Here is a 72,089-nt window from a genome sequence, read left to right on the forward strand (position 1 = left end):
CGCTGGAGTTTTGGGTCCATGGATAAAACGTGTCTCCTTTGTCTCTCCCAGAAAATGAAAGGAATTGAAATTAAGAGAAGGGAGAGATTGAAGAGTGGAAAGGAGGAAGTGGTTGAGGGACAGTGAGAGAGGTTGGAGAAGAGAGTAAGAAGAGGCCGCTTACCTGATTTAAAATTGGTGAGATGTTCCTTGGGCTGGTCGGTCTGAGGACCTGAGGTCGTAGGTGGATCTTTCTCATGGAGCAAAGAACAGGAGGACAGGGGATTGATCTCCCAAGGGAGGTCCCCCGATCCGAGTCACGGCACCAAATTTCACGCACGTCCTTGTGAAGAGACCACCAAACAGGCTTTGTGTGAGCAACATGGCTGTTTATTTCACCTGGGTGCAGGTGGGCTGAGTCTGAAAAGAGAGTCAGCGAAGGCAGATAAGGGTGGGGCCGTTTTATAGGATTTGGGTAGGTAAAGGAAAATTACAGTCAAAGGGGGTTTGTTCTCTGGTGGGCAGGAGTGGGGGCCGCAAGGTGCTCAGTAGGGGTGCTTTTTGAGCCAGGATGAGGCAGGAAAAGGACTTTCACAAGGTAATGTCATCACTTAAGGCAAGGACAGGCCATTTACACTTCTTTTGTGGTGGAATGTCATCAGGTTAAGGTGGGGCAGGGCATATTCACTTCTTTTATTGATTCTTCAGTTACTTCAGGCCATCTGGGCATATACGTGCAAGTCACAGGGGATGCGATGACTTGGCTTGGGCTCAGAGGCCTGACAATAGCCACTGTTCTACTCTCTTATGAGATCAACTTTCTTTTGTTTTTGTTTTTTGTTTTTTGTTTTTTTTTTAGTATTTATTGATCATTCTTGGGTGTTTCTCGGAGAGGGGGATGTGGCAGGGTCATAGGATAATAGTGGAGAGAAGGTCAGCAGATAAACACGCGAACAAAAGTCTCTGGTTTTCCTAGGCAGAGGACCCTGGGGCCTTCTGCAGTGTTTGTGTCCCTGGGTACTTGAGATTAGGGAGTGGTGATGACTCTTAACAAGCATGCCGCCTTCAACCATCTGTTTAACAAAGCACATCTTGCACTGCCCTTAATCCATTTAACCCTGAGTGGACACAGCTCATGTTTCAGAGAGCACGGGGTTGGGGGTAAGGTTATAGATTAACAGCATCCCAAGGCAGAAGAATTTTTCTTAGTACAGAACAAAATGGAGTCTCCTATGTCTACTTCTTTCTACACAGACACAGTAACAATCTGATCTCTCTTTCTTTTCCCCACATTTCCCCCTTTTCTTTTCGACAAAACTGCCATTGTCATCATGGCCCATTCTCGATGGTTGCTGTCTCTTCGGAGCTGTTGGGTACACCTCCCAGACGGGGCGGCCAGGTAGAGGCACTCGCTTCCTAGATGGGGCAGCCGGGCAGAGGCGCTCCTCACCTCCCAGACGGGGCGGCCGGGCAGACGCGCTCCTCACCTCCCAGACAGGGCGGCCGGGCAGAGGTGCTCCTCACCTCCCAGTCGGGGCGGCCGGGCAGAGGCGCTCCTCACTTCCTAGATGGGGTGGCAGCCGGGCAGAGGTGCTCCTCACATCCCAGACAAAGGGCAGCCAGGCAGAGGCGCTCCTCACATCCCAGATGAAGGGCAGCCGGGCAAGGTGCTCCTCACATCCCAGACGATGGGTGGCCAGGCAGAGGCGCTCCTCATTTCTCAGACGGGGCAGCCAGGCAGAGGCGCTCCTCAGTTCCCAGATGGGGCGGCCGGGCAGAGGTGCTCCTCATTTCTCAGACAGGGCAGCTGCCGGGCAGAGGTACTCCTCATTTCTCAGACGGGGCGGCCAGGCAGAGGTGCTCCTCAGTTCCCAGACGGGGCGGCCGGGCAGAGGCGCTCCTCACATCCCAGATGGGGTGGCTGGGCAGAGGCACTCCCCACTCCCAGATGGGGTGGTGGCTGGGCAGAGGCACTCCTCACTTCCCAGACCATGGGCGGCCAGGCAGAGGCACTCCTCATCTCCCAGATGGGGCAGCCGGGCAGAGGCGCTCCTCACTTCCCAGACGGGGTGGCCAGGTAGAGGCACTCCTCACTTCCCAGACGGGGCGGCCAGGCAGAGATGTTCCTCACATCCCAGATGATGGGCGGCCCGGCAAAGATGCTCCTTATTTCCTAGATGGGGTGGCGGCCCGGCAGAGGCTGTAATCTTAGCACTTTTGGAGGCCAAGGCAGGCAGCTGGGAGGTGGAAGTTGTAGCGAGCTGAGATCACGCCACTGCACTCCAGCCTGGGCAACATTGAGCATTGAGTGAGTGAGACTCCATCTGCAATCCCAGCACCTTGGGAGGCTGAGGTGGGCAGATCACTTGAGGTCAAGAGCTGGAGACCAGCCTGGTCAACATGGCGAAACCCCGTCTCCACCAAAAATACAAAAACCAGTCAGGCGTGGCGGTGTGTGCCTGCAATCCCAGGCACTTGGCAGGCTGAGGCAGGGAGGTTGAAGCGAGCTGAGATCCGCAGTACAGTCCAGCTTCAGCAACAGAGGGAGAGGGGGAGGGGAAGGGGGAGGGGGAGAAGGAGAGGGAGAGGGAGAGTTTTTTCATGAAGCGATGATAAATTTTATCAAATACCTCTTCGGCATCTGTTGAGATGAGTTTTTGTCCTTCATTCTATTGATGTGATGTGTCGTGTATATTGATTTGCATATGTTAAACCCCCCTTGCCTCCCAAGGATAAATCCCACTTGATCATGGTGTGTTATCTTTTTGATGTGATCTTATTCGGTTTGCTGGTATTTTGTTGACAATTTTTGTATGTATGTTCATCAGGGATATTGGCCTGTAGTTTTCTTTTTTGTGTGTCCTTATCTGATTTTGGTATCAAGCTTATGCTGGCCATGTAGAATGAGTTTGGAAGAAATCCCTCCCCTTTCATTTTTGGGTGAATAATTTGAGAATAATTGGTATCAGTTTTTCTTTATAAGCTTGATAGAATTCAGCAGTAAAGCTGTCTGGTCCTAAACTTTTCTTTGCTGGGAGACTATTTATTATTGATTCAATCTCAGTACTCATTATTGGTCTGTTCAGGTTCTTATATGTGTTCTCGTTTCAGTATTGATATGTATTTAGAAATTTGCTCATTTCCTCTGGATTCTCTGAAGTTTTGGTATATAGTTCTTCCTAGTAGTCTCTAATACTCCTTTGCATTTCTTAGTATCAGTTGTAACATCTTTTTTTTGTTTCTAATTTTACTTATTTAGATCTTTTCTGTTTTTTTCTTAGCTTAGTTATCGGTTTGTTGATTTTATCTTTCAAAAAAGCAACGTTTCATTTTGTTGATATTTTATATTCTTTTTAGTCCCAATTTCGTTTCTTTGTGCTCTGCTCTTTGTTATTTTTTCCTTCTACAAATTTTGGGTTTTCTTTGTTCTTCCTTTTCTAGTTTCTTAAGCTGCATCATTAGGTTGTTTATTTGAGATATTTTCACTTTTTTTTTTTTTCTGGAGGTGGGGGGATCTCACTATGTTGCCTAGGTTGGCCTTGAAATCTTGGGCTCAAGGGATCTTCCTGCCTCAGCCTCCCCATTAGTTGGGGCTACAGGCGTGTGCCACCATACCAGGTTTTCTTACTTTTTTGATGTAGGCATTTATTGCTGTAAACTTGCCTCTTAATACCCCTTTTGCTGTGTTGCAGACATGATATGCTGTGTTTCTATTTTTATTCGTTTCATGGAATTTTAAAATTTCCTTCTTAATTTTTTTCTTTACCCATTGGCTGTTCAGAAGCATGTTGTTAGATTTTCCTGTATTTACATGTATAGTTTCGAATGTTCCTATTGTTAATTGATTTCTAGCTTTATTTCATTGTGGTTAGAAAAGATACTTGAAATGACTTCAATTTTTAAACATTTTTTTGAGACTTGTTTTGTGCCCTAACATATGGTCAGTCCTGGAGAATATTCCATGTGCTGATGAAAAGAATGTATATCCTGCAGCTGTGGGGTGAAATGTTATGTAAATGTCTGTTAGGCATATTTGGTCTATGGTATAGTTTACATTTTATGCTTCTTTGTTGATTTTCTGTCTAGATGATCTGTCCAATGCTGATATTGGGGTGTTGAAGTCCCCAACTATTATTGTATTGGGGTTTATATCTCTCTTTAGATTTAATAATATTTGCTTTATATATCTGGCTCCTCCAGTTTTGAGTGCCTATACATTTACAATTGTTATATCCTCTTGCTGAATTGATTCCTTTATTATCATAATATAATGTCCTTCTTTGTCATTAAGTTGGTGCAAAAGTAATTGTGGTTTTTGTCATTACATTCAAGTTTAATATTTATATTAAATATATTAAATACTGTAACAAAGCTGTAATATTTTTACAGCTTTTAATTTAAAGTCCACTTTACCTGATATAAGTGTAGCTATTACTGGTTATCTTTGGTTTCCATTTACATGAAATGTCTTTTTCCACCTCTTCACTTTCTTTTTTTTTCTTTTTTGAATGGATAAATAAATTGTGGTATATTTACACAGTGCAATATTACATGGCAATGAAAAAAATGAACCATCGCTACACACAATAACAAATTTCACAAACATAACACTGAGTGAATGAAGCCTGATATCAATGGGTAATACTGTATGATTCCATTTGCAAAAAGTTCAACACAGGAAAAACTGATCCAGAGTGATGGAAAGTGAAATAGTGGTTATCCTTGGATGGGCAGATAGTAATGACAGAAGAAACATGAAGGAGGCTTCAGGGTTGTTCTATAGTACCCTGTTCTATAGCTTGGTTTGGACGGTGGTCTAAATGTGTGGGTTGGTGAAAATTTGCCAGTTGGTGGAAATTCAGACCCGGCACGGTGGCTTACGCCTGTGTCCCAGCACTTTGGGAAGCCAAGATGGGTTGATTGCTTGAGCCAAGGAGTTTGAGACCCACCTGGGCAACATGGTGAAACCCTGTCTCTAGAAAAAATACAAAAATTAGCCAGGTGTGGTGGTATGTGACTGTGGTCCCAGCTACTTAGGGGGCTGACGCAGGAGGATTGCTTGAGCTCAGGAGGCAAAGGTTGCAAGGCAAAGGTTGCTTGAGCCGAATTGTGCCACTGTACTTTTGCCTGGGCAACAAGAGTGAAACCCTGTCTAAAAAAAAAAAAAAAAAAGAAAAAAATTCACTAAGTTGTACACTTATGATTTGTGTACCTTTCTCTACTTGTGCTATACTCCATGACAAGCTTACACAAAGTCCTTGTCTAAAAGGCCCTACATGATAATGCCACTTCCTCTTCCTAACCCATATTTTGGTTGCACCCCAACTTTGTTCACCCCATTCTTGTGACTCTTTTCTCATTGCTGTTCTCCAGCGTATCAGTGTTGGTTGTTCCTTTCTCTAGGATCTTGCATTTACAGCTCTATCTTCTCCCAGATATCCACACAGACTGCTGCCTTGCCTAATTAAAGTTTCTGCTTAAACTTCGCCTTATCAGAGAAGGCTAAGAATGTCTTCTTTCTATTCTCAAAACCAGCCAATAGCTTTCATTTCACTCTAAAGAATAGCTGAAGTTCTCACATGGTACACAAATCCCTTTGTAACCTTGCTCTCTGGTCTTGTGGCCTCTATTCCTCTCAGTCAGTCGCCTCACTGTTATTGCTGTTGTTCTTCACATGTGTCTCTGTTTTAGGACTTTGCACTTGCTGTCTGGAACACTGTCCTCCTGTATAACCATATGATTGTTCCTTCATTTCTCTCAGGTCCTTACTCAGATGTCACCCTCTCTGTGAGGCCTTTCTTAATCTCTTGTTTAAAGTCTTTCTTCACCTCTTCTGCTATGAGCTACCTTCACTCTCTATCCCCCATCCTTTTTATTATTTTCTTCATAACACACAAAAATTTAGCATACTATGAGTTTAACTTATCTATTTTGTTTGTTTTCTTTCTTTTCAACTTGAATGTAAGCTTTACAAAGGACAAGGACTTTTGCTTATTTTTTTCCTCACTGCTGTTTCCTTGGTATCTAGAATAGCATCTGACACATAATAGGCCTAACTCTAAATATTAATTGAATGGATAAATGAATATCACTTTTCCACAGCCTTCACTAGCTGATTTAACTCAAATGTGGGAATAAGAATTTCCTCTCATTTTAATTAAGAAAGTGATCATTTAAAACAAATCTGATCAAAAAGTATTAAAAAATGAGTCCTCAGTTTTCTTATCTAACTGTAATCTTGTATTTTAGCACCTCTATTTCTGGGGCTCTTTTTTTCAGCAGTTATCTTCAAAATCAAATTGAGAGAAAATATTTCTCATACCTCTGAGTAGGAAAAGGATAGAACAGTAACATCATAATAAGGAAGGGTACGATTAATCCCTCTAACTTCAGTTAAAAATAAATAAAATAAAACACTGACTAGAAATTATTGGTAAGCAATTGTTTTTTGAAATGTATGCTTTAATGACTCAGAGGCAAAAAAAAAAAACAAACAAACAAACAAAAAACAACTGAATGAATTATCTATTACAAAAAGTTGTTTCGCTTAACCCAGTTTAGAGTGAATGACGCGAATTGTCTCTTGAAATGTGGGAAGGGCCCACCGGCCAGATAGTGACTCCCAGTTGAAAATGGGCAGACTTCCAATGAAGGAACTAATGTTAGTTAAGGAAGACTCCGTGGTGAGAAAAGTTTGAGCTGTTCTCTAAGCAGGAATGTTCCAACAAAGAAGTCACATGGCAGAGTATTCTGGGTGGAAGCAAATGACATGAGGGCTAGTCGAAGATGAGACCACAAAGGGCATGTGTAAGAAGTAGAAATTACTTTCATATGATTGCAACAGCATTGGAGAGTGGAAAATCTGTAGTGCAAAAGGAGAGTAATTGTCTAAAACTTTGTGACCCTTAATTAGCTATTTTATTTTGATCCTATAAGAATTTCTAAGAAGAAAACTATGTAGTAATATTGCTAAAGTGAAAAGGGATTGTTTGGTCTCTAGTCCTAGCTCTCCTGCTAACTGACTGTGTTCTTGGTGGTCATCCAGTTTTCCTGTCTATAAAATGAAGGGGTGATTGTACAGGTCCTTTTCAGTTTAAAAATAATCTACAAGTCAGTGGTGAATAAACAGTAAGAACTGCTCCTAAACCTGAGATGTAAGAAATAGCACACATTTTCTTCTAGATGAAATTAAATCTGGTTAATTTATTTATTCCACAAATAGTTATTGTATGGCTTCTGTATGTCAGACATGTGCTCAATTCTGCAGATGTTCTTGGAAAAGAAGGCAGATGAGTTCCTGCCCTCCTGAAGCTTATTCTAGCTCTCATTTACACAGGATGAAGTTCAGTATCACTCATTTTTCATAAAGTCTGCTCTATCTCTTAGGTTATTTCAGAACGTTGGGATTTTACACAGTCCGGGAAAAACAAGAGCAATCCCTGCCTCTCTCTGTATCTGGCCATCATCAGAGTTACCATTGCTCTGTGTCTGGTCCTGTAAGATGCTTCTGAAGTGTCTGGATCTGCCAGACATGTGAAAATAATTAATAATAATAATTTAAATAATAAATAATAATGTTTATTGCTTTTTATTATTGTTATTTTATTATTACTGACTTGGCTGTCATAGGCATCTCAATGAGATCAATTGACTAGATATTTCAACATAGAGATATTAGTGGGGACTTTCTTCAAAGTAGTTCTACCTCCACTCATACCCTAGGAACATTTTTGGCCCTCAACAACAACAGAATGTTCAAATGTCTCCTTAGGAGTGGGAAAAAAAAGGTCTAATTTTGTGTGTGTGTGTGTGTGTGTGTGTGTGCGTGTGTAGCACCTCTCCTCTGGTACCAAGTTTTATTCTAGGAACTTTTGCCAAGATACTATTGGCCTCCATTTCCACAAGAACTCATGTAGCTGTCAATGTCCTGTGCATTAAATGGTGCTGTGAACAAGGAGGCTGGTGTCTGGTACTTCACAAAAACCTACCTTTACCCACCTCTCCAGTCTCTGGGGATCAATCTGGGCTTTGAACTATGACCCTACTCAGTACTCAAGGCCACACTGTCATCCATCATGTTCCACTTTGGGCAACATAGTCACTATCTGTTTCAGGCATAAGGCTGCAAACCTATAGTCCAAAGATTAAATTTGTTGTCAGACAGCTTTGTTATCCAACTTACTACAGTCTCCACCCCTCCTTTTCGATTCCCAATATTGAAACAGCATCTGTGCTATCATCCTTTCACTGTTGCTTTTCTTATATTTATGGTTAAGAGCACAACTCCTAGAGCCAGACTATCCAAGGTTGACTCTGAGCTCCACCCCATACTAGCTGTGTGGCTTGGTCAAGTTATGTAAACTTTCTGTATCTCAGTTTTCCCATGTATAAATTGCAAATACTATAAGACACCTATCTCATAACAATGTTGTAAAGAGTAGTCAGATTTGTGTGTGTGTGCCACTTATCACTCTACCTGACACATAGTAAGTGCTTTGTAGGTGTTATTGTTATTATTATTGCTTTTTAAATAGTTATTTTATTATTACTGACTTGGCCACCATAGGCATTTCAATAAGATCAATTGTCTAGATATTTCAACATAGAGATATTAGTGGGGATTCTTTTTCAAAGTAATTCTACCTCCACCCGTACTGTAGCAACATTTTTGGCCCTCAATAACAACAAAATGCTTAACTGTCTCCTTAGCAGTGGCCAAAAGAAAAAAAAAAGGTCTAATTTTGTAAGTGTGTGTAGGGAGTGAAGAAGCATCCTTCATTCCTGTGATATAATACTGGTAATTTTTTGGTCACCATATCAAATTTTAACAGGTGAAAGAAATTTTTTCCAGTTTCTAACTCTGAAGTCTGCACAGATTTCCTCACTCTTCTCTTCACTTAAAGCATCACCAAGTAGCTATCTCTCCTATACTGAGAAATTGGCTGAATTTTTTTCCCATCTGCTTCCTAGAACTAAATTGTGACTTTTCATTTTATATCACTTATAACTGAAGGTAATTTGAGTTACTTCTTAAAGTCTTGGGCTTAATATGTTAGCTAGAATTGTCTATTAATCTGTTAGGTTTGTCACTCTTCCATTTTCTGTAGTGACTCAAAAATACTTTTCGCTTGGTGAATAAAATATAGATATTTGCATTTTATTGAACCATTTCACATTTCTAGCCCTTGGATTGTTGATGTTTTCAGATTCCTTGCACCTGCTTTCTTTTGATTTGTGACCTTTATATTGCATCAAAAGTCAAACTTCCAATGGAGAAAATTTTGTTTTAATATACACATTGGTATCTTTCATAGGTTCATAAGCTCTTTCTCTTTTTGTGCAGAGAATGAAAATAAATGATCCTTTGACAGACTGTCAGCCAGAGTTTTATTACCTATGTCTGACCACGTCCCATGGGTGGAAGTGTCAGCTCAGAGCAGTTGGGTTTTTATTTATTGTCAGGGCATTTTGTACACATTTAAAAGGAACTGTGGTTGTGGGAAATAGATTTTATGTACAGACCAGGAAAACTAACTTCAGAAGCTGCTTGAATGATCCTGTGATAAAATGGGCAGATCCTAATCTTGTTTCTTGTTGTATTACCTCTTAGGTAAATGAATTCCTGCCATTCTCTGGGGAGTTAGGAAGGGCCCTTCGCTACAACTGTACCTTTAGCATTTGCAATCCTTCCTGTGCGCTGGTCCTGCATGTTGATTTAGAAATGTGGGAGTTCAAGACCAGTCTGGCCAACATAATGTAACACTGTCTCTACTAAAAATACAAAACACACACACACACACACACACACACACACACACACACACACACACACACACACACACACAATTAGCTGGGAGTGGTGGCGGGCGCCTGTAATCCCAGCTACTCAGAAGGCTGAGGCAGGAGAATCGCTTGAACCCTGAAGATGGAGGTTGCAGTGAGCCAAGATCGCGCCACTGCACTCCAGCCTGAGCAACAAGAGCGAAACTCTGTCTAAAAAAAAAAAAAAAAAAAAAAGAAATGTGGAGATCAGAATGAGAAAATTGAAGAGTTCAGGTAAAAGAACACTTTCTTTTTCTTTTCAGGATGATACCTTCAGATATGTCAGAGGACACATTTTTCATGGTGGTGGTTGTAGTTGTTAAGCAGCCATGCCCAGAGACTAAGAAGGGGAAAGGAAAAAATAAATTAATTATGTTCTAATAATTATTTTCAGTGCTTTACACAGTAGATACTTGGACACCTCCTTAATAAAGCTCAAATTTGTATTGTTGTAACAGCTATAAAATAAAGAAATGACAAAAACAAGGTTGTACTAAAATCATTAAAATTTAGATTAGGAAGAAATAGTACAGTTTCAGCTTCTAGTTAAAAGTAGAGATTGAAGGTGTTCAAAAATTTAGTAATTTTTTTTCCACTTAGGTAATTTATAAGTGTACCCATTCCTTTATAAGAATAAAGAGAACTTCAATTCTGACATTAGCATTAAGTATTTTATTAAATCTATAGATTTTGACCTAGAATTTGTCTACAACATGATATAGTTATATTAAATGTAAATATATTTGATATATTTATATATTAAATATGTTATAGTAATAAGGGTAGTAGGCCCAGAATCATTTTGTTTTGTTGGCTACTTGATCTCATGTAAGTTTACTTACATTTTCAGAGCATCACATTTCCTATGGTATTTAAAACTTTCAAAACGTACTGTATTTCAATCATCCATCAAGCAGTGTCTTGAACAGAGAAGGGATTAATTGAATTAATGAGTTTAATTTAATTTAATTAACTGTGATTGGAGGATGATTTTTTTTCTTTAATCCTTAGCTTTGGAGATCCTTAGCCATCAGAGACTTCTGAAAACTTGAATTCAATTAGATTTAGTTAGGCATAAGGGAGAAAGGAATTATCGAAAGCAGTGACAAGCAATTCCCTTTTTCTTACCTGGCCTCTAAAAGTTCTCCTGAGATTGAGACTGTGGCCTTCAGTAGATTCCTTGAGGTGCCCTGTATCAATTGATACCAGCACTTGTGCTCAATGACACTTGCCAGCAGTGACAATCACATTAGCGTTTGTGGAGTCAAAGCAAGCCACTGGTACATGAAGGCACATTCTCTTGCTTTGAGCAGTGTCTTCTAATTGAGAAAAATATGCAAGTATATTGGTTTCTTTTAGAAAGAATCTTCTCCCCCTTTTTTTAAAGACCACAGATTTTTGTACACATTGTAGACAAGGGTGGAAATTGGAGAGGTATACAATGGTCTGCGGGTGAGTACCACTTCACACCTGTGATGATTGGCTGAAGTATGTTAAGGACACAGGATGTTCTTTAGCATGGGTGTATGGGGGCTGCACTATTCAAACAGGAATACATCAACAATCTGCTGGTAACAAATTATTTGAAAATAAATACTTTACAGTGCACCAGCAGAAATACTAAAATCCAACCTCATCAAAGGAGCATAGAGATAAAGCTTTTTTCATTAATTCAGAGAAGGATTATCTTTTCTTTCTTTCCGACAGTGGCGATCTGGCCCCTGTGCAGCTCCATAGAAAAGGGGGCTGAGATGTAGAGAGATTGCTGGGAGGGAGGGACTGTGAGCTGGCACATGGTGTTACTGAACAGATTTAAAGGTATTTTAAACATAGGCCTTTAATGCTATCTTAGAATGTGTGTGTATGGCCTTCCTTCTGCTCCAGCTGCTGAGAATAGGCAAATTGCTCCCAGAAAGACAGATACAGTGTATTTATGGGCCCTGCATTCTTGATCCCAAGTGCTATGAGCAAGATAATTCCTAAAAACATATGCCTATGAAAGTACTCCTGTGATTAGATAGCTTCATCTTTGGAGAATTGTGGGGTGGATTGAGGGGAGCCCTCCCTCTTTATATGAATTTAGCTTTAGAAGTCCATGGCAGGTAGCAACCTGTGGAGGTTCAGCTCATAGATGTACCATTTCCTTTATTCTCCTGAAATACGTATCTCTATTCATGTCATTCTTGTATCTATTCTACCCTGTAATTTGTGCAAAAGAAAAGTATCAGATGTGCCTGCATAGTCGTCTCTATTGACATTTTGTAGAACAGAACATATTGGACCTGTTTTCTTTCTGCAATCAGTTTCAAGTGTTTGAACCTTCCTAGCAGCTGGGAGACAATATTTATTTTTAATCAGCAACTGATTTCATGAGTCTGATGGCATGTAATATATGTGACTGTGTATTAAAACATGCAGAGCTGCCTAAATGATGAGGCAGAATTTCAACAGGAAGAGATCAAGTGTGCTGTGACAGGAATGCTTTGGGATCTTGCAATGGGTCAAACTCCATTCTGGAAATATAATGGAATAGTTATCAGGGCAGTTCAGGAGGAGGCCAGGGATTTCCATTTCCAGGAAGGCCAGCCAAATTCACAGGCAGGAGGAAGATTAGCTGAGTTTTACCTGGATAGGGTGGGGATGGAGTTAATACGGCAGAAGAGCTGGGGAAAGGTGGTTCGTATGGGACCGTTTGTGGGGGAGTTTCACAGCATATCAAGTAAATTTCAACAACTTCTGCTTGTTTTTATATTATTATTAGGGAGCTGCAGGGAAGGGGTTGGGTTATGTACTTTTAGAATGTGTGTGTAACCAAGCACCTTGGGAGCTTATTAGAAATGCAGATTCCAGAATTTCTGGTTCAGAAGGTCTAAAGTGGAGCAAAGGAATTTGCATTTTAAGTAATTACCACAGGCAATTCTGATGCACGCAATTTAAGAAAAATTGTTTAATATTTCAAAAGGAGAATGAAGAATCTAGCATTCTTATTGCTCATCATAAAATCCATCACTAATCCACAAGTATCAAGAATAGAAAGCAGGAAATAAAGACAACTCTAAAATATTTTTGTGCAACTTGACTGTAAGTGATGGGGAAGATAATTAGCATTTTTAGTCTCTACTATTCATCAAAAGACTGAAACAAAATATATATATTTTAATCTTTATTACAGCCTCAGTAAGTCAATTAACTTTACACCATTTTATAGGTGTAAAACAGTCTCAGAAATGTTGAGTAACTTGTCCACCATTACATATATAGTAATAATCAGGAACTTTTGGGCTTTTCAGTCTCCCCACTTTGCTTAGGGAAGTTTATCTATGGCTTCAATTACACAATGTCTATACCAACAAATCTCACATCTGTGTCCACAGCCTGGGTCTTTCTTGTGTGTCTTCCAGCCATTGATCTGATGACCTGTTTGACATCTTTGCTTAGATATTTCTCAGATACTTCAAGTTCTACATATTCTCAGTTGTACTTATTGTCTTCCTCCCACGTATTTCTCTCCTCCTCTATCCCTGAACTCAGCAAGTAGGTCCTACCATGAATCTATTGGTTCAATTCAAAAATAATGGTTTTTTTTGTGGATTGAAGCGCCTAGTTCTGTGTGCTTCTGTCAAACCTCATTGCTAACCTGCTAGTTCAGGCCAGCGTCATCTCTTACCAGGCACATCAGTTAGCGTTTGCTGCACAACACAAATCTCCCCATAAACTAATGGCTTAAAATGGAAATCATTTTACTTAACTCACAATTCTGTGCATCAGCCAGGCAGTTCTTTGGGTCTGGACCAGCTTGGCTAATCTCTGCAGGACTTTCTCTTATGTCTGTGATTTGCCAGTGAGTTGGCTGGTGGCTTAATAATCTACCATGACCTCCCTCGTGTCTATCTAGGGTGGGTAGGCTGTCAGCTGAGGGCTGGATGGCTTTTGGCTAGGATGCCTAAGTTCTTTTCCATGTGGTTTCTCATCCTTCAGCAGGTTAGTTTGGGCTAATTCACATGGTCGTCTCATGATTTCAAGTGTGGTAAGAGTGAACAGTGTTCGAGTACATTTCAAACCTTTGTGCTATATTTCTTAATGCCAGCCAGGGGCACTGAGTCACTGTGGCAAGGCACTGCCAAAGGGTGTCAGTAGAGAAATAGGAATGTTTTATGGCCATTTTTGTAGTCTATTATGCTAGGCCTTTGTAATAACCTAGCATTGTTGGTTTCCTTACCACCAGTCTTGCCCTGTCCAATCCATTTTTTCACACAGCAGTCAATGGATGGTCTATCATGTAACCACCCTGTTTAAAACTTCACTGGCATATCACTGCTTTGAGAATAAAGTCCTAATCCTTTAATGTGATTAATATGAAACCCCAGGATTTGTATTCTGTCTACCTCTCTGGGCTTTGACTCTCTCCCTGTTATGTTCTTAATTTCTCTTGGTTACTCAAATAGCTAGTTTAATTCTCACCAAGGCAGAAGGGAGCATACCGCAGTCAATTCTCATTGGTCTCCTTTTCTCTTTCTATCTGAAAAACTCTTCATTTTCCTATCTTGCTTCTTTCCTTTTTCCTAACTCACCTATTTATCCCTCAGTATCAGCTAAAACATCCTTTCCTCAGGCCTCCCTTAACTGAAGTATAAGTTAACCTTAGCGTTTGTACTTCACTGTAATTACATGTTCAGAATCTGACTTTCCCATGAGACTAAAAGCTTTGTGAGATCAGGGACATTATCTGTTTCACCTAGTACTGAATCTCTGACATGTAACACAGTGCCTATTCTATAATAGGTACTTAATCAATGCTGGTTAAAAGAACAGGTACTCCTGGCTTGTCTGAGTTTTGAACATTTTTTACTATGGCACATTGCAATTTAGATTCAATTTGCTGATCTTGTTTCTTTTGCCCATATATTTAATTAATTTTATGTTCATGAGCTAAAAATGATTTTAGTAGTGCACACATATATATATATAAATTCAAATCACTTTTCTTGTTCAGGGGTTAAATGTATTTTATGTTAATGAACTTTTCCGGCAGTCTGACCTCCTTAGAAAAAAATTAAGCAGATAATTTAGGATGAAAGGATCTGGACTACACAAAAGGACACTCAGGCAATGTTTCAGCGGTTTGAGAGCAGTCCTACCCATGTTACTTTAGCTGTGGCCTGTTGCCACATGGAAATTTCCTGGTGGGCCACCATGATAAAGATTGGCTAAGGTCTACTCTGTGGAGGCAGGTTTACCCTGGAGGCCATTCTAAAAGTAATGGAAAACCTACTCAGGAAATGTAATTTCAAGGCCTATCTTCTTTGACTTGTGCAATTTTGAAAGTTCAGGCTGTGTCATGCACATTTTGTGTCAGATGAAGTTTTCACAGCAAAGCTCATAGTAGTTCTGATAACTGATACTATAAAGAAAAACCAGAAACACAATTTCCAGAAGCTCCTCTGGACACTAGAAAAGATTGTCAAATCAAATAGTTCTTCTCAAATCAAAATGATCGTTATTGCCCTTGAAGACTAAATGATGTAATATTTGAATAAATCTAATGAGTTAGGAACCTATACAGTGGCTTATACCCCTCTTCCCATACCCTTTACCTTCTGGGATTTCTCAGTTTTCCCATCTATGAAATGGAGATGTTCATAATGTTATATTTTATAAGTCTAAACAACATAATCTTATACTTCATAAAATTGCTATAGAGCTAGGATGAGCTAATAGGTTTGAAATAACTTTGTATACTATAAAATGCTATTAATTCATCAAACATTTATTAAGTACCATATATACCAGACCTTGTGCTAGACCCAAGGGAGGGATACAAAAAAAATTCTTGCTCTGTGATTGAGCTCACAACCGAGGGAAGTGACAGATGAAGGTAAAATCATAATATAGGATAAACAAAACTGCAGCATCACAGATGGTGTATCAGTTAATTCTGTCTAGTGGGTTCACAGAAGAGAAGATATTTAATATGGGCTTGGAATGATAGGTAATATTTCACCAGAGGGAGAAGGCACAAGGGGCATTCCAGTCAGATATCTACTTATAGTCCATGTCAAGAGAGTCACTCCATTTTTGAAGAAATGATAAGTGGAAGGAAGATACCCAGAAAGCATATAAAGGTGATGTAATTGTTTCTTTTCTTTCTTCTACTTCTTTTTTTTTTTCTTGGATTGAGAGAAGGCAAACTAAATTCATAAAACAAAGCAGCATCAAAGACAACTGAATCAGGACAAGAAATGGTGAAAGTGTAGCAGGGAAAACAATCTGTTACTTTATACATACCCTAACAAATGCATGAAAGTTTGAAACCTCAATGAAACCTCAAGGAAACCCCATGAATGAAAATAGGATGCTCCTCTTTTAACGATCAAGCAAGTGAACATATCAATTTGGAGATTACAAAACAATGAAAAGTGACTAATAGTATGTTTGTCAAAGATACATTCAAATGCATTTTACAAAACAACTTCAACAATAGTTCATGAACTAAGCAGGACAACGGGAGAATAAGCTGAGTTCTAGTCAGAATTATTACCAATACTTTGTGTCATAGGTGTAAGGGCCTGTTACTCCTTTATACCCCCTCCACTCTTCTGCTGAGTGAATATTCTGATTTTATTTTTGAGATAGAAATCTGTGCAAGAAAAAGTAGCAAAGCATTTTAAGGGTAAATGATTCAAAATCTCAGGCGGCAACATATGTGTGTATATGTGTATATACACACATACAAACTCATTTCTCACATTTGGAACTATTAAGTTAAAGATCAGACATATAATTTACATTACTGTTGAAGGTGAAAGGGAGTGCTGTTTATAATTTTCATTGGGGAAACAGGTACAAACCTGGACTGTCCCAGGCAGAATTAGATGTATGGTGACCCTAGTTATAGGAACCACACAGACTTTGTTAAACAGGACAAAGCCAATGTTCTTTGTGCTCCTCTAAGGAGCTCCTGGAGATTTTGGTCTTGACATATCAGAAATTTTGGTATAGGCATAATTTATAATGTAAGTGCTGAGTAGGGACCAGTATAATATTGTAGTTAAGAGCATTACTAGTTTCAAATCCTGGCTAATTAATTGTGTGACGTTGGGCAAGATGCATCTATATGAGCAGCTACTCTGTGCCTTAGCTTCTTCATTTGTAAATTGAGAACAATAATTGGTTATAGTGAGAATTAAATGAGTTAATATATGGAAATTTCTTGTAGCAAGGTCTGGCTCACAGCATTATATATTATTATATATTGTCATTTTGTGTAATTATCCCCATTTTATAGATTTCAGAAGACACACACACAACCAAATGAAACAAATAAATTATATTTTAGGGTTTATCTGATGTCTTTTAGGTTCACTTTAGAATATTCAAGAAGAGATCCAGGCATTAGACTGAGCTGGAAACTTGGGTCTCCCACAGAAAGAACTATCTTCCCGGTTTTCTCTGGAAATGAGTGGAGGGAATGAAGAGGTACTATTAGCCCTTATTTTATTGGTTTGGTTTCAAGTCTCTGAGATGTCCAGTGCTGATCAGACTTATGGTGGAGGTGCTACTCATATAGATGCATTTTCAAGGCAAGTGAGGTTTAAAAAATACTAAAAACATCTGGAACAACCACAGTGGGGTCCATATTTTTATGTTTACATTTAAATCTCCCATGCCCAGCTAAAACTTCTTCATCATTGTAAATAATAAAAATTACAGCTAACATTCTTGAACACTTACTAGGTGCCAGGCCCACCCCTAAGTGTTCATATGTGTTAACTCCTTTAATCCTTGCAACACGTACTTGAGGTAAGCACTATTGTTATTACCATTTTGCAAATGAAGATACTGAGGGACAGAGAGTTTGAGGATTTATTTATCTCTGCATTTTACCAGTGCCATACATACCAGGCACCTAATATTTACTGGATCAAATTTTGCATGCAGATTTATTAATATTTCCTAGCAGAGCTCATTTGTGTGGTTGATTTTTTTTTTTTCAGTAAAAAGAACTTTTGAGAATCTGTTTAGAGGAAAAACATTTACAGCTGCCTTGTTACCCTTGCCTATATTTGTCTGTGGTATTTTGATTTCTGCAAGACCACAAGAGTTAGTAATCACAAATAACATTTCAAATAACCTTTTAAGTACCATTTTAGGTAAGGATAGAAATATTAAATGAGATTTTCAGTTCTGGAAATCAGTCTGACAAACGAATATAGATTGTTTTTAATAAATCATTTATATTTGGCTTAAAAAGCATTATGGTGGATTTTTTTCTCTAATGATTTGATTCCTAATTATGTTTACCTCAGGACAATATCATAATTGCTTGTATTTTCCAAGCATACACTAGCTGATGAGAAGGGAGGAGGGACATTATTGGACAGTTCTGTAAATGCCAGTAGGCCAGTTTGGGGTTAATGGTGAATCTCTGACTCCTCCATGGAGTGGAAAATCTCTGCGGGAACATCCTTCAGTGGATTGCATGCCAGTGGTAAAATGCGTGAAGCACAGAGAGGAAGCCGAGCAGTGAAAGAGGCAGCAGGAAAGACATAAACAGCAGAGAACATGGGGAAGATAACACAGAGTAGCCATTAGAGGCGATTGGTCAGGGAGGCCAAATGAAGTTGGTAGTAAATTTTTATCCTCCTCAATAGGCTATTTTGCAATGGTACTTTGTACATTAAATGATTTGCTGAAAAAGCAGATACCACATTTTAATGTTCTGTGTCAGTTATAGAAAACTATAACAGGGGAAAAATAGTGTTCCCAAGGATAAGGTAATATCATTGTTTGTTTATTTGCTATATTTTAAATTTTAAAGGGCCAGACTCATGAAATGAATTACAGTTAGATTAAATGCTTTTCTAAATGCCAAAGTGATAATGGTCTATTTCTATTTCTTCCTCAGTTTGATAACAGAAATCTGAACATGACTATAATCTCATCAGACTTGTTTCTTTAATAAAAGATGTTACCCACAAGGATTCATTCATGCAACAAACACTTATTGAGCAGTAATCGTGGACATGTAAACAGTCTAGGAGAGGGAAACACTAAAAAACAATTATACAGATCACCCTAAAATTACAGTCATTTCAAATGCCACAAAGAAAAAGAAGAATTAGGATGTTTCTCAGAACGTGGTATAGAAGGACCTGATCTAGACAGGTGTGTGTTGGGAGAGGAAGGAGGGTAGAGAGAAAGTCTCCCTGAGTAAGTTATACTTAAGGAGACGAAGAATAGTGAGGAATTGGCAGAGTGAAGGCAGTGACGGGAAGAGTCAGGTGCACATGATTGATCTTACTCTATTCTTTATAGTAACTGGGTTTGTGTCTATGAAGTTAGTACAAAAGAAGCTTAGTTAACTATGTGTGGTGTGGCCAGGTGGAAGAAAGCAATGGCAATATGAAAACATTACAAAATGACAATAGGGTACTGGATTGACACAATGTTTGTCTTCTAAAATACCCTCTTGTATCCTGGCAAGCAAAGACATGTGGTAGAATTATAGAAATAGAGGTGGATAGTTTGCCTACTTTTTGTCTTTGAAGTTGCCAGAAGAGGGATGAAGAGTCTGTGAATTCCGAAGAGGCAGAAGATAGCAATGAGGTAATGCTGATTGCTCTCCTTATGGTAGTGCAGTTACCACAAGCTAATGTGGACTTCTTGCTGGACAGACAGGGTAATCTATAAAACGCCTTCTAAGGATGCGGGTATAAAAAACTCAGATGGCAGACATATAAAAACCCACCTCTAAAGACATTCTGAGGGGAATTCAGTGCTGCTTTCAGAGCAAGGGTTTTACATCTACGTAATTTAAAACTACGTGTTATGGATAATTTTAGATATTTATTTTTATTTCAATATGAGGAAGAGGAAACTCAAATGACTTTTTCTGTGCTGATGCTGGATTCTGTATATAGTCTCAGAATAAGTCTGACATTAAAAGTAAAAATGAGTTAAATTCTCATGTCTTTTTTTTTTTGGGAAAAAAAAAAAACAAAAAAAACAAACCCAAACCCCAAACTGTGTGGGAGGAAGAGGCAGTGTTCTGTCTGGGAGATTTGAGCGGAGAGCTTTCAGAATGCTCACAGCCCACATGATCACATGGTGCAAATTCTTGGGGAGGGAATTCTTTGGCAGCCTGACATATATAATTTTCCTCAGAGCAGAAGACTTTATGTTAAAGTTTTGAAATCACAATAAGATTTAAAGAATTGCTCTTTAATTAAGAAAATGGCTAGATATTTTCCTATAGTTTCCTTTCAGAAAATAGGTTTCTTAACAATTTAATGCAATGGTTGGAGTAATGACAGAAAAGCACAGACTCACCGCACACTCATTTAGGAACATGTGGGTTTGTTTAGGTGTGAATCCCAATTAGGAATATGCATTAAATTATTCTATTTTCATGCAATTAGGTGGATTAAATGATCAAATACCACAAGGATAGTTCTGTGAAAATCATGGCTAGATTGACAGTTCTCAAGTTCAGATATCTCCACTTGAAATTGAAGTAACCAAATATAATAGTTCCTCTGTCAACTCTTGATTATTAGTGTGTAAATTATGCATGGATGGTACATTGACTGCCAAGGGTCAATAGCAACACTTCATCAGGGAGCCCAGATGATTTGCGTTCTGCTGTGTGCTAGCTTGATGCTGAAGGAGATATGAAAAGTTTAATAATGGTCATAGTTAATATTTATTGAGCATTCCCTATATGTCAGGCAATATTCTAAGTGCCTTCATGTTTTCTCTCACTGACTCTTCAAAACAACTCTTTGAAATCTGTGTTATTCTTATCTCCATTTTACAAATTAGAGAAAAGGAAAGTTGCAAAAATCGGCCGAAGCTTGTAATTGCGCTCAGGCTAGCAAACCACAAATGTGCTTTGTGAGAAGGGAAAACATACTTTATGGATTCTTTTATTTTCAAGACATACCTAATTAAAAAATGTAGCCTAATTTGTCCACATTCAAGGGCTTTTTTTTTTCTTAGTGAAACAAAATTTAGTGCTACTAGAAACTAAACTTTATTGGTCAACACTTGTGGAGAAGTCCCAGGAGGTTAGTTTGTTTTCTTGACTTGACATTGTGAGTTTGTAAGCAAATAATACTTTTTGTTTTTCCTTTCCTTATCTCCCAAGGTGAGAAATCACAAATAGATTTTTAAAATCCCTCATAGGTATATAGTATGCAGCAGCATGTCTCAAATGTATTCGGCAGTCAACTCCCTCCATCTTTTTGGGGAGAATTTTGTGCAGTAAATGTTTTCCAAAACACACTTTGGTAAATGCTATTGTGTGTTTACTATAAGCAAATTTTGCCACCTTTTTGTCTCCCATTCACTAGAGTCTGTATATCATCTTTAAAGTTTTCATAATTTTGAATCCAATGGTCTCTTTTCAGATCATGACTTCCCAACAATTGACATTACAGACAATTTCTGACTCCTCTTGGAATGTTTTCCTTTCTGGGTTTCCAGAATACCATTTCTTTCTGCTCCTTTGTCTTCTCTTTTCAGTTTTCTTTATTAACTTGCCTTTATCTAAATCTTAGATGTTAGTGTACCCCAAGGTTCCATCCTTGACTGTCTTTCTTGTGTCTCAATGTTATATTCCAGTTGCTTCGTTAAACTGCCACACTCATTCTAAATTTATGATACCTTCCCCGACATCTTTAGAAATAATGGATTACTTTTCATTTTCTCTGCTAAATGCACTTTATTTTTCCCTTAGTGAAATGCATACCACCTTGCGTATGTCTGCCTCCTAACTAGCCTCTTTTGTCAAGATGTGATAGGCTCTATTGCAGTTAATGCTAGTTATCAGAAAAAAAGTTTACATCTCACTCATGCAAGAATCTGTCGCAGATCTGGGCAACTCTCAAGGACAGCTGTGTGTTCGTCTGTTCAGTGACTCAGGGATCTAGGCAACCTCAAACTTGAGGCTCTACCTTCTCAAGACAAGGACTGTTCTTATATTTCCATGGCAGAAGGAGTAGAAAGTGAGTAGGGGCTTCTACTGGCTCAGTGTGGACTACACAGACATATGCTATTCACATTTCATTGAGCAGAACTAATGATAGGGTTTTATCTTTTGACAGTAAGAGTGAAAGTTTAGTTATCCATATGCCCAGGAAAGAAATAACTTTGGTTGAAAAGCTTAACACGGGGATTGTATCATAAATATCTCTATACCCCCAGTACTTGGCACAGGGTTTAACAATAGATGTTCAATAAATGTTTGGTAAATTCAATCTAATCTAGTTTCAACTTGAGTCATTTTACTGATGGAAGAACAGAAGCCCTTCAAAGAAAAGTGACTTTACTCAAATTATTCAGATATTTACATAGCTAGAGCAAGAATCTAGATCTTTTGCTCTTTTTATGGTATCTGATATTCATGGAAGAGTTTGTTCTACAAGAATTGTATGATTTTGTTGGGTTGCGCATTATTCCCATTAAGGCTACGAGTTTTGTTTGTTGGAATGTTTGTTAACTTGCTTTACATTTTTGCTTACAGAGTTAACAGAGATATGGCATGAACATGTATTAGAAAAATGATTCACACACAATAGAAAAAGTAAGTATAGATTATCAACTTGTTGCCAGCAGCATCAATAATTTTTTTTTTGGTTACTAAATAGCCCACATAAGTTTGAGCAATATTGTCTCATTTACTACATGTCATTTAGTTGCATAGCAAATGCTTTTACTGATAGAAAATAAAAGAAGATTGAAGAAAACCACACAGTATTATCAATTATTACCCATTCTTACTTCTTCTTTCTTTACTGTAGTTTTTGGAAGGGTAATTTAGTGTATTTGCTTAACAATTTTGGGGCCTATTTTCCCATTTTATCCTTACTAAATTTTAAGTAGTAGGTAGGGATTCTCTTAGTGCTGTCTGTGGAAATGTTGCAATTCTATGGCTACTATAATATCTTTTTTGGCAACCTTACTTATTTCAGTGCTTGATGGTCTTATTTGTTTTACACCTCAGGGTTCTCCTCAAAACGCCATTGAGGTTCTCTCTTAAGCTGTACCTCTATAGGTAATATTCCACTTGAACATATAAACTTTAATGCAATGTTTCTAAAATAAACTCCTAATCTTCTTCCCTGCTCTCAAGCTTCCTCAAACAAATAAACACACTGGCAGAGACCGTTACCTGTAGCATGTGGCTAATTTCTAGTCAGAGAATATGAACAGAACTTATGAGTATTTCTTCCATGTCTGGCCCACATCATTTTTCTGGCCAACGAACAAACAAATAAGCCAAATACAACAACGAAGATTAAAAAAAAACAAAACCCTTCCTAGTTTCCACTTGGCTGGAGAAGACTGTGCCAAGCTTGGAAGCCATATTGTTGAAAGTGGCAGAGCATTTTATCGACTTGAGTTCTTCAGTGACTATGTAGAAAGAGCCCTCTTACTCTCCTAGACTGTTTGGAGAGCAAGAAATAAATTTATTCCATGTTGGGTCATTGTTTGAGTCCATTGTTACCACAGAATACTTTGATACAGAAACCTCAGCTTGTGTACCTGTGAAATGGAAATAATAACTACTTTACTTTGAGAACTAAATGAGATAATATAAACAAAGCACTTATTTTAATGCATGACTCATAAAAGATATGATAAATTTTAGTCTATTCCCTTCCTTCCTTCTTCATATAGATATGACAAATACAATCCTTTTAATTCCCTTCAGAAACTTCTGCATCCACTACCCCTCTTTCTTGACACAGAGATAGTGGTTATGAGATTAAAACTCTGTACATCTCCCAATGCTGAATCTACACACAGACATGGATCCAAATCCACATTCTCTTCCCTTACTCCTGTTCCAATACTTTTCTTTCTGCTATTTAATATTAGCCAGTATTTATTAAGTGACTAGCATATACCAGGTAATATGCAAAGCCCTGCATGGATTATACAATTAGATCTCATGATGTAGGCATTGTTTTATATCCCCATATTTCAGATTAAAGAATTGGGAGGAGAAAAATTAAGCAGTTTGCTCAAAACGCAAGAATATCTTCAAACTCTCTCATTCTCTTTTCACTTTTTATCTGCATTTAAATGTGCACATATCCCTACAATCTTGAGAAAAACCATGCCATGAAACTTGGCTTCCTTCTTCATTATCTTCATTTTCTGTCTCAACTTCCTCACCTTCACTCTTTAAGCCCTCTGCTCTCACCACTCCAATGAAATGCCTCTATTTTCTAGTAACACATCCAGTGGAGGCTTCCTGGTTTGGATTATCATTCAACCTTTCTGAAATATTTAGTTCCGTACCACTCTCTCTTCCCCAAAACACTAGAGGAGAGTTTGTTACATACCACACTACTTTTCTAGCCACTCTTTCTCAGTCTAACTTTGGGGACTCTTTCTTCTGACAGTTCCTTGAATGCTAGTGTCCCTCAGGGTTCTATCCCTAAAATTTTCTTTTTTTTTTTTTACATTAAATATTCTGCTTATAATATCATTTACTCCTACAGTTTCAATTGCTATATATGCTACTAATTCCTAGTTTTTAAAAAAATCTCATCTACACATGTCTTTTGAATTCCATATTCATTTCATCAATTTCAAGTTGAGATTCTAAATTTAGATCCCACATAAGCACCTCAAATTTAACATATCTAAAATTGTACTTATAATCTCTCCCTCTAAAATCTTTCCTTCTAACATTTGTCCCTCTGAGCTCCTCTGTCTCAGGAATTTGTCTATTTGTCCAAATTAGAAATTACACATCATCTTGGGATCTGCGTTTTCATTCATCCCCTAAATGCAATCAAGTTCGAAGTCTTTTTAATTAATGTAAAATTTTATTTCCTAAATATACTTCCTAAATGCATGTGATAGGCTTTTTTTTCCAATCATCATTTACTACCAATTGCCATTATTCATGCCTTCTGTGCATCAGAAGCTGATGCAACATTATTTGCCATTCTCAGAAAATAGCATGCCCTTTCATGCTTTGAGAAATGATGTCTTTTTCTTCCTTTATGGGTTGGAAAACTCTTTCAATAATAACTATATTATCATTACCAGTGTGAATCTTGGGAAGTGTTTCCTGAGGTCAAGCTGGCTGCTCACCTACCCTCCCTCCTATGCTACTATAGAGCTCTGCATTTGGCTCCTTTCTAAATATTTGTAAAAAGTTTCTAAGCCTTTGCCTATTCATCTCCCCTTCTAGACTGTGAGAGCCTTGAGAAAGGAAAGCTGGTTTTTATGACAGTGAATTGGATCCTTCCTAATTTAAAAATATATCTGCTAAAGGACCAGTTCACTGAATGGTCATTTGCCAAATGAACAGATTCACCAAATTTACCAGATTTATCAATTCATCCCAAATAGTTGTAATAAAGTGATTAGGATGTTTAAATTTGGTACCCAATGATGAAATATGATTTTCTGGATATTAACTTTTTAAGGTTAAACCCAACCTGAGAACCTGGCCAAAAAAATCTGTAAATGCTAAAGAATCAGTATTTATTTTTAAAATTTCTCAAAGGAAAGCTGTTTTTCAGTTTTTTTTTTTTTTTTTGAGGGGGTTATTTTACATGTAATGAGACTTCTTGTCTACCTCAGATATAGTTTCAGTTATCTCTGAATGTCGTTTCCTATTTTGGTAAACTTTATGCATTTTCCTTATTCTTCTGCTACTTCCTCAAATGGCATACCAGCTTTCCTTTTATATCTCTAGCATTTATAGTTTAAGATGAAATTAAACTTTAATTAGGAGATTGAACTTTAAATTTAAATTCACAGGCACTAAAATAAATCAGAATTTTAAATTGAAGTTTAATGAAAGATAAATTTTAATTAAATAAAATTTAGAATTAAAATTTAAATTCATTCAAAAGAATCAGAATTAGTTGAAACCATCACATCTCACATGAAACTAAAAATGTGATTTTTATCAAGGAACAGTTAAGGTATCTTGACTTGGTTGGCAGTAATTTGCAAATGATTCTCTATGAAAGCACATAAAAAAAGAAAAAAAGACCACAATGGACCAAATGAAAAAGATACAAAAAAATGGATAAAACATAAATAGATTAAAAATACTGTAAATGAAAACAGATGAATGCTAAAAGGTTGGCTCAATAAAAAATGAAATTTTAAAAGGAATAAAAATCAGTATAAATGAGTAATTTCTACATGAAACTTAAAATTTTACTTATGACATATGTACTGTTTTATATTCAGTCATCAAATCAAAATATTTCTCTTAAAATTTATAAGATTATTTTTATTAAGTCACTATGTTTGATGGGTTGGTTTTCAGGAAATAAGCCATGTGGTGAACTGATTTTTAGTGATTTTTCGCTGCTTATTTGCCACCAGCAAATTTCCCAAACTCCCAACTTCTCCAGTTTCCATAATTTCTTCTGTGAAATTGAAGTTTCTCTTCCCCCTGAGATGATCAGCAGTCTTCTTAAGTGATAGCCATTTATTCTTTTTTAACCAAGGTTTCTTAAGCTGCTCTGACTTGACGTTTTCTTCTCTCCTCCACCTGGCCCATACCTGCTTTTAGGTGTCTCAGAAATTCTTCAAATTCAGTGTTTCCAAGACTGAATGTAGGTATATTCTTCTCTTCTGGTCCCTGCTATCTGAACTCTCCAAGCTTTTGTTCCTTTTAGCATTCTTTTTTTTTTTTTTTTTTTTTGAGACAGAGTCACACTCTATTGCCCAGGCTGGAGTGCATTGGTACGATCTCAGTTCATTGCAACCTCTACCTCTGGGTTCAAGAGATTCTCCTGCCTCAGCCTCCGAGTAGCTGGGAATACAGGCACCTGCCACCACGCCCAGCTAATTTTTCTATTTTTAGTAGATATGGGGTTTCACCATATTGGCCAGGCTGGTCTCAAACTCCTGACCTCAAATGATCCACCCATCTTGGCATCCCAAAGTTCTGGGATTACAGGCGTGAGCCATAGAATTCTCTATTTAGGATATGGCCACCATCCATCCAGTAGCATAAGCCAGAAACAAGGAATCAACCCGTCACTGGTTATTCTAGACGTTTTTCAAATGTCCATTCATTTCCATTACCCTGGTTCTAGTCCAAGTTTTGTTGAAACTCCTATAATAGTCTATTGTCTACATTATGGAATTGGGAACATTACATTTTTAAACTGCAAAGCTTAGAACAAAGGTTGTCACCTAGTAAGCATTCACTACATGTATGAACCGACATTGTATTAGTCTGTTTTCATGCTGCTGATAAAGACATACTGAAGACTGGGCAATTTACAAAGGAAAGAGGTTTAATAGAGAACTCACAGTTCCACGTGTTGGGGAAGCCTCACAATCATGGCAGAAGGGAATGAGGAGCAAGTCACATCTTACATGGATGGCAACAGGCAAAGAGAGAGAGCTTGTGTGGGAAGACTCCCATTTTTAAAACCATCAGATCTCGTGAGACCTAGTCACTATCACGAGAACAGCACAGGAAACACACCCTCCTATGATTCAATTATCTCCCACTGGGTACCTCCCACAACACGTGGGAATCATGGGAACTACAAGATGAAATTTGAGTGGGGACACAGAGCCAAACCATATCAGACATTTAATTGAAGTAGTATATTATTTGGTGTTCTCTTATCCTCATTTAAGATTTTATTTAAAAATATTTAAAATATATTTCTAAAATAAAGATTATATTGCCCGACTCTTTGAAAGCTTTCAGTAGTTCCCTATTACTCCTAAAGACCTAAATTCATTATATGACCTAGATGGTTGTGCAAGCTTTGGCTTCTGAACTCCTTTCCATGCTCCTGGGACACCTTTCTCCCTCTCTGGGCTCCAGGCACTGACTGTAAGGCCCTGGAATGTGCTCTGCCACTGTTTTGCCCAGAGCTTTGTTTGTATACCTTCTAGTGCACCCCTCCTCCTGCCTATCCCAGCACGCTGTGCCTCTTTTTCCCTCTTGCTTTTCTTCCTTGATTAAAAATAGACTTTATTTTTTAGAGCAGCTTTAGGTTCACAGCATAATTGAGCAGAAACTACAGACAATTCCCATATATTCACAGCCTCTCTCACTCTTTCCTTCATTTTAGCCTCCCATGCTAGATCTATTTCTTTTATTAGCTCTAATAAATAAATATATTAATATTTAATATTATTAATAGAATAATAAATATATATAAGAGAACCATATTCTCTTCCTTCACACATTACCTTGAGATTGTAATTTTTTATTGTGATTACCTGTAGCTTGTCTTCTTTTCCTCATAAAGCATAGAATCCATGAGGTCAAGGACTGTATTGACTTTTTTTTCCCTGAGATCTAATCAAGTGCCCATCATATAGAAGGTCTTCAATACACATTCATCATTGTGGTTGAATAACATATGTCATATAATCCTACACAGTTTCTGGGTAAAACGTATCTCTATATAATTACCACTACAACACTTTGAAGATCTAAAATAAAAATTAACCATAATTTTGCTGTTTGTTTCTGTCTCAGGCTAATTTAGCATTTCACATTTATAACTATTCTGGTCCAGTAGCTCCTAAAATTTAACCACAGATATTTTATTAAGTATACACACACCGATGGAAGTAAAATTATTCTGTTCTGTGTTAAATATAATAATTTACTTCTATTTTTACTCTTTCTTATGTCTGTTTTCAAACCTGAAGTGTTTGATTTCCTTCTGCAAAAATTTGCTTATCTTACCTGAGAGGCACATACCACCACAAGGGGGCAGAGATAGACAAATATTCAGTTCTTTCGACTGCATTCTCTATCCTGAGACTATTCTTTGACAGAATACATTTGAGCCATTATTTTTTCCATGAGTCTCTTTTTTCATTTGCCTTTCAATTTGAAATCTATAAGTACTATTATCCTCTTCATACAGTGTATACCTTTTAAAAGATGAAGAGACCTCCACTATATAAATGGTAGGCATTATATAACTTAACTCTTTAGTACATTAAGTAATTTTACATTTATAAGAATGCTATGTTAGATGTTGCAGTAAATTGTTCACTGGTAATTTCATAGCTAGTTTCTACTGTCTTATCTTTAGCCTACACACACATACACACATGTACACACACATATACATAGATACGTTGGTGGGGGAAAAAAGAGATTTTATTTTATTTTTGCATAATCATTCAGGGAATATTTAGGCATTTATGTCATAGAAACTAGAAATTAAACATTTGGAAAGAACAGGATTTTATAGTATAGTTTTATTATTCTATCCTTTGTGCACTAAATATATATTCATCTTTGAGTAAGAAAAACACATGCTGAGCTATATGTGTCTATCTTAACATAGTTCTCATAAACAGCTTGGGTAGGACTTTATGTCAGCAATCTAATTACATAACTGACCTTGTTTTATTGGTTATTCTGAAATTTAGTTCTCTGTAAATATAGAGCCCATCCAATTTAGAGTTGAATTTTAAGAATGTTAACTTTAATGATAATGAGATAATTTATGTGTGAACAGATGCCTTGGTTAGAAGGAAGTTTAGAGGAGAAAGAGAGCTTTTTATTATAGAAAAACCAATAGCAGAAAGAATGTGACTTTGATTCAGATTAGGAATCACCAAAGATTGGTAACCACATGAGAATTTCACAGACAAATCATCTAAACTTGATGCCGGGCATTCAAGGTCATCCATAGTCTGGGCCCACACATCCTCGCTGGCCCTTTTCTCATATCTCCACCCATCCTGCATTCCATTCACCTGGACCACTTGCCTTTTGGGGAAAAAGTCATACTTTCCCATGCTTCTATGTCTTGGCCCTTGCCTGCTTTCCTAATCTGGAATTACACCTCTCCACGTCACCTCCGAGTTTTCCCCCAGGTAATGCAAATAACTGAGCATATTTGTCATACTCTAATTTATTGAGCTCATGGAAAGATATTGCTAATAGACCACAATACTTTTCTCCAGTCTCACTAAATGTAGCCTCAGTGTCCTTCTCAGTACAGCTTCTCAGAATAATTCAGATACCTATACCAATTAATTACTGATAGTTTATGAGATATTTGCCATCTTGGTGACTTAGCCCAAATTGGTGTCTAGATAAGTAAGACCAGGATTGGGTGGCTTTGGGGAATGTAATTTCAGCTTGAATATGAAGATGCTTGTAGAACAGTGTTCCTTCCTCTGAACATGGCTACAGAAGAACAAATCAGTTAGTCTGAGGGTAAGAAAATAAAACAACTTAAAATGTCATATAATTTTATTCATCTAAGTCAAACTGAGCTATTATATTAATCCCTAAGCACCATAGAAGAAGGGTCATGTTTATTTTGTTTATCGCCATATCCCCAGCATTTAGCCAAGGGTCTGGTATATATCAGGTACTCAATAATATTTGCTGATTGAATGAACTAATAGTGAATAATGGCAAATATTATATTTCATGCCACACCATCTTCTCCATTAAATGGGGTAGATTTGCACTCTAAGCTGGCGACTGCTCTGGAGAAAGGGTTCCCAGAGAAGTAAAAGGGAAAGATTTTTTGAAGGCCAGTACATGACCTTTTGGAGGTAGCAACAGAAAGATACCGGCAGTAAAAGTTGGGAAATCTGTGAGTGCTTTGTCTACTCTGCTGCACTTCAAAGTATCAAAGAATCATATAATTTAAATAGTTTGGAACAAAGAGAGATTTATTCTGAGTCAATATGGATTCTATTAAATCGGACCTAAAGTATCAGACATTGGCACTGTTCTGAGATCCAATCTTTGGGAAGATTTAGTTCACTCTTAAATTTTTGAGGGGAAATATTTGAAAATCTTCCAAGGATATTGAATGTGATTTACATTTCTAAAGGTCGGTTAAGTCCCAGGTTAATTCCTCTTATACACTGGTTTCCTAAACTGAGAATAGAAGACTGAAAACTGAAAATTTTGTTATTCATATGACCACAGGAAGTATGAACAATTTTTAGTTTAAAAACGTGAGTTGTAGAAGCAGATGGCCTCTGGACCATCTGTCTCATTTTAAAAAATCCAACTTTTATTTTAGATACAGGGGGTACGTGTGCAGGTTTGTTATGTGGGTATATTGCACTCAAGTAGTGAGCATAGTACCCAATAGGTAGTTTTTCAACCCATGCCTCCCTCTGTCTCTCCCCTCTTCAGTAGTCTATAGTGTTTGTTATTCCCATGTTTATGTTCATGTGTGCTCAGTGTTTAGCTCCCACTTGTAAGTGAGAACATGTAGTATTTGGTTTTCGGTTCCTGCATTAGTTCACTTAGGATTATGGCCTTTAGCTCCATCCATGGTGCTGCAAAGGAGATGATTTCATTCCTTTTTATGGCTGCATAATATCCCATGGTGTACATATACCACATTTTCTTTATCCAGTCCACCATTGTTGGACACCTAGGTTGATTCTATGTCTTTGCTATTATAAATAGTGCATTGATGAACATAAGAGTGCATGTGTCTTTTTGGCATAATGATCTATTTTCCTTTGGGTATATCTCAGTAATGAGATTGCTGGGTCGAATGGTAGCTCTGTTTTAAGTTCTTTGAGAAATCTCTAAACTGCTTTCCACAATGGCTGAACTAATTTACAATCCCACCAATGGTATAAACATTCCCTTTTCTCTACAAGCTCACTAGCATCTGTTGTTTTTTGACTTTTTGATAATAGACATTTCGACTGGTATGAGATGGTAGCTCATTGTGGTTTTGATTTACACTTCTCTGGCGATTAGTGAGAATGAGCATTTTTTCATATGTTTGTTGGCCACTTGTATATCTTCTTTTGAGTAGTGTCTGTTCATGTCCTTCACTCATTTTTGAAAAATGGGGTTATTTGTTTTTTGTTTAAGTTCCTATAGATTCTGGATCTTAGACTGTTGTTAGATGCATAGTTTGCAAATATTTTCTCCCATTCTGTAGGTTGTCTGTTTACTCTATTGATAGTTTATTTTGCTGTTCAGAATCTCTTAAGTTTAATTGGATTCCACTTGTCAATTTTTGTTTTTATTGCTATTGCTTTTGGTAACTTAACCAAAAATTATTTGCCAAGACTGATGTTCAGAAGGGTATTTCCTAGGTTTTCTTCTAGGATTTTTATAGTTTGGTGTCTTACACTTAAAACTTTAACCATCTGTAGTTAATTTTTGTATATAGTAAAAGTTAAATGTCCAGTTTCATTCTTCTACATATGACTAGCCAGTTATTTCATCACTATTGAATAATGAGGAATTTTCCCATTGCTTGTTTTTGTTTGCCTTATTAAAGATCAGATGGTTGTAAGTGTATGGCTTTATTTCTAAGTTTTCTATTGTGTTCCACTGGTTTATGTGTCTGTTTTTGTACCAATACCATGCTATTCTGGTTATTATATCATTATAGTGTAGTTTGAAGTCGAGTAGTGTGATGCCTCTGGCTTTGTACAATTTGCTTAGGATTGCTTTGGCTATTGGGGCTTTTTTTTTTTGGTTCCATATAGATTTTAGAATAGTTTTTTCTAATTCTATCAGGAATGACATTGGTAATTTGATAAGAATAGTGTTAAATCACTAAATCTCTCTCCAGTGTTGTTTTGTGCAGTATTACCATTTTAATGACATTGATGAGCATGGAATGCTTTTCCATTTATTTGTATTATCTCTGATTTCTTTCAGCAGTGTTTTGTAGTTCTCCTTATAGAGATCTTTCACTTCCTTGGTTAGCTGTATTCCTAGGTATTTCATTTTCTTTGTGGTTATTGTAAATGTGATCATGTTTTTGATTTGACTTTGAACCTGGACATTATTGGTGTATAGATATGTTACATAGATTTTGTACTCTGAAATTGTACTAAAATAATTTACCAGTTCAAGTAGCCTTTTGGCAGAATCTTTGGGGTTTTCTAGATATAGAATAATACCATCAATGAAGAGAGATAGTTGACTTTTTCTTTTCCTATTGAATGCCTTTTATTTCTTTCTCTTGCCTGATTGCTCTGGCTAGAACTTCCTGTCTCATTTGTTGATACATTAAGGAAAAGGTAACTAAATGTTCAGAGAAAAGTAATAGCGTATATTAGCAAATTCCTTAGATTTTGTCTCTTCCAGAGCTGTCAAACAGAACTTTTGCCATGATGACAATATTCTGTATTTGTTTTATCCAATATAATAGCCACTGGCCACACATGGCCACTGGGCACTTGAAATGTGGCTAGTACAACGGAGGAACTTAATTTTTAAATATTATTTAAAATAAATAATTAAAATTTATATTTAAATAGCCACATGTGTCTAGTGGCTACTGTATTAGAGTGCACATCTAGAAGAATATATACTTAATTAAAATTAAAAATAATTTTAGAAGTAAAATTAAAAAAATTAAAATTATAATTTTTGAGATGAGTCATTGATAATGTCAACAAGTAAGACATCAGACTGAAAGCAGAAAAAGAAACTGAAGAATTGTAGTATGGGAATTTTAAAAAGCAGCAAGCTTAGCACTTACCATGTGTTAGACCCTATGCTAGACCCATTCACATTTATCATCTCAGGGGAATGCTCATAACAACTCTGCAAGTAAATATTTTATCTCCACTTTATAGGCAAGAAGTCAGATATTACAATTTCCTCAGTGAAAAAACTTAAACCCATCTGGTTTCAAAATCCAGACTGTACAATTTGAGTGAGCAGAAGAAAAATATCCAGATACAATTATGAATGTGCATCTTATGAAGTGAGGTCAGGCCTGGAATGAGTGTCACATCCAAATATTGCTCGCGAATTTCTTAAAGTCCTCATTGCTGAGTCTAGGCTTGGTTTCTGATGATGTAACAGTCCTGAAGCTAAAGGTAGGGTCAGGTGGTCCAAATTGGGTAGAAGAAGGTGAGGCTGGGGACCAGCCAACTGAAAGAGAGCACTGATGTTCTGGGTGACCATCACTCTTGTAGAACATTGCCTCTCAGGTACCTGAGCAACAATTGCTAGCCTTGTTTCCATTAGAGGTGCTGACTTATGACAGCATTCTCAGCTATAATTTTATGGTTGAGTACTTTGATGTTATTTTTCTCTCCAATAATGCTCTGTGACCTGATTTTCTCCTCATTTGTCAGATAGCTTATGTGATGTGGCTTTCACTTGGTAACTGCAATTCGGGGGCATTTCCCTGCAATAATGTGTCAAGAAACAGCTTCTATAACACCAGAAAGCATGCTTCCTTATGTTGAGGAGAGTGGAGATGTGCCTCCATGTGTTGACTGTGTCATTAAATCTAATGCTTCTGGATGCATATGTCTCGCTGAGCACCTAAATAACCTGTATTCTATATCCTTAGAATAAAAGGATATCAGCATTTTTTCCTGCTGGTCTTTGGAGTTTGTGCCGCAAAAGAATGATACTTCGCTACCTCAACTATTAAATGAAGGAGTCTGCTTAAAGAAGGCTGAATATCTTGGTTTAAGAACTTAGCTTTCCCAATGATTGAAATGAATTAGATAGGAATGATGGCCTGGGTATCTATCTTGGGCAAGTCTTGTGTCTTGCTATCCTGGGATTCTTTTACAACTAGAAATACAACACTAGAATTCTTTGATAAAGATTCAAATTCTGAGATGAAGCAACCTGATCCAGGCAGTTTAGGAATGGGGCTAAGGCTCATTTAAAATGGGGCCATGAGTGGTCAGAGGTATCTGTGAAAGCCAAATATGAGTCTGTTGCAAGATGGAGAATACTTTAACAGATTAACGGTCCATGGAATTAGTGGTCTAGGAGGCAGCATCCTAGCCAGGAATAGGACATGAAAAGGATTTCTGAAGTGCAGATAAAATGGTCCTTCAATCTTCAGGGCCAAAGCAGGAGGGGAGCTGGAGAAGGAACACAGAATCAGAAACAAGATTGTTACAAGGTGGTTAGGGAGCAAATTGCTTCAATTGCAGCCCGCTTACATTTGAGCAAATGTGCTTCCTGGAGCCGGGGGCTTGTTCTTAAAAGAGCCAGTTCCATAGGACAGGTAACTTGCCGAAGTCCAGATCGACTTCAGCGCCGGGAGGTATAAATACATTTTGCAAAATCCAAATATTCAAGTTGAAAGAGAGCCCAGTTCCTAGGAAGCGGTGTTTTTTATTTGATATTCTTAAGTATCAACCATATATTAGACAATATGTAGCCTTAGAGAGTCACATGAAATTTCTGTAAGCACAGCACAATTGCTGGATGTCTCCTGCAAAAATAAGATGAAATCCAGCCGAAAACCTTTTTCTCTTCCTCTTTCCCCTTTATAAAGAAGGCTAATAGATCTCTCATTTTTCAAAATGTAGCTCAGCTTTGGAATGGAGAAGTGGAAATGTTTTTTCTACTCGAAAGGAAGGTTATCTAAACACTGTAGTGTGTGATTCTATTAGAGCTTGCTTGATTTAAACTCTGAGTGTACCTAAAACTCTCAATTCTACTTCACATGTGGTAAAAGGTCAAATACAGTCTTGTTCTACCTTGCAATCAATCATTTACACTCCCTGTCCACCTTATAGGGGAAGACAGACTATTATTAGCCTGTGGAAAAGGCATACTGGGATTCATGTCATATGGAGAGAATATTTATTTTTCTCTTATTTTGCCAAGCCGATGGTGGTGGTGTCTGCAGTACACAGCTGACATGGAGCTAAAGCTAGATGTGGTCATATGATAGGCAGGACAAAAAGCAGAAAGGCTGCTCTTCTGCTGGCCATAAATATCAGGTCATATTTCTCTTTCTCCTTCTCTATAAAATTCTCTATTCATTTATGCAGGCCTGTCAACACATGCAAAGACATGTGAAACACATTAATAGGATTGTGAGTTAATTCAAATCCAGTCATTCTTTCAATATACATATATGTTGGGCACATTATATGAGCTAGTTCTGCCCACATGAATTGTCTCTAGACATTCATTTGTTTTTTTTTCCTGCTGTATTATTCTGTTCCTTCTTAGTTTAAGCAGATAACTTTTGTTTTTTGCTTCAAAGACGTTTGCAGAATGGAAGGTAGAAACTTTTTGAAAGCAACCTTTCTGCTTTTCCAAAAGACTGTACTCACTGCAAGTGGAGAAGCAAGAATAGGAGTGTCACCTTCAGGGTCACCAAGGAAGGTTGGAGAGGCTTCAGACTGGGGTGGGGGCAGAGGCTGCTGGGCCCACAAGTAGAATAGCCCTGCCCTGTTTCCTTGGCAGCATCTTTGGGCAATGGCAAACTAGAAGTACATCCAGAGAGGCTGCTCTCAAGCCATGGAATTCCCACTCCCAGTGAACATTCCCAGACCCCAAGCATAGTACAGAGCTGATAGGTGCTAGAAAAGACCATATGAGAATGGAAAATGGGCTTCTCTGAAGTAAACAGTGAGAACCACGAACAGGATGGACCTCTGTAGTGCAGTGCTTTAGGACAGAATAAGACATACCACTCAGATTTTTCATGGCACTAAGCAAATGGGAGAGGTAGAGCCCAGTAATCACTGGGATTAAAACTCTCTCCAGATTGGTGGGATTTAGATTTAAGCTGATTAAGCAGGGATTAGATTTAAGTTAATTTAGAAAAAAACCAACAACATAACAGTGCCTTATTTCTTATACATCTGGATTGGTGGATTAAGTTTACTTGCTGTCATTATAGCAAGGAACACAAATATTAAACAAGTTATTACCATTGTGAATTGACCTATGAAGGAATAATTGTGGATACTTTGGAAGCAGAGCTGTGGGGCCTAATTAAAAGTATATTTACAGTTAGGATGGATGGGGAGGAAATTATTCCCTGAATCAATAACATTTTAGCTGTTATCTATAGGATAAATTAAAGTTAGTTAGCTTCGTTAAAATTAAAGGGTGATCCAGGCAATGAACAATGTGTGGAAATGTCCTGAGGTGGATAAGAGCTTAGGCCAATCAGTGTGGCCAAAGACATGAAAGCGAGGGGATAAATGGCTGGTGCAGAGGCAAAGAGGAGACAGGGTTCAGGTCACGCCGGGCCTACCAGCTCACATTAAACAATGATCATAAGTGATGGAGAAAACCATAAAAGAATTTTAAGTAGGGAGTGAAATAAAAGATTTGAGATTTCCTAAGATTAACTTTGCTTGCAGGTTAGAGAATAAATTAGACAAGTGACAAAGAGGATTGGGAGGACCAGCTAGTAGGTCTTATGATTTTAACTGATTGAACAAGCTTGTGGCAGGAAGGATGGTGAGAAGTTTATAATGAAGAGATTTTGGACAATTGCATCAATGGACCCTGATGACTAATGTTGTGGTGAGGAATGTGAGATAGAGAGGGAAAAGTGAGGACGATTTATAAACTTCTAGCATAAGAAATAAGATAGAGGAAGCGAAATTATGGATCAAGAAAAACTAGTTGAAAAACATATTTTGGGTTTGGTTTTGACCACAATGAGCTTGATCTGCTTGGGAGATATTTAAGCTTTTACATGCATGTTGTAAGATCTATACTATTGGACATAATAATAATTCATTTTTATACTAAAGGTACTTGTAATGAATACTGTGATACTAATAATTTAAAGGTGGATGATTTTATTTCATTGGATATATTAAAAAGACATTTTAAAAAGGAATTAAAATGGACATGAACTGGTATTTTTGACAAAGTTAACAACTTTGACCTAGAAACTGGCCAAAGGTAAATGTTGACATAAATAAAATTTCTTCTGATTTCCAGATGAAAACAAGAAGCTGCTGGTAGACACATTCTGAACTGGCTAACACAACACTCTGAAACTGGAGGATATCAACTGATAAGATATGAAGTTCTCCCTTAGTTTCAAATACACTGGGTTCATAAATTATTGACATAAACAATAGATGTCCCATCAAGCTACCATGAAGATAGCTAGGTCTGCACAACTCCTCAAGTGTCGACCCCTCCAAGCACATCCTCCACCTGGAATTGTGAACTGAATGGATAAATGTGTTGGTCAGAAAGGTCTTTACATCTTTGAATTGTAATGATCATGACTAGTTGCTGAGTTTGCCACCTCCCTGCCTCCCTGCCCTCTACCTTCCAAGAATTATCATTACAAAAATAGCCATTTGGCTTATGGCATAAGCTTTATCACAAAGCTTGACCCAGATTGAAGAATCCAGGCAATTTCTAGCCAGCCTTTTATTTCCTTCATGCACAGGATCATGGTAGAGGCTTAGCATTTATCAAACTACAGCTTTTCCCCAAAGGAAAGGGAAATGGGAATAGACTAGCTGCTTCAGTGAGCAAAACAGGTGGATAACAAATAAGAGATTATTGGCAGTTTATCAGGGTCTCTTTGCTAAAACTCCTTGTCAAATGGCTAAGGAAAGACACTGGGAGAAGGCATGTGTGGGTGCCTTGAGAGCCTGTGAGATCTGTGCTCTTGAAGCATTTTGTACTTTTCTTAATGATGCTTATCTTACTCTACCTTATAGTATAATTAAAAGGCAAGTTTTCTTCTTCTGAGGTGGTAAGTATAAACTTTAAATAGCAGACAGAAAGGAGTTAAGGGGTTCTATGTGCCTATCCCAGCCAGCAGCATTTTGTCATGGTCTGATTGCAAGACTGGTTGCAACAGTTGGGAAGCATTTGGCCAGTGGGACAGTTTGAAATGGAAACAAGAAAAGAGTGTAGAGAAGGAAGTGTATTGTTCCCAGCAGTATGGTCTTCTTTGTGGTCTTGTGCCTGGCAACTCTTCTTTCCAATATAACACCAATGGAGCAAAAGGCCTTAAGTTGGGGGTAATGGGTAGTAAAGTTCAGTCATGCGACAGTTCAGATCTGTCAGGATGCAAATGTGTAACAAGCTTTGTGATCCAGAAAGTGATGGAGAGACTAGACTGCTTCATAATTATTGTCAGGAACGTTCTGGATGAACAATGTGGTGGTCACAATGGGAGCCATAAGGTTAGATAACTTGGCTGGGTATATCTACTCAGTGGGTGGTTGTGAGGATGGACTGAGGCAATACGTCCAGAATGGTTGGTTCACTGTAAATACTCAATAAGTGTTAGCTGTTACCATGATAAGTCAGGCTCATTACCAGGGCCAGAGATGAGATATGACCAGCAAGATGATTTAAACTAGCTGTATGTAGGACAGTAATCACATTTATTATGCTCAGGCACTTTGCTAGGCATTTTACATATCTCCCTTCACTCCTATTTCAAGTGTATGCAGCATTATCAACATTTCCACGTGCTGGAGGGAGAAATTACAGACTCAGAGAACTTGAAAACGATTTGCTCAAGGACACACAGCTTGTCAATGCTGGAGCCAGATTTAGAAGTCTGTCTGATTATGTGCTTCTTCCAAGGGCCAGTTTTTTACAGTACTAAGAGATCTGTGTTAGAGAGAAATGGGTTAGAAGGAGGTCTGAACTTTGGAACATAAGGAGAGAGAGATATAAAAATATAAGTGCAGGGCCCCCCCCTTCCCCGCAGTGGCCCCAGGACACCATGTGCAAGCTTCCATGGCCCATTCCATACTGCGTTATACTTACGGATTTATTTGGATGGCCTTGTCTACACTGTATACATCTCAAGAGTAAGGAGATAACTTTCTATCCCCAGTGCCTTGTACAGTGCCTGGCACTTAGTAGGTGCTCATATATGTTGAATGAGCTAATTTATTAAACCAAGCCCATAATCGTATGGTATAGCATGCAAACAAAACACAAGTTGAATTAATGGCATTGCAGCAGAGATCTTTGTACAACAAAGTAGCCTGTACTATAAAAAAAATTCGGTTTGGGCCAACCAGTTAAACAGAGTGATATACACAGTAACTTGAATGCAGATCCATTTATGCTCATCTTTGTATTCCCCAAATTCTCAGAACAATTTCACATTGTAGACATTCACAATTTTTAAAATTGATTTATAAAACTAAGTTAACCGTTTAAAATAATGTATGATATTCATATCTTGGTAGGAATTAATATTTCCATAGCAGTTGAAATTTAACATCTTCAAATCTTAATATATGAAATGTATATGCCATTTGTCATTTCAAGGTTCAAGTTCACCTCAAAACCAAATCTAGCCTCTGGATAAAAAGTGAAAAATGAAAAAAAATTCTAGGCCAAATGTTTAGATATTGGAGGAATATTTTGCATGATGCAGAAACAGCCTAAAGTATAATATTTTATTTTTAAACCTCAAGCTCAGTCCTACCATGAACATTACATCTACCTTTGCAAATGGGCAAAACCAGCTACCCAGCATTCCTCTGATAACCTCAATTAGTTTAGATTTGAAAATACAAATTGAAACAAGAAAGAAAGCACTTGAGATGCTGGGAAATGGTATTGATAATACTAAGACTCTGGTGCTTTTATTGTGCTGGTAAAAAATAAAAATAGGGTCAAGCAATTGAAAGCTCAGTGAGATGAAAACAACCAGGAGCAGGAAGGAGCAGACAGGGGTGAGGGAAGCTCGGAGATTAGTATCAACTTCCATCTAATTTAGGATTTGGATTAAAAAGCAAAGAAGCTCAAACCTGCTTAAATCATGCTGCCATCTGTGGTTCTGATGTGGCATTTGGAAGAGTAAAAACACATGCTGGAAAATTACCAAGACAAAGAAAAATTCTGGAATCTCAGTACAGGATTTTCCTTTGTGGCTAAAAGGCTGAGTTGCTTTGGAAACATTTGGATTCCTTTTCTGCCTCATCTGTGCTGCAAGGGATCTCTTTTTAAGCATACATTTTGCATTCTATATCAGAAGGAACCTGTGTGGATTAATCAGACATCATTTTCCAGGCTTGTCGAGAAGTTACATCATTAAGGAATATAAATACTGGTAGTCATTGATTATCTAACAAGGGAAATTTTAAAAGTCTTGTTTAAGTGGCATATTATTTAATGAGCTGTCAAGTGTTCTCTTTAGCCCCAGTTTCCATGGAAATTATTTAATTCCAAGAAAGAGTTCAAAGCATTGAGATAGACTGCATGTTTTCAAAGCATCTCAGCAGAGAAGCAAAGCAAGAAGGATCTGCATCTTTGAATAGAACAACATTTTTTGTGTTACATGCACATCTGCATTTACACCTTAAAAAAGGTTCCAGGAAGCTGGCTAAAAATGAAAGGCAATTTTAATTGAAAGACTAATTTTGTATTTTCTATATACATGATTCTATTATGAATCAAAGTGGACATATTTTTTAGACATCAAAGGGAGATTATGTGGGCCGGGTGCAGTGGCTCATGCCTGTAATCCCAGTACCTTAGGAAGCCAAGGCCGGCGGATCACGAGGTCAGGAAATGGAGACCATCCTGGCTAACATGGTGAAAGCCCGCTTCTACTAAAAAAAAAAAAAAAAAAAAAAAATAATATATATATATATATATATATATATATATATATACACACACACACAAAATTAGCTGGGCATGGTGGCGGGCACCTGTAGTCCCAGCTACTAGGGAGGCTGAGGCAGTAGAATGGCGCGAACCCAGGAGGCGGAGCTTGCAGTGAGCGGAGATCGCACCACTGCACTCCAGCCTGGGTGACAGAGTGAGACTCCGTCTCAAAAAAAAAAAAAAAAAAGAAAAAAAAAGGGAAATTATATGATGCAAAAATATAATGTAATACTATTTTCTGTGAACTCCCTGGATTATAAGAAGAGTTTCTTTCAATTCAAAGGAGTTAAAAAAAATTCTTTTTGGACCAGGCTAGTGGCTGCAGGTATGGTTTAGAATGTGACGGATATCAAGGAAAGTATAATGCTCTCAACTCACAAACAGCTTAATACCTTTCGTGTGTCACCTGCAATCAATGTTTACTATATTCAATATCACCCCATTTAATTACCGTCTCTCAGTGGCAGCAGTGCTGAGCCTCATGGTGAGGGAAACTAACTTGGACTTTAGAGCCGGAAGTGCTGGGTTCCACAACTGACATTGTTTCTCATTAGTTAGGAGGTTGTTGGTAAGTTACTGAATATCTCCAAACCTCAGTTTTCTCATTTGTAGAACGAGAACAGCATTAGCTACCACAAAGTTGTAAAAATTAAATAAGATACTTAGCAATGCTAGTTCCATTCACTGTTTTTCCATCAGTTCCAGAGTTTTCATTATATGTTCTAGACTTTTCATTATATGAGCCAAGAAATTACCTTTTTTGCTTTAGCTAGTTTGAACTGGTTCCTAACACTTCCAACTGGAAGGTTTTTGATTAACACTTCCAAAGATGTAGATCAACTTGGGGTTGGGGTAAAATTTAAATTTGGGGTAAGATCATTTTTTATTTGCAACCTATTAATGTAGATGTTCCATGCATTGTGTTATTTCTTTAATGCATTTAGGGCAAAATAATCTAGGCTATTATCTTATTTTTGTATTGGAGTTACAATCTAAGAAGCACAATAGGGTCTTGCATCATGAGGATAGAAACAGTACAGAAAATTTTATTTGAAGCATGTACAAAATAATTCTGCATCTACACCAGAAGAAAGCACCATAGCTGTGTGGGCGTGGCATGAATTAGAATATGATGACTGTGTAATTGCATCATGAACTTGTTAAACAATGCTGGCAGTCCATATTGGAGGCTTCCCTCCCAGACTGGAAGGGGTAGACAGACGTAAAGAGGGTAGATCACAGTAGAATGGGGACAACGAATTAACAGAATTTGTTATCCTATGGGTCCTATAATACAAATTAATAATGTGGAAAGACTTAAATTTATTCTTGTGAGATAGTGACCTCTTGAAGGATAGAAGACAACTGGAGAAACATCCTGTAATCTTAAATGTCCACAGAGTGCATGAGGGGAGAGAAAAGACCACTATGACCCACAGAGTCCTGAGTCTGGTTTAGCCTCTTCAAAACTTGTGTGATCTTGAGCCCACTGATAATGTAGGGTCACGACACTGCTACCTGACATCAGTGTGGGAAATGCAGAATGGATCATTATTTTATTGTCTTTAAAAGACAGTGAACAAAGTTGGAAGTAAAGTTCTAATATACGTAAAAGTCTGCTCCTATCATGGTCACCAGGAATCTTCCTGGGCTAAACCCCCATGGTTATCTCATTCCTCAGTCTTTATTTGACATGTTATCGCTCTCTTTGAAACACTCCACTTAATGACCCGGATGCTGCACTTGCTAGATGTTTGCTTTCCTTTACTGGATACTCCTTTTCAGTCTCTTTGCTGGTTCTTCCTCATCTTTTCAAAACCTAAAAACTAGAGATGCCTGAAGGCTGAGTCCTCTTTTCTTTTTAATCTAATGTGTCTACTCAAGGGCAATTCTGCTCAGATCAATGGTTTTCTATACTGTCTGTATACCAATGACACCCCAGTTGATATCTCTTTGTGGAATTTCCCCCTGAAACTGGGGGTCCTTGTTTCCAGCTGCCTACCTGACATCTCCCCTAAGATGTCTAATAGGCCCCTTAAGCTTACCATGTTCAAAGCTGAGCTCCTGATATTTTTCCGCAAGCCTGTTCTTCCTGAAAATTTCTTGCTAGTTAATGTCCTCTTAAATTTTTAGCTGCTCAGTCCAAAATGTTGGTGTCATCATTGACTCCTGCCTTTCTCTCCTGTATTGAATTAAATCAATCGTACCAATTCTTTGAAATGTATCCAGAATTTGACCACTTGTCACAACATTCATTGCTCCCATCCTAGCCCAAACCACCATCATCACTCACCTTGGATTACTAAAATGGCTTTCTGGCTGCCATTGAGATCCTGCTTTTGTCCTTCCTAACACCCACACCACATAGCCAGAATGGTCTGATGTAAGTCAGGTCTTGTCTCTTCTTGGCTCAAAACTCACCAATGGCTCCCAAATCAGAGTAGAAGCTGGTGTCCTTGACTTTACATGATCTGACCCAGTTACCTCTCAAAAATCATCTCCTTTCTAGTTGCCATGTTGTTCATCCTACTCCAGCTGCACTGGCCTCCTCACTATTCCTCTGATAGGGCAGGCATATTTCTGCCTCGGGACCTTTGTATGTTCTGTTTCTGCTGCCTGGAATGTTCTTTTCTCAGATATTCACAGGGGAGATCCTTCAACAACCTCAGATTTTTACTAAAAGTGGCCCCATTGAGGTCTTCCCTGGCCACTCTAAAATTTCATTACCTTACACAGTCCTTCATAGCCCCTTTCTCTCATGCAGGTACTTTTTTTCCTTAAAGATAACTAATTTTTAATTCCAAAAGAATTCTAGGCACCAGCAGGATATTGGAGAAATAAGGTCCTTTGTAATAGATATTCCAATTAGTGGATTTGCTGGTGTAAAGGCACGATCACCTTCTGATGACTTGGCCATGTACGAATAGCCCTGTCCACCATCTGCTGGGGGCGGGAGGAGGGGTCTTTAGACCGAGAAACCTGGCCCGTGGCACGTAGAGGGCTTGGCTGTCGTGTTAGTGTGCTGAGGCTGCTGCACAAATGTACCACAAACTGGGTGGCTTAAACAACAGAAATTTATTGTCTCATGCTTTAGGGGGCTAGAAATGTAAGGTCAGGGTGTTGGCAGGTTGATTCCTTCTGAGGGCTGAGGAAGAATCTAGCTTCTGGTGGTTTGCTGGTAACCTTTGGCATTCTTCGGCTTGTAGAAGCATCACCCATCTCTGCCTTCATCTTCACATGGCATTCTCCCTGTGTATGTGTTTCCAAATATCTCCTTTTCATAAGGCCATGAGTCATATTGGATTAGGGACTCACTCCACTGTAGTATGACTTCATTTTAACTAGTTACATCTGCAACCACTAAGTTTTCAAATAAGGTCACATTCTGAGGTACTGGGGGTTAGGACTGCAACATATGAATTTTGGGAGGGACACAATTTAACCCATGACAGCTGCTGCCTTCACATCTCCACAGGGCTGTCCAAGTGTTCCTGCAGGGGAACAAACGAAGAACAGCAGGAGGAGCTGTATGGAGCATAGAGATTGACTTAGCATTAGGAAGAATTTACATAGTGGCTCCTTTGAGGGGAGGGGAGCACCCATTACAGCAAAAGAGCAGACACCAGATGACCATCTGGCAAGAATTTTGTGGAGCAGATTCATATCAGGAGGAGAGCTGTAAAATCCCTTTTAGCTCTGGAATCTGAAGTGACACCAGCTAGCAGGAATGCCTGGGTTTACCTGCAAGTCAAGCTAGTCTACAAAGTATCTTGGCTCAAGATTATTGGGTTCATGGCCTCATTTTGAGGCTCAGTTGTCCTTGTGCCATTGGGCTTGACAACTTTGGTCCTTCGGGCTGACCTACCGGATTCTCCAAAAAGGGCTCTGAAGAGCCCTAAGAAGCTGCGTGCTCCTGCATATTTTGCAAATATCAGGCACAGGATTTTAAACTGTGGGAAGATGCCAGGAAGCAGTCAAAAAATCTCAATGTGAATTCTTATTTGTGGGAGGAGTGGCTGCCACCTGACCTACCTTCATAAACCAGTGGTGCATTAATAGGGGCTTTATTGATGGGGCTTGGGAGGCTGCGACTGAGCCCAGCATGCAGATTGTGAGGGCCTGGTGCAGGTGCCAGGGGACAGGGATGAGGGTACCAGCCTCAGTGGGCTCTGCTGCTTGGGGCATTTTGTCCCTGCTGCTTGGGGCATTTTGTCCCTTCTTTGTTCTTTGAGGCAAGTGTACAGGGAGAGGGCTCAGCACTTCAAAAACTGCTGCATGAACTCAGAGATTCCCACAGACTCCCTGGACTTTTTGTCATAGTCAGTCCAGTCTTTCTCCTGCAGAATGTCACCAAAGACTGTCTTTGACTTCGTGCCCTCAGCAGAAAACCCAGCCTAGGGCTGGAAATCAAATGGTTTGAAGCCCTGGCACTCAAACTCTATTATAGTTTTGAACTTCTCTCTGTCTTTGGCATTGTAAGATTTGATGCTGCCACTCAAAATCTCAGTGGAGTTTCCTGTGTGCACAACTTGCACTTCTGGACCATGAAGGAGCTGCCATGGCCCCACTTTAGTGCCACACTGTCCATCAGTTGGATGTAGTGCCACTTCTCTGAAATCTCGCTACCATTGCCACATTTCATTTTCAGGTACCACTGCAGTTACTTATTTATGCTTTATCCTTTGCGTGTAACACTAATATACTACATATTTTATTTTTATCTTGTTCATTATCTGCTATATTCTAAACTCCACAGGGAAAACAGTTTTTTCTCCTCTGTTTTGTCTGTTCCCTTTACTGCTATATCCCTAGCACTTAGAAAAGTACTGGGCACATGCTTGGTGCTCAGTACATTTTTATAAATGAATACTGGCCATGATTTGGAGGCTTCTGTCTGCTACACATGAGCCCTGTAGTTGCTGGGTGTCACCGTGACTGGGAGGTGGAAACTTGTTGGGCAGTGGTATGAGCAGCCAGGTTGGTGGTGGGGACCCTTGAGAAGTTTGGGGCATCATCTATTCATCAACTGGCACAGAAGTACTGGTGTAAATTGGCCAAAAATCAGCTCTGGGGGCTTCAACAATTCCTGAGTTTTCCTACCTCTGCACCTTTGCTTAGGCCGTGCCTTTTATATGCCTCTTCTCCATAGGTTCCTAATAAAATTTCACTTACATTCAAGATGTAGTTTACAATCCATTTACCTTCTTATATCACCCAAATCAGAATACACTTAAAGTTTTCTCCCAGCTTTATTAAGGCATATTTGACAAAGATTGTTTACATTTATGGTGTACAACATGATGTTTTGATAAATGTATACATTGTGAAAATATGAAATGAAGCTAATTAACATATCCATCACTTCACATACTTAACATTTTTTTGTGGTGAGAACATTTGAGATCTAATCTCTTAGCAACTTTCACGTGTGCAATATGTTATTATTAACTGTAGTCAACATGTTGTACAATAGGTTTCCAGGACTTATTTATCCTGTGTAACCAAAACTTTGTACCCTTTGTACCTACCAGATCATGCTATATTTATCAAGGGAGACAATATTCATTCACCTGTTAATTTGATAATTAATTAGTGTATTCACCAAACAAATATTTTCCTAGTGTTTGGAATATGCCAAGCACTAGACTATATGCATTCTACTTCTCAGGGTTTTTTTCTTAACTGTTCAAAGGAAAAAAAAAAAGTCAAAGCAAAATGGAAGCTTCTAACTCATCCTGCCTTGTTATCTTCCAGGAGCAGGACTAGGTCCACTTTATGATATACACTCCCTGGAACAGGGGAAATTTTAGGGAGAAAAAAACACAAATAACTAGAACCATTTTTTTCCATGTCATTTGGACAGAATAAAAACACCTTTTGGGGAGGTAAATTTAAATCATTTAGCTTCCAAAGTACAAACTGTGTGAAACTGAATAGGAATTATTTCATATTCTCTTAGTATTTTATTTGTTATTAATTTGTGTACATCCCAGTCCACAATAATTTAAAAGAACTTGAGAAAACATTTGAAATACAGATGATATAGAAGTGAAAGGCAAAAATAGAACAAGAAAACAGATTGAATAGGAGGTTAAAATTTGAAAAAAAAATTAAAACTACAGGACATACAGGTGAACAAAATTGTTATAACTGAACACTAACTTTGGGATTGAATTGCCTAGTAGCCACAGTGAAAAAGTTTCTTTTCACGATTTTATACCTACAGGGAACTAATGATATCTGAGGAAAGGTCAGTGCAAATAAGTTCCCCACAGAATAATTCATCTTTCTTTTTCTTTTTTCTCAGGAGGAAATATATACTTTCTTTTTGGGAGAAGTTTCCCCGGCTATTAAATATATAAAAAAAGTTGAATGCTTTGAAAATAAAACTGCAACAATTACTGTTAACTCTTAAGCTATTTATATTAAACTATTTAAGTCTTTGGTTGATTTCTATTAGCCTATAAGCATTTAGGCAACACATTTTTATTGGGTTTTGATTATAAAATATGAATAGATATTTTAGCAATCCAATACGCAGTTCCTCATTATTTGATATTATACAGTCACATTTATACAGTTTTCATGGTTGTGATGGCTAATTTTAGGTGTTGACTTTACCGAGTTACGGGATAATTAGAGGGCTGGTAAAGCATTCCTTCTGGGCATGTCTATAAGTTCCCAGAGGAATTTGACGCATGAGTTGATGAACTGAGTGGGGAAGACCCATCCTCATGTGGACAAGCACCATCCAGTTAGCTGGGGGCCCAGATAGAACAAAAAGTCAGAAAACCTCTCCCTTCTCCTCCTGCCCTTGGACATTAGAACTAGCGTCTTTGACCTTCAGCTGCTGAGACTTGCACCAGTGGTCCCCCTGGTTCCCAGGCTCTTCAGTCTCAGGCATAAGAGTTACACCATCAGCTTCTTGGTTTGGAGGCCTTTGGACTTGTACTGAGCTCTTCTACCAGTCTCTGTGGGTCTCCAACTTGCAGGTGGTCTATCCTCAGCCTCCATAATCTCATGAGTTAATTATGCTAATAAATTCCCTCTCATATATTTACCTATCTCTGTGTCCTATTAGTTCTGTTTCTGTGGAGAACCCTGACCAATACAGATTTTAAGATTAAGAGTAAGGACTCTTGGCAGCATCCACATGCTGGCGCATGAGTGCATGAGCTATGGAGGCATGCCTGCCTCCCTCTAGACTTCAAAGGATGCTGCAGAGACCTGCCACGGGGCAGAGCCACTGCAGAGAGTTCCACTAGAGGGCAATGCCTAGTGGAACCATTGGGGTAGGTGCCCAGAATTGTAGAGCAACCAGCGTGCAACACCAGCCTGGGAGGGCTGCAGGCTTGAGACTCCAACCCATGATAACTGCTGCATGAGCTGAGCCCAGCAAAACCTGGGGGAGGGGCTGGCCAAGGCCTTGGGGAACCAACCCTCCACCCCAGTGTTCTTAGAAGTCAGGACAGGGAATCAAAGGAGATTATTCTCAAGCCTTAGAATTTAGTGTTGTTTTTCCTATTGGGTTTTGTACTTACTTGGAACCTGTTTCCCCTTTCTTCTTTGCTGTTGCTCTCTTTTGGAATGGGAATCCTGTGCCTGTCCTGCCATTTTGGGATGTATCATTGCTGAAGTGAACTTAAGTCACCTGACTGAGGTAGTGTTTGTCAGTTTTCTCTGTTGTAAAGTTATTCTCGTTTTCTCCATTTCCATTTCCTTTTTTCCATATAGACTTCTCTTGAAAGGAAGGCAATATGTGAAGCCCACACTGAAGGAGTGGGGAGTTATGATGCACCTCTCTGACAGCACAGTATTTACACAAACTATTTGGAATACTTTTATGTGGGATGTTTGTCCCTTCCCTCCCATTAATTTATGTATTCAATCAATTGTTTATTGATATCAATTTGAACTCATGGATATTTACTTTATACTTCAGGTTATAATCCAATACTACTCTACTTGTTTTGTTGCTCAAATTTTTTCACCTTTGGCCACTGGGAGCACTTTCAGTTGACTCTTGTGTCCCTTTGACATACTCCCATCATTGTGTGTGTGTGTGTTCTTCACACTTTCTTACTTTTTGACACAATAATGTACTCCAGGCTCATGTTGTATATTTCCTGCCCCAGTTCTAGAATCAACCATTTCTCTAAGGAACACTGTTCCTTTTGTTAGAATAGTATTAAAAACCCAAATCACAATGATAGGTGTGTTTTTTGCCACTGGATATCATTGCTTCTAAGCCTTCTCAGCAGACAGAACAAGGATATATGTGTATATACGAACTCATATATATATATATCTATAAATGCTTATGTAACCATCTGATCTCTGTAAAGCTACCGTGAGTACTGATATCTTCAACTGTAATCCACTATCACATAAACCATTCTAGCCTCTTCTTTTTATTATTTTTTGTTTGTTTTTAAAATTTATTTTTAGTTCATTTTTTGTTTATTACATTTATCAGTTTCTGTTCTTCCACTTCGAAAAGTATTCTTGCTTACTTCCAAACTCCCACCCCAACAGTGAGAAAACTGGGTCGCCCCCCACCTTATAGCCACTTACTTAATTGTTCAGTGCCATTATGCATATATAGCAGTATTAGAATTGTTAACCAATACTCCTCTGTGAAACAAATGTATTAGAGTACTGTACTTCAGCATAGTTTCTTTTCCCATTAGTCTTACAGACTCCACTCATTTTCAAAGTTTCTTTGATCAATAACTCACCCCCACCTTTTCCTTCAGTGAGGTTGTTTCATCCATTTGCAATACAGTTAGATTGTCTTGTCATGTTCTGTATTTCATCCTGTAATCCCCCAACCTCCTAAACAATTTTTAAAAATTTACATACATTCATGTTCACTCTTTGTGTTGTAAAGTTCTATGAGTTTCCACAAATGCATGGTGTCATGTGTCCATCATTATAGCATGAAACAAAATAGTTTTATGGTGTAAAAATTCCACTCTACCTCACTTATTTAATTCTTCCTACCTCATGCTCCTCCCCTGTTCCTCCCCCTTATAGTCTGGCAATCACTTTTTAAAAATATTTTCTATAGATTTTTAAAATGACTTAAGCTGCTATAAATATTTACATACATCCTAAATATCTAGGAGTGTGATCGCCAGATATTATAGTAAGATTACATTTAGCTTTGTAGGAAACTGACACACTGTCTTCCAAAACGGATGCACTATTTTTTATTACCACCAGAAAAGAGTGAGAGTTCCTGTTGCTCTGCATCCTTGACAGTAATCTGTATTGTCATTTCTTTTAGGATTTTAGCCATTGTAATAGGTGTGCAGGGGTATGCGTGGTTTCTGACTAGAATTCCAATGTAATTCTTATTCTTCTATGGGTAAGGTATTTGTCCTCTTTTCTAGGTTCTTTCAAGATTTTCTCTTTGTCTTTGGTTTTCTGAAGTTTGAATATGATATATCTAGTTATACTGAAGTTTTGTTTGTTGCTTTAGTATTTATACTGGTTGGTGTTTTTTGAGCTTCCTAGATCTGTGGTTTGGTGTCTATCACTAATTTTGGAAAGTTCTCAGACATTACTTTACACATTTCATTTGCTCTCTTCTTTCTTCTTCTGGTATTCCAATCCATTTGCTACACCTTTTGAGATCTTCCACAGTTTTTGGATATTCTGTTATGGATTCTTCATTCTTTTTAATTTTGTTCTGTTTTACCTTTGCTTTTTGGTTTGGGAAGTTTCTATTATCATGTCTTCAAGCTTATTGATGCTCTTCTTGGCTGTGGTTAGTCTCCTGATAAGCCCATCAAAAACATTCTTCATTTCTGTCGTAATTTTTAAAGATTCTAGCATTTTCTTTTGGTTCCTTTCTAGAATTTTCATCTTTTTACTTACATTGTCCATTTTTACTTAAAAACGTTAATCAAAATTTTTAATGTACAATACAGTATTGTTAACTGCTAATTTTAATGTACAATACAGTATTGTTAACAACAGGCATGATGTGCCCACCTGTTCTTGCACGTTGTTTAATTTTGCCATTGGAGCCCTTAACATTAAATCATAGTTATTTTAAATTCCCTATCTGGTAATTCCAAAATCTATGTTATATCTGAGTCTGGTTCTGATGCTTGCTTTGTCTATTCAGACTGTGTTTTTTCCTAGAATGCTTTGTATTATTTTGTTGAAGATAGATATAATATATTGAGTGGTAGGAGCTGAGGTAAATACTACACTTTAACTTTGAGGTTATGTAAATCTGGCCAGAACTTGTGCCAAGTTTAATGTCTGTTACAGTTGTAGGTGCCAGAGGCTTTATATTCCTTTATTATTCTTATTTTTGTTTGTTTTGTTGACTTTGGGCTTCCCTAAGTACCTCTTCTGAGGGAAAATCTGAATCTTGCAGTTGTTTCAGTTTTAATCTACTGTTATTATACTGGAGGCCTATTGCAGTGGTAGTAAGGTATGAGAGAGGGAACATATTCTATAATCTGATGATTAAATTTCAGTTTTTGGTGGGCCTGAGTTCCTGGGCGGTGACTGTGTTTCTTAGCCTTTTTACTTCCCTTAGGTGAGACAGTAATGCCAGAGGGGGCTGGAGTAGGAGAAATGCCTTGCTGCAAATGGGCAAATATATTTGTAAATAAATAAATAGCTATTATTTGAAACATGTTAAATTCTTACTAAAGATGAATAAATTCCCTAGCCAATACTGAACTATTTAAAGCTCCTCAACTGTTGTTGGCCCCTGTTTTTCAACCTTTTCCCTGTTCTTAATAAAGGACAGAAGGGAGAGGGCAAATTTTGGCACTACTCAGGGTTTGTTTGGTTTGGTGTTGACTCCTCTTCCTTGGTTGAGAAGTTCTGGTACAATAAAAAGATCAAGAGAATGCTTTGTGTAGGTCCTAATATTATCCTAGATTAAATCTGAAGATAGGATATGTCAACTGATATGCCCCAAACCACATGGTTAATCTATGATGTCGTGAACTCCAATCCAAGTTTCACAATTCCAGATGGGACGATCAGCCATCTTGGCTTGCAGGGGACTGAGGGTTTTCCTGGGACATAGCTAATCAAACCAGGAAGGCCCCAGGCAAAACAGGAAATGCCAGTCACCCTCATGGGGAATTAAAAACCCTTACTTAAAACCAATTTAAAAAGATAATATAAGATGATTAATTTTCCCCTTTGCACTTATTATTTGTGTGCTGATAATAAAACTTGCTTAGAGCATTCCTATAGATGTAACATGGCAGATTACAGGAGGAACAGTTTGCTGGCAAACAGTTTATACATTACTTCATTACTCATATCAGCATCATCTGAGATTTCTATCTGTCTGACTAAACTAAACAATAAAACAGACAGAAGCTTCTCTTTTCATGGGAACTGCATAAGTGCTAAGCCTATCTGCCTACTGGCAACCTACGCTTGGGTGGGAGTTTGATGGCAGCTCTGAGTAAATCTTTCTCTACTTGAGATTTTAGCACCAGAATCAGGAGTGGGAGGAAACAGGATGGGGCTGAAGGGAAAGATCTTTGCATAGCCAGACTTGGGAACAGCTCATCCTGTCTCTACTGTAACCTCCACTGCAACTGGATTGTGTTTTCCTGAATGTAATAACGGATTGAGGTCACTGACATGTTCTAGCACCGAAGTCTACTTAATCATCAAAAAACTTATATTCCCAGGCCCCTCAAGAGGGGTCTGGGAGTGGTATTAAGGGTAGAGCTTCTGGCTGTCCTAAGCTGGTTATGTGAGCCAGGTGCTCTGATATGGGACACCATCATCACCACAACTGTGGACCTGTGTGCCCCAGTTCTTACAACTGGGATTAAAGCCTCAATCCCACTACCCCAGTTACAGTTACTGTAATCACCTTGTCTCTTATTTTCCTCCAACCTGGGACTGAGGCATAGTGTTTTTCCAGGCAGTTCCCTCTTCAAAGGACAAAAGTCTTGCCAGCGACCCCCACAAAATTGCTTAGGACCCTGTGTACAAGGACTGATACTACCTATCACTTGTAGACTGCCGCTTGAAATTCACCATCTCTTTGAGACCTTGTGGTCACAGACAATCTGCTTTAAATCTAGTTGGAGATGAGTCTATCTCGTAGGCACTATTTTGTATCCAGCCTGCTGAAATTGCAATTTTTTTTGAAACTTCCCTCCCACTCTCCTGGTCAGAAGGTCCAGTTTGTGTCAGGCTAAATCCGGACGGGTGCTATATGGGTGAATGCACTGTATGGGAAACTAGAGCACGGAAGAATGAAGTGGTGTCCTGGAATGTTGTCAAAGGTTGGTTACTTGGGCATCAATCCAAGGGCTTTAATGGAGAATCAGACCCAACAGATGGAAGCAAAATGGGAGCCAGGGAATCAGGAAATGGTGGTAATAGGACTAGTGGAACTGCCAAATGAGAGACAACTAGGAGGAATTGTGGAAGGGTTGGTGAGCAGACGGGCACTGCAGATTTATCCTGGGATGGCTCAGACTCATGAGGCATGTGGAATTTAGTTAAAGGGGATATAATGAAATGACCACTGACCTGACCTAATAGGCATATCTATTGCCATATCCTGCACTTTTGTGGCAAATAGTCCTACTGTGAGGGAAGAGCAACATCACCCCAGTAATTATAAAATTGTGATTCAAATATTCTCTTTGTAACCTGCCAATACTCTGATATTTGTTTCATCTAAATAGAGTTCTGTTATTGACCTTTACCTATGCTGATTTCAAATCTTTAGGGAATACCTATTTAGATGAATTTTTCCTCTAAGGCTAGATTCTGAGTAATTACTTAATGATCATGCAACTAACATGAGAAATACTCTAAAATAATAATTCTCATGTTAGAAAAAAAGAAATCGAGACTGCCTTAGGCAAGAACCCCTAATATTTCATGGTTTTACTTTCTGATGTTATGAATAACCATGGAAACTTTTGCTTGAATATTTTCCATGTTTGGAAAAGGAGTTTCCAACTTCTTAGGAGGTAAAGTAGCACCTCTGCTTCATAGCCATTAGACTTTGGGGGAGGTATTTGTTGATAAGAAAATTTTTTACTGAAAGATCATATATCTTGTGGCAACCTCTGTTCAGCTGGAAATATTATAAGGGTGTGTCCCTGGGGTGTGTGTTTGTGGGGGAGAAAGTTTGGCTGAAGGCTTTTCCCCAGTGAGCCATCATTTCAGGGACTAATCTCTACCACTTCGGAGAGAATATTCTGCTTATGTGGTCCCTGTTATTTTGAAAAAATGCCTCCGGGAGTCTCTGCTGCACCAGAGGAAGGAAGCTCTGATACGACACCTTCATTTATTGTTTCGAACTTTGCTAAAAAGTACCAAAGCATGGCTGGGCGCGTTGGCTCACGCCTGTAATCCCAGCACTTTGGTAGGCTGAGGCGGGCAGATCATGAGGTCAGGAGTTTGAGATCAGCCTGGCTAACATAGTGAATCCTGAAACCTGGTCTCTGCTAAAGATAACAAAAAATTAGCTGAGTGTGGTGGTGCGTGCCTGTAATCCCAGCTACTCAGGAGGCTGAGGCAGGAGAATTGCTTGAACCCAGGAGGCAGAGGTTGCAGTGAGCCGAGATTACGCCACTGCACTCCAGCCTGGGTGACAGGGCGAGACTCTGTCCCAAACAAACAACAACAACAACAACAAAAAGTACCAAAGCACAGCTTTTCAAAGCTCTCTCATTCAGGAACCCATTTCATTGAAATTAAAAAATGTTCTGAGATTCAGTTAAAGTGTGTTTGCCCTTGTAGGACCAACATAAATCTAAGTCTTTTATGTGAAGAGATTCAGGTCCTTATAACTCACTTGGGGAATATGACAAATGGGATGGTGTGTGTGAATGTTGTTTTGATGGCTTAAGGGTGATGATCATATCTGGACACTTCTGAGAACTGTTGTTATGGCTCAATACCTTGCCTCCCTTCCTGTCATTTTTATCTATTTTTATAAACAAATAAAATAATTATTAAGAAAAAGGAACTTAATGAAACCTTTCGTCTTAAAATACATTATCCCATAACTAAGAGTTAATAGAATGAATCTAATCAGTCAGTTTGAAAGAGAGCTAACATCCCCTATAAAGATTATGCTATTGGACACTTACATGGTGTTTACTTTGAGATTGGTGCTGGTTTGAGCACTTTACATATGTTTACTCATCTAATTTTTATAACAGTCATTGAAATAGTTGCTCTTATTATTCTAATTTCACAGATGAGGGAACTGAGGCTTGGAGGAGTTAAGCAAGGTTGGTGGTTGCACACACAGAGCTGACACCAACTCACGGAGTCTTACTCTGTAACCCTTTTAGGCAGTGTTAGAGGAACAAAATTGTCATTTGATCACAATGAGCTCAGGCCTTGATACAGTTTTCTGGTTTGTGTAAATCAACTCTGCATTTTCTCTGCACATTTAAAGTCAGATGATCAACCTTGGACAGGTTGTCTGTTAAAATCCACACCAATGGGAATCATTAAAACAAATGACATTTAGGAGGATTACATTTACTGACTAAATATGCTTGGGGCTTTAATAGCGCCAGTTTTGTTTAGTTCCCACCAACTTCTTGATCATGTGGATGTGCTTTTGTCAACCATTTTTGCACTTATTTTCCTCAGTGACTCTGATGACCTCTTCTCTTCATTAATCAGCTTCTCATAATTCTCATGACCTTACCAGAGTGCTGATGCTTGCAGCTGCAATAACAGAATGTGCTTCTAAATTATAATTCTCCCAACCCTGGACTCTGAATCTTCTCTTTTTCCTGTCAACAGTTTGTCCCCTCTACAAAGGCCCTGCTGTTTATTCTTCACTGGCACATGCCCTCTGCCACCTGAAATCTGTTGCTGGCCTTCTCACACTCTCTTTTCTTCTTTTAACTTCAAGGTCTTTCTAATTTGTCCTTTCTGCCTGTCCTTTGTTATTACTTATCACATCTCTCCTGGTCACCTTCACCCCTTCTTTGTTTGGGCCTCCTTCTTTATTTCTGGGTATCTCTTTCTTTCTATCAGACTCTGACCTTCTTCATGTATTATACTTAAGAACTAATCTTCCACCTTTTCTTTTGTTAAAGTAATTCTTAACCTTTTTTTTAAATCCCATTCACTAAAATAAGCTCATGAGTATTAATGTTTACATTAGGCCTTCCCTTCTCTGTCCCTTCTCTTCAAAATACCCAGCCTACTTAGAAGGGAGACATTTCCAATATAATAAAAACAATAGCTAACATTATCTGTGCCAGATGTAGAAGTCCACAATAGTCTTTACGACTTTGTCACAAGCATCATTATTATCTTCACATTACAGATGAGAAAGCTGAGGACCAGAGAGGGAAAGTAACTTCCTCAAGTCACACAAGATAGTTAAGTGGTGGAGCTAGGTTCTGAATGTGGATAAGGTGATTCCAAAGTCTGTGATCTTAACCCCTGCACTTTACTGCTCTTTAAAGAGAGTAATCTGGCTACATAGCCTCTGTCATTTCATTGCAATAAATATTTGAGTCTCTGCATCACTTAAGTAGATTGATCAGTATTGCCAAGTATGGAATTCTTTGCTTCTAAAAAATGAAGAGGCCTCTCAGCCAGTTTAGTTTATGATAGTTTATGTGCAATATAGTAACTTGTCCTTTATTTTGAAGGAAATGTCCCAATGTGCCTGAGACCAGTGAACTCCAAAGAACTTCATGGGTATAGCAGGCTCTAATATCCTTATAATGTTTATTTCCCTCACTCTGGGGAGTATGTTTCTTATTAAGACATCTAGAGTACTTGCCACTTTTTACTCATTGGGTCCAATTTACATGATGTCATCAATAGAGTATATTCATGTGATTTTCTGCAGAGTGTACAGATTGTTCATGCCCCTTCATATTGTGATAGAGGACATAGTTCTGCCTCAATAACGTTAATATTTACTTTATTTACTTGTCCACATCAAGTGAATGCAAAGTGCTTCTGATCTCCTTTCCTAATGGATATTGACTAGAACACATTTACTAAATCAATAGGCACGTGTGACATCCCTGGGACTTCATTCACATGCTTTAGTAAAAACACCAGATCTGGTACAGAAGCTGTAACTGGGACTAGTGCTGGTTATGTTTGTGTTAGTCCACTGTCATCTATCAGGATCCACCTGGTTTTTCCACAAGCCAAACTAATGAATTAAATGTGTATAAACAGGGACCACCATTTCTCAGTCCTTTAAGCCTTTAACTATGGCAGTAGCCCATTCTCCTCAGATTTTTTTTGTATTCACTACCTCAACTAAATGGCTTCTGATATCAAACACTCAGAGAGTCTCTCTGTATTTTAATGGAAAATTGCTTAAGTATTAAATTAATATTTAAAGACTGAGCAAAAGATGTGATATTAATCCATTCTTTAAACAAATTGTTTTTCTATAACTATTAAAGCCTGGTGAAGAATTTTAAGAATTAACCATACTTAGAGGTGAGAGATCAATGAAAAACATAAGAAGATATAAACAGAGATCAGGCAAATGAAAATATGGTGAAGAGCTTTAAAAGTCAAGAGGAAGTCTGCAAGCAGCATCCAGGAGTTGCTGGAGGGCCTTGATAAGGAAATATATTACCATTACTACTACGATTATAGTAATGTTTAACATTAATGAGCGCTTATTATGGGCTAGGCACTTTATTTACATTTTCTCAATCTTTACTTAATCCGATAAATTGAATTCCATTGCAGATCTCATTTTACAGCCAAGAATACTGAAGTTAAGAAATGTTAAGTAACTTACTCTAATTTAAATCTGGTTACTGGTGCTAATGTGGTTCAAATGCTCTAAATTGAGAGCTATTACCCCATGCTCACCACATCTCTATTGGTAGTAGTGATGTGTTCTGCTGGAGACTGTAGTAATCTAAGTCTGTGGTGACTGGAGTGGGAGGGTAGGTCATTAAACGGGGGAGGAAGAAAGATGCAGGAATACATGTTAATACAGCCCCTTGAATGCCGGGGGTATTAGGCAATCAGCCTCCACCTGAAGATTATAAATGAGGAGTGAATAATTTTAGCGTTGAACCTGCTGAAGAAGATAAGGGCATAAGAGGAATTTGGTTACTAGAATTCCCATGTCCTACAAAGGGTTGTCAACATAACAATACTTTGTACACTTTGTAGATATGATGCAAAGAAATAAAAGGCATTTATGAGGATAACCTCTTGAGAAGGCAGAGAAGGCTTATTACCATCTCTTTTTTCTGTTAGATATATTATAATCCCTCTGTTCCTTGCCCAAGCTACAAATTAATCATCTAATAGGGTTTTAACTTAACGCTTACTTGTTCAACAACAATGTACCATTTTTCTTTTGAAATAGGGATGGTTGAGGTGGTGTTTAAATGCAAACACACTGGTTAAAAATGTGGTTTTCACATAATATCAACATATACTACTGTTTGCTTTTTTAAAAGTAATTTTAAGAAGGCTGCATTAAATAACAATGGAAATTAAATATATTACCCACAAACACCATACAATACATTGCTTAATATTTTACTCCCTCCCAGTTCTTGTTAATATGTACATTATTTCTACGTAATTATAATCAAAGCAGAAATATAATTTTGTTTTCTTTTTTCCATCATCCTATGAGCAATTTTCCATATAGCTATTTAGTTTTTTAAATTAACATTTTAATGGCTGTATTAACTCCATAGAGTTACTGTAGCAAAATGCATTTAACCATTTTCATATTGAACATTTAGTTTTTTCTAATTAAAAAAAATTTTTTAATTTTGGTGGGTATGTAGTAGGTGTATATATTTATAGGGTACATGAGATATTTTGATACAGGCATGCAATGCATAATAGTCACATCAGGGTAAATGGGGTATCCATTACCTCAAGCATTTAGCCTTTGTGTTAGAAATAATCCAATTATACTCTTTTAGTTATTTAAAAATGTATAGTTAAATAAATTATTATTGACTGTAGTCACCCTGTTGTGCTACCAAATACTAGTTCTTATTCATTCTAACTATTTTTTGTACCCAATAACCACCCCACTTCCTCCCTACCCACTAATACCCTTCCTAGCCTCTGGGAACGATCCTTCCACTCTTTATCTCCATGAGTTCAATTGTTTTAATTTTTAGCTCCCACAAATAAGTGAGAACATGTGAGGTTTGTCTTTCTGTGCCTGGTTTATTTAACTTAACATAATGGTCTCCAGTTCCATCTATGTTGTGACAAATGACTGGCTCTCATTCTTTTTATGGCTGAATAGCACTCCATTGTGTATAGGTACCATATTTTCTTTCTCCATTCTTCTGTTGATGGACACTTAGGTTGCTTCCAAATCTTGGCAATTGTGAACAGTGCTGCAGTGAACCTGGGAGTGCAGTTATCTCTTCATTATACTGATTTCTTTTCTTTGGGGGTATATATCTAGCAGTGGGATTGCTGGATCATATAGTAGCTTTATTTTTAATTTTTTGAGGAACCTTCCAACTGTTCTCCATAGCGGTTGTACTAATGTACATTCCCATTAATAGTGTCCAAGGGTTCCCTTTTCTCCACATTCTCATCAGCATTTGTTATTGCCAGTCTTTTGGATATAAGCCATTTTAACTGAGGTGAGATGATATCTCATTTTAGTTCTGATTTCCATTTCTCTGATGATCGATGATGTTGAGCATCTTTTCCTATGCCTGTTTGTCATTTGTAGGTCTTCTTTTGAGATATATCTATTCAGATTTTTTGCCCATTTTTTAAGTTGGATTATTAGATTTTTTTCCATAGAGTTTGAGCTCCTTATATATTCTGGTTATTAATCCCTTGTCATATGGGTAGATTGCAAATATTTTCTCCCAGTCTTTACTTTGTTGATTGTATCCTTTGCTGTGAAGATTTTTTTTTCTTTCTTTCTTTTTTTTTTTTTTTTTTGAGACGGAGTCTCACTCTGCTGCCCAGGCTGGAGTGCAGTGGCGTGATCTCGGCTCGCTGCAAGCTCCATCCCCCGGGTTCACGCCATTCTCCTGCCTCAGCCTCCCGAGCAGCTGGGACTACAGGCACCCGCCACCACGCCCAGCTATTTTTTTTTTTTTTTTGTATTTTTAGTAGAGACGGGGTTTCACCGTGTTAGCCAGGATGGTCTCGATCTCCTGACCTCGTGATCCGCCCGCCTCGGCCTCCCTAAAGTGCTGGGATTACAGGCGTGAGCCACTGCGCCCCGCCCTGCTGTGAAGATGTTTTTTAACTTGATGCGATCCAGTTTGTCTATTTTTGCATTGGTGGCTTGTGCTTGTGGGGTATTACTCAAGAAATCATTGCTCACTCCAGTGTCCCAAAGAGTTTCCGCAATGTTTTCTTATAGTAGTTTCATAGTTTGAAGTCTTAGATTTAAGTCTTTAATCCATTTTAATTTGATTTTCATATATGGTGAGAGATAGAGGTCTAGTTTTATTCTATTGTATATAGTTATACAGTTTTCTCAGCACCATTGATTGAGGAGACTATTTCCCCAAATGCATGTTCTTGGTATCTTTGTCAAAAATGAGCTCACTGTAGATGTATGGATTTGTTTTTGTGTTCTCTATTCTGTTACATTGGTCTATGGGGCTGTTTTTATGCCAGTACCATGTTGTTTTGGTTACTATAGTGCTATGGTATAATTTGAAGTCAGGTAACGTGATTCCTCCAATTTTATTCTTTTTGCTCAGCATAGAATTGGCTATCTGAGTCTTTCATGGTTTCATATAAATTTTAGGATTGCTTTTTCTATTTATGTGGAGAATGTCATTGGTGTTTTGATAGGGATTGCATTAAATCTGTAGATTGCTTTGGATATTATGGACATTTTAACAATATTGATTCTTCCAATCCATGAACATGGAACATCTTTCCATTTTTTGTGTCCTCTTCAATTTCTTTTATCAATGTTTTTATACTTTTCATTGTAGATATCTTTCATCTCTGGCTAAGTTAATTCCTAGGCATTTTTAAAATTTGTAGCTATTGTAAATGGGATTACTTTCTTGATTTATTTTTCACACTGTCTACTGATGGCATATAGAAATGCTACTGATTTTTGTATGTCGATTTAGTATACTGCAACTTTACTGAATTTGTTTATTAGTTCCAACAGTTTTTTGGTGACGTCTTCGGGTTTTCACAAATATAAGATCATTGTGTCTAGTTTTTTACTGGCATAAATAATGAACTACAAACAGATGGAATTTGAAGTCTGAATGCCCCGAGTTTGAGTCCTGACTTTGCTATTTACAAGGCATGGAATACTGAGTCAGGTACTTAGGTTCAGTAGCCAACAGTATAATGTACTCACAGATATCTGTTATGTTAGAAACCATGCTTGGTGCTGGGTACATAGTGGAGCACAAGAAAGATGTGGTTCTCTCTCTGCACAAATACATAGGTAATAGGTTAGTATGGTCTATAGTGATGATAACAATAACATCTATCTCACATGATTATTGTGAGAAGTAAAAGAAATAACAATTAAACTGCTTAGCATAGTGCCTGATATAGTGTTTATATTACTTTTATTACTATAAACATTATTATCACTATAGTGCTCTTATTACTATATTATTTATGCTTAATACTTTCTTCAAAACTACTGGTTTTCAAATATTATGAATCTACTGGTTGCTTTTATTATGCATAATTTAGCATTTCTTGAAGCTGCCTTAAGGTAGATTGGTTTAAAAGCCCAGTATGGTGCACTTTAAATGACAGCTCTGAAGGAGACCACTGTTTTCATTTATTGAGCCCCATCTATGCACTGTCAGGCACTGTGCCAGGCACTAGGGGTCCAGGAGTAGAGGCTGACCTCCATCCTTACCCAGCCACAAGCTAGGTGTTTCTTCAAGAAAACAAACAGAATTACAATGGTCTCTGTTGTGTTTTACATAAAGCTACATGATCAATTTTCAGTGTTTCTATTCACAGGGTATGGAAACCCTGACCTTGTACAGAAAAACCTAAAATCTGTTGTACTGGGACATCAGACTTTTAATAAAACAAATATACTCATTTTCTGAAGTTTACTTAAGTCTGCCTGACTTAATTATTATGATCATCTTGATGATGATGACTCCCTTGGGTCACTCTGTATAGTTATCATGTTGGTTTTAACTCCTAAATTATGAGTCAGCATTGCCACTATTTAAAACCCCTGGAAAATTCAGCCTTTTAATGTAGCCAAGGTGACATTTAAATAGAACAATTTTATTACAGTATAAATTTTGTTCATTGGCTTTATTTCCTAATATGAAACTATATTCCAAAAATTAGTTACTAGGAGCCTGTGCAATTAATTTTTGCTTATGAATTTAATAACTTTTAAAAATTAAATCTGAACACAGATATCTGTGTAGTTTAGTGGAGATGCTTAAGCAGTGGGCTTGTACCATAAGCCATAGTCTGCATGGGAAAGTGGTCAAATGTAGTCTGATCCATGTGCCATTTGAGGAAAATAATGTATCTGTACCATTTGTCTTTTACCTCTCAGCCCATAGTTGTTTTGTGCATATTTATAGTGTTACAGTGTAATGTTTTGATATAATATGAACCCGGGAAACCATCATCACAGTCAAGATAATGAACATTTCCATCACTCTCAAATGTTTCCTTATATCCTTTTATAATCCTTCCTCCCCAATCTCCTTGCCTTTATCTTCATCTTCAAGCAACCACTGATGTGCTTTTTTTCATTCTAGATAAGTGTTTTGCTTTTAGAATTTTATATAAATTGAATCATATAATATGTACTCTCATTGCTTGGCATCTTTCACTCTGCAGTTATTTTGAGATGCATCCATATTGCATGTGTATCAACAGTCTATTCTTTAGATTCTTTTGATTCTTGAGTTTTAGTCCATTATATGAATATACTGAAATTTGTTTATCCATTACCTATTGATGGAGGTTTGATTTGTTTCCAGTTTCTGGTTATTGTACATAAAGTTGCTCTGAACATCATGCATAAGCCTGTGTACTTTCATTTCTCTTGGGTAAACATCTCGGAGAGGAAGGACTAGGTCATGTGGTAGGTGAGCTTTTAAAATATATTCGAGCTTTTAAAATAATGAAGAACTGTTTCCTAAAGTGGATGTACCACTTTACATTCCCACCAGCAGTATATTTTCATATTGAGGTTCAAATATTTGGCCCCTGCTTTAGAAAATTCTAGATATCCAAAATGAGAAATTTAGACTCTGTTAGGAAATCTCTATCTGTTAAATGCACATTTATCTTACCAGACTAAAGCTTGCTGAAAAAAGAGTAAGGATATTCCTGTACCCCCAACACAACATGAGAAAGATTTTCTTGATGTCTTAATTTTTGGGCTTATGTGAATTGATCTGTATAAGGACATTTATGGAATATCTAACTATGCTTTCTTTTTTAACTTATTGAGAGATGAAAGAAGTGGATTTCCTCACATTTCTTTTCTTTGATGCTTCCTCAGGCATTCCTAAAGGGTATTCAACAGAGGAGGAGCATCAAAGTTGGCAATTAGTGTTTTGATCAAGCCAGCATGCCACATTTCATTATTCAGCTTGCATCAGATACGTTAACCTTTGAAAGGATTTTTTTTTCTACTTGAAGACCAAAGGATTTTCTTTCATATATAGTAATCTTACTCAACCAATAAGGTATTTTGTTGATGACTTTTTGTAAAGACCAATGAATAAGACACTTGACAAAGGTCAACAACAGTTGAGTGTCCAGGAAGGCTCTTGGAACACTTCGATTCTGTGCTTCTCATCAAGCTTTCTCCAGCACCTAGAACAATGCTTGACATACAGTAGGACTTCAGAAGCTAGTTACTGAAGGAATACTATAAATATATGAGAGTCCTTGTATCATATTCTTGTCTTCTGTCCCTAAAACAAAGATATATCTTTGTTTTTAAAAAATTGAGCACCTTTCATTTCCATGTTTGCCAAAAACATTTGTTTTAAAATACTAAGAATAGAGAGAACTTAATTTATTGACATGGAGCTATATGACAATACTGTTTGAGCTTGTTGCATGAACACTGGATCTCATTTTTGATATGGTCAGAAATAATGTATTCCCTTTTCCTCCATTAAAAAAAAATAACAGACAAGCGAAAAATGATCACCCAAGTTTCTTTTTGAATGTTCAGTGAGCACACTGGGAATGACCGCAAGAAACACTTCAGAGAAAAACAATTGTGAGGGTTGTCATTTCTGGTAATACTGTGAGATAAAGACTGTAATGGAAATCTAAGCCTAAAGGACAACAAATTTAATTTGCTCTGTTGTTTTTATAAGCCTTGAATGTAATAATAGTTTTAGTTAGGTTCCCCCACCCCCTTCCTCTAAGTTTTAAATAGACTACAAAGACAGGAAAGCCTATTATTTGGTCATCTTAATGTGTCCAGTACTTTTGTTTATGCTAAATATTACAGTAGATGCCAAGAAGAACATCTGCTCTTAAAAATTACCAACATTCCTAAGATTGTAGAGCTGTAAAGTACAGTAGAATTTTCACTCAACAGTGAGCCACCCACACAGTTTTTTTCAAGCATATGTCCTATAATAAAAATTCTCAGAATATAATTGTTCATGAGAGCTTCTAAAATAAAACAAATTGACATTATATATTTGTGGATTACTGGGTTTTGAGATTCTACACCATAATTTCATAAATTAAACTCTTGTCCAAAATATTATCAGATTATATAGCAACAATATTTCAAACTCTTTCTCTAGCAAAAATTCCCATGGTAATTACATAAGTTTTAACAGTTCAGCCAAGTTTCTTTACTTTCTCATATCTCTTGAAAAAATGGTGTAACTCTACTTGTATAGGTAGCTATATATGTAAAATGATAAAAAGATGATTTTCCTCTTCTATCTCTGTCTTTTATATTTTCTAGAATGCTAGTGCATACAACTGAAAAGGAAGTAAAACTGAAAAGGAGTATGATTTATGTATAAATGCTTTTTTTGAAGAGATAGTATTCGAAATAATTTTTAGAAAGAGATTTTTTTTTAGCTTGATAAGTTTATTTAAATAGTCACGAGCAAAGACTTCATGACTAAAACACGAAAAGCAATGGCAACAAAAGCCAAAATTGACAAATCAGATCGAATTAAACTAAAGAGCTTCTGCATAGCCAAAGAAACTATCATCAGAGTGAACAGGCAACCTACAGAATGGGAGAATATTTTTGCAATCTACCCATCTGACAAAGGGCTAATATCCGGAATCTACAAAGAATTTAAATTTATAAGAAAAAAAAAACTCCAAAAAGTGGGAGAAGGATATGAACAGACACCTCTCAAAAGAAGACATTTATGTGGCCAAAAAATATGGAAAAAAGCTCACCATGATTGGTCATTAGAGAAATGCAAATCAAAACCACAATGAGATACCATCTCATACCAGTTAGAATGGCAATCATTAAAAAGTTAGGAAACAACAGATGCTGGAGAGGATGTGGAGAAATAGGAATGCTTTTACACTGTTGGTGGGAGTGTAAATTTGTTCAACCATTGTGAAAGACAGTGTGGCGATTTCTCAAGGATCTAGAACCAGAAATACCATCTGACCCAGCAATCCCATTAGCGAGTATACACTCAAAGGATTATAAATCATTCTACTGTAAAGACACATGCACACATGTTTATAGCAGCGCTGTTCACAATAGCAAAGACTTGGAACCAACCCAAATGCCCCTCAATGATAAAGAAAATATTGCACATACACCATGGAATACTATGTGGCCATATAAAAGGATGAGTTCATGTCCTTTGCAAGGACATGGATGAAGCTGGAAACCATAATTCTCAGCAAACTAACACAGGAACAGAATCCCAGCACTTCGGCAGGCCGAGTAAGGCGGGTTGCTTGAGCTCAGAAGTTTGAGACCAGCCTGGGAAACTTGATAAAACCCCATCTCTACAAAAGATACAAAAATTAGCAGGGCATGGTAGCATGCACCTGTAGTCCCAGCTAATTGGGAGGCTGAAGTGGAAGGATGGCTTGAGCCTGGGAGGTTGAGGCTGCAGTGAGCCGTGATTGTGCCACTGAGAGTCTTGCTCTGTCACCCAGGCCGAAGTTGTACAGAGCAAGACCCAGTTTCAAAAATAAATAAATAAAGAAGAAAGAAAAAAGAAAACAGAAAAACAAATCAAAAGAACAACAAAAAATGTATAAAAGTCTATAGATCCCTAGGGGCACATGGTTCTGTCTTTTGTTCCGCTTACTATGACTCAAAGATAGTTCTTGGATTTCTAATCCAGCTATGTTTCTGTTTTTTTCCTAACAACGAGGTTGAATGCATAAAATATTCTTGAAAATATATTTTAAGATTTCAAACACAATTAGAATATTTGACTAAATGAAATCTCTCTTTCTCTTCTTAAGTTGATTGATGTCAATATTTATATTTATTTGTTTTCCTGGTCTTTAAACTACCCACACTAGTATTTCTTTTAAATCAGTTATGAATAACTTTATTAGTCACTTTAGCATCAACTATTTATGAATAAGTAAGAGAGTATCTAGCATGAAAAGTCATAAAGTTATAATTTAAATGGTAAAATGTGTGCTTTGGTTTGCCATCTTGAATTAAAATGGCTGTTCGTAAAAGTTTTCAAATGGGCAATAACAGTTTTCTGTTATTGTTCACAAATTTTGGTAAAAATGAAAGTGGTGTGGTGGCTCATGCCTATAATCCCAGCACTATGGGAGGCCGAGGCAGGTGGATCATCCGAGGTCAGGAATTCGAGACCAGCCTGGCCAACATGATGAAACCTCATCTCTACTAAAAATACAAAATAAATTAGCCGGGCGTGGTGGCATGCTTCTGTAATCCCAGCTACTTGGGAGGCTGAGGCAGGAGAATTGCTTGAACCCAGGATGGGGAGGTTGCGCTGAGCCGAGATCACACCACTGCACTCCAGCCTGGGGTGACAGACAGAGACTCTGTCTAGAAAAAAAAAGGAAAAGAAAAGAAAAGACAAGGGGCTATACCAATCAACCTCTCAAAAACACTACTTAAACTTCTCATAACTGTCAGCCAAGCATGCTATTGTGGGGTACCGGAATTCCCTGGTTATTGAACTAATCATGTTCTTAACGCATCTCGTTAGGAACAGCATCCAGCTGTGGCAAGAGAGAACATTAACTGTAACTTGAAGACTGAATCCAAGGTGAGCATAAGAAGAAAGCTACAGGCATCTGTAGCAACATGGCTATAAAGTCCAGCCTCATTGAAGTCCAGATTGCCTCAGTTTCCAGGACTATGCTTCTTTAATACTGTCTGCCTGCAGTCTCCTCTCCCTTCAGTCCCCTTCTCACACCTACCTTGTCTTGACATCAATCCTTACCTGTTTTCTGGCTCCTGACAACCTGCTTCAGAGTCCAGTTCTGTCTTTGACAGTGCTGCCTGGAATCTCTGCCCAACGCAGAAACCAAAACAACAATAATTGAGAAATTCCTACACTAATAAAAAAAACTTAGCCTGTTTTTGTGGAAAATTAGATTAACATTAAAGAGTACAAGCTTCAGAGAAAAACATATTTAACCTAAATTCCTCTCTCAGTTATTGATTAGCACTGTAGTTGTCATCTGGAAAGTGGGGGCAATCATAGTAATCTTATAGGGTTATCATAATAAGTAAAGAAGGTAATTCATATAAAGTGTCCAGTGCTATACCTGCATAAGGAAGATAATAAAATATGTCTTATTTTATAACCATGTGCATGCCACAGGTCCTTTAACTAAGTCCATTTCACAACCAAAGGCAACAGGCAGTGCACAATTTCTTTTAAGACTATGTGCTTGGGGCCCTTCTTTAAGTTTTAACATCCCTTTATCATGAGATGTCTTCAACACATTCATACCTTTAACCAGGCAGTCAAAGGTCAAAGTCACTCTAGTACACATAATAAAAATGGACTCAGGACCCCTAGCACGCACTGCACACAGTGTGAAAGACTGTGGCTGATACAGTTCCAAGACTCTCTTAGAAGTAACTTCTCTGAACCATCTTTTCTTTCCTGGAGGGAGAGCCCCAGTTAGCTCCTCTGAACTGGCCTGCCCACTTCCCACATAAAAGATGCAATACATCAGAGTAAAAATTGTTGTAAAAACCCACATGAGTCATTCTCAGGAAGCCAGAACTATTTAAAAAGGAAGACTGATGTAGCATTTTAGAATATGGAGGTTTGGATCCTGGCTTTGGCATTTCTAGCTATGTGACACCAGGCACATGACTTACTCTGTCTGTGCCTCAGCTTTCTACATTGTATAATGGGAAATAATATTGTTAGTGAGGATTAAACAAATTACCATTTGTGAATACTTAGAATGGTGTCTGGCATCTAGTGATCACTAGATGAATATTAACTATTATTATACTTCTGAGGCCAGCAGAAACAGTTTATTACGATGTTTTTTTAGAAGACCTGACTCTCCACTTTCATTTCTTGTTTCCTGTAAGCTTTGAAAACATTAGGAAGTACATTGACTATCTGCAGAGGTAATGAGCCACTTGAAAGGTTCTCGGTGCTTTCCAAGGAGATTAATATTATGTGGTATTTCACTTGGAGCAATTACGTTGGAGGGAAGTTTTCTCATTTCAGGGCTTAAGAGCAGTATGTTCCCATATTTAACAAGGAAAGTGTTCAAAGCTGCTTTTGTGAACTGTTGGAAATCTGAAGTTTAGAGGGGAGAGTAGCTGTCGTTAAACTAAGTACGTCTGATCAGGGACCATTTTGGTGTGATCTTTTTGAGATTTTGTTAAATGAGCATCCAAAAAATATTTAATTTAGTTTAATTATTATCACCAAATCTAACAATTTTTTGCGAGTTTGTCAGCCATAAGTGACAGAGTTTGTTCTGTGGAGATGTTCTGACCTATAATAACAACAATGTCCCATTGTTGGAATCTACTGGACCTGCAATGTTGCATTTGGGGCTTAGGATCCCTTTAAAAATAGAAGAAAGCAGAATATAGTGAAACTCCATTTTTAGGTATTTATGGTAAGTAAATCTTAGGAGGGACTTGTTTCAAAATGGTCACCCTAAGTTTAATTAGTTTGCCACCAGCCACTCCTCTGGAGATCCTTGCTGAAGAACTCTCATCCATGTTGAAGCAAAATGATCCAACACAGGCCGGGCGCAGTGGTTCACGCCTGTAATCCCAGCACTTTGGGAGGCCGAGGTGGGCAGATCACGAGGTCAGGAGTTTGAGACCAGCCTGGCCAACATGGTGAAAGCCCATCTCCACTAAAAATACAAAAATTAGCCGGGCGTGGTGGTGGGCACCTGTAGTCCCAGTTACTTGGGAGTCTGAGACAGGAGAATGGCGTGAACCTGGGAGGTGGAGCTTGCAGTGAGCCGAGATCGCACCACTGCACTCCACCCTGAGCAACAGAGCGAGACTCCGTCTCAACAAAACAAAAACAAAAACAAAAACAAAAAACGATCCAACACAAGCCTGGGCCACGACTGCCTTGTCCTTTGGCCAAGACTAATGGCATAGTAAGTTTTCTCCTATGTCACCTACATCAAAGGTCAGAATGTGTGAAGAAATTAAAAACTGCAGATATAATTTAAATATTCATTCCCCAAATTTTAAAGCTTGAACTTGGTGAAAAAAAACCATCTTATGTTCTATACATTATATAATGATGACCATAAAATAAACAAGCATAATCTACAAACTATAGGGCAGATATTAATCACTGAATAACCTTTCCAAATAAAATATATTAAAAAATATTAATGAGAAAACAGAGCTTTCCTACAGGAATGTTCTTTGTGAACTTTTTGTTGCAGTAAAACATACATGTAAAAAAGTATGCAAATTATAAGTGTATAGCTCTAAATTTTACAAAGTCAATTTTCCTATGTAACCACCACCCAGATCAAGATGTAGCAAGTTGCTTCCTGCTCTTCCTAGTCAGAACCCCCTCCCCAAATGCGGTGGACAGAGTTCTAAAGATGGTCCTCCAAGATTCTCATTCCCTGATTATCTTACCCAGCACTAATCTAGGCATTGTAGTGAAGAGAGCTTGCAGATGTCAGTTGACCTTAAGATAAGGAGATTATTTGGGAGAGTCTGTAGAGCATCGTCTCTGCTTGATGTCAGAGAGAAGCCAGAGATTTGAAGTGAGAGGGGAATTCAAAGTATCTTTGCTGCTTTTGAAGATGGAGGTGGTCTTTAAGAACTGAGAGCTTATACGCAGCAAGCAACTGAATTTAGCCATTAACTTGAATGAGCTTGGGAAGTCTATTCTTCCCCAGAGCCTCCAGATAAGAGCTCAGCCTAGCCAACCCCTTGATTTAGGCCCTGTGAGACCCTCATTGGTGACCTCAGCTAAGACTGTGAAGACTTCTGACCTATAGTACTGTGAGCTCACAATGATTTAATCTCAGAAAGAAGTGAGGGATGTATTATTAGAAACTGGAGGAAAGGGGATCCTTGTTAAGCAGAGGCAGGGAGTTTAGCAGAATTGATTCTTGCAGATATGTGGAAACCAGAACTTGTAAACAACAAGCTTGGATATTTAACAAAGATTTCCAAATATTGAAGGTGTGGCCTAGTTTTTTTCTTATAGCTTATAGTAAAGTAAGAGAAGTGAGATACAATTTGAGAAAAGAATTACACAAAAGAGAACCAGAAATTGATGATTTGGAATATTCTTAATCTATCCAGGTGGTGAAAGAGGCTAAAATTCACAAATGACTGCCAAAAGCATGACATAGAGAAAAGGCTGAGAGTGTGGCTGTACAACTTCTTGTGGAAATCTTTGAAAGATCAAAGATTATTCAGTTGCACGAGATTAAGGGTGCAGCTCACAGATTTCAAGTTTAAGAGTCTTGAATGGTGTGATCCCTTGGCCATCTCAGCAGAAGCCAAATATAGAGAAGGGATTAGCTCAGAAAGATCTGTTGGTGAGACTTTAGTCTAATGGAGTGAACCCTCATGAAATTCATGCAAAATCCACAAGATTCTAGAGAAAATGATGTTGGCAGACACACTGCAAGCTAGACTGAAAGGAACAGAAAGTGTATAAAATAAAAGATGACTGTCAAGCCCCATAAACCTACTTATCTGCAAACACAAGCTACATTTCATGCATAAAGGAAAGATGAATCAGAGGGTGGAACCAAGAGCTAGGAGAGCAGAGCCTGGAGCCCACAGGCTGGGGTTGGGGACTCAGTGTGAAGCCCCCAGCCCGGAGGACAGAGCTAAGAGACATAGGGGATTATTCAAGGCCTTCAATCTGGTAGCCACTGCCTGGATGCTGGTTTTTAAACCTGTTTTGCACTCATGACTTCTTTTTATTTTCCATTTCTTCCTATATATTCATCTGTCAAACATTACCAGTCTCAATTACTGTAGCTTATGGTCAATCTTGATATCTGGTAGATTGTCAGTCCTCCAACTTTGTTTTTCCTTCTGTAGAATTGTCTAAGCTATTCTCAGTCTTTTGAATTTCTGTTTAAATTTTAGAATTAGTTTGTCAATTTCCATGAAAAAAATTGCAAGATTTTGATTGGGATTTCATTGAATTTATGTATATAGTTGAGGAGAAGTGACACCTTAACAATACTGAATCTTCCAATCCATAAACTTGGTATATATCCTGATATATTCAGATTTTCTTTAACTTTCCTCAGTGAGGTTTGTAGCTTTCAGTTTAGAGTTCTTGTATAGATTTTGCTCAATTAATCTCTAAATATTGAAAGGTTTTGATGCTACTGAAAATAATGTTGTTTTTAAAAATTTTAGTTTCTAATTGTTCATTGCTAGTATATAGAAATAAAATTAATTTTTAAATGTTGATTTTGTGACTTGTGAAAGTTATTTAGTAATTATAATAATTTGTTGGAGACCCTTTGGATTTTTAGTGTACAAAATATCTGTAAATAATAACAGATTTTCTTCTTCCTTTTCAATTAT

General features: G+C 37.8%; 1 long non-coding RNA gene and 1 pseudogene across 1 annotated transcript; one reads left to right on the top strand and one right to left on the bottom strand.

The window, feature by feature from the left end:
- Positions 1-22,324: 22,324 nt before the first annotated feature.
- On the top strand, positions 22,325-37,699 carry LOC130541700 (uncharacterized). The gene is made up of 3 exons (XR_008955793.1): positions 22,325-22,384; positions 29,881-30,004; positions 37,472-37,699. It is a non-coding gene; the product is annotated as an uncharacterized LOC130541700 (long non-coding RNA).
- A 7,691-nt stretch (positions 37,700-45,390) lies between these two features.
- LOC130541436 (CXXC motif containing zinc binding protein-like) lies at positions 45,391-45,779 on the bottom strand (annotated as a pseudogene).
- Between the last annotated feature and the right edge of the window lie 26,310 nt (positions 45,780-72,089).

Source organism: Pan paniscus, chromosome 1, assembly GCF_029289425.2.
Source record: "Pan paniscus chromosome 1, NHGRI_mPanPan1-v2.0_pri, whole genome shotgun sequence".
Lineage (NCBI taxonomy): Eukaryota > Metazoa > Chordata > Mammalia > Primates > Hominidae > Pan > Pan paniscus.